At 39.9% G+C, this 72,089-nt stretch overlaps 3 protein-coding genes across 6 annotated transcripts; 1 reads left to right on the top strand and 2 right to left on the bottom strand.

The window, feature by feature from the left end:
- Window positions 1–34,330: 34,330 nt before the first annotated feature.
- LOC308686411 (CD48 antigen-like) lies at window positions 34,331–39,477 on the bottom strand. Of its 2 annotated transcripts, none has more exons than XM_081394836.1 (4): window positions 39,264–39,477; window positions 38,770–39,078; window positions 34,813–35,115; window positions 34,331–34,703 (listed from the first exon to the last, which is right to left on the bottom strand). In XM_081394836.1, exons 1-4 carry the CDS (start codon window positions 39,304–39,306, stop codon window positions 34,519–34,521), a joined length of 840 nt encoding a protein of 279 aa, XP_081250962.1. In that variant the 5' UTR covers window positions 39,307–39,477; the 3' UTR covers window positions 34,331–34,518. The 2 variants fall into 2 exon arrangements, with proteins under 2 accessions (XP_081250962.1, XP_081250963.1); XM_081394837.1 differs by having other exon boundaries at window positions 34,847–35,115.
- Window positions 39,478–42,884: 3,407 nt separating this feature from the next.
- On the top strand, window positions 42,885–55,026 carry LOC308686410 (uncharacterized protein). 2 transcript variants are annotated; one of them, XM_081394834.1, is made up of 19 exons: window positions 42,885–43,030; window positions 46,221–46,636; window positions 46,996–47,113; window positions 47,385–47,477; window positions 47,609–47,819; window positions 48,154–48,323; window positions 48,419–48,517; window positions 48,889–49,121; window positions 49,209–49,387; window positions 49,475–49,568; window positions 49,714–50,058; window positions 50,272–50,389; window positions 50,465–50,556; window positions 50,659–50,776; window positions 51,054–51,170; window positions 51,783–51,974; window positions 52,200–52,352; window positions 53,027–53,229; window positions 53,378–55,026. In XM_081394834.1, exons 2-18 carry the CDS (start codon window positions 46,535–46,537, stop codon window positions 53,227–53,229), a joined length of 2,637 nt encoding a protein of 878 aa, XP_081250960.1. In that variant the 5' UTR covers window positions 42,885–43,030; window positions 46,221–46,534; the 3' UTR covers window positions 53,378–55,026. The 2 variants fall into 2 exon arrangements, with proteins under 2 accessions (XP_081250960.1, XP_081250961.1); XM_081394835.1 differs by having other exon boundaries at window positions 42,896–43,030; window positions 53,033–53,229.
- A 4,245-nt stretch (window positions 55,027–59,271) lies between these two features.
- Window positions 59,272–67,869, bottom strand: LOC308686412 (uncharacterized protein). Of its 2 annotated transcripts, XM_081394838.1 has the most exons (9): window positions 67,185–67,869; window positions 66,178–66,657; window positions 65,100–65,265; window positions 63,861–64,343; window positions 62,938–62,982; window positions 61,011–61,052; window positions 60,038–60,105; window positions 59,716–59,759; window positions 59,272–59,460 (listed from the first exon to the last, which is right to left on the bottom strand). In XM_081394838.1, exons 2-9 carry the CDS (start codon window positions 66,388–66,390, stop codon window positions 59,397–59,399), a joined length of 1,125 nt encoding a protein of 374 aa, XP_081250964.1. In that variant the 5' UTR covers window positions 66,391–66,657; window positions 67,185–67,869; the 3' UTR covers window positions 59,272–59,396. The 2 variants fall into 2 exon arrangements, with proteins under 2 accessions (XP_081250964.1, XP_081250965.1); XM_081394839.1 differs by lacking the exon at window positions 60,038–60,105 and having other exon boundaries at window positions 59,378–59,460.
- Window positions 67,870–72,089: the final 4,220 nt, after the last annotated feature.

The following is a 72,089-nucleotide window of genomic DNA, read 5'->3' as shown; positions in this document are numbered from 1 at the left end:
TGTCCCTTTGAGTTCCAGACCACATCCTGTAGATGTTTGACAGTCTCTCAGCAGACACAAACTGACCCTTAATGTTTCATCATGTATTAAGTGAGATTTTAAACTTCAGACATTTTTGAAGGGACAAAATAATCTTATACCATGTTGCTTATAATTCCCATGGATTGTGGGCCCTGCTCACTTTTATTTTATTTTAAAATCTAAGGTCTTCAGCTTCTTCCTAAAATGTAATATTATATAAGTACTTGATTTTTGAATTCATTAAATTGAATTGTGTCATAAGGTAAGCAAGGCAAGTTTATTTCCTGTATATATCACATTTCTTACACAATGGTAATTCAAATTGCTTTACATAAACATTAATCATAAAATAATCACAACAAGTGCATAAGAAATAAGAATGACAATAAAAGCAACTAAAAAAGAATGATTGAAATGTATGTATATGTATCAAAATAGTTATAAAAAGAATTAAAAGATGAGGCATGAATAAGATACAGTGCAGTCAGTCAGATGTAGCACAGTGCTCATTCAGTAAATGCACAGCTAAGATGTGTTTTGAGTCTGGATTTGAATACTGTTGATTTCTTCTGGAAACTGGTTTCAGTTGTGACTGGCATAATATAGCTAAAAGTGGTCTCACCATGCTTAGAGTGAACCCTTGGTATGTCTAACTGACTTGATCCTGATGATCTGCATGTCTGTTAGGTTTATATTTAGTGAGCATATCTGCAATGTATTGAGATTCTAGGCCATTGAGTGATTTATATACAAGTAATGATAGTTCAAAATCAATCCTAAATTTAACTGAAAGTCAGTTTTTTTTCCATTACAATAATCCACCCTGCTGGTGATGAAAGCATGAACAAGTTTCTTTAAGTCTTGACTGGAAACAAAAAATCTATTATTGCTATATTTTTTTAGATGATAGTATGCTGATTTAGTTATTGCTTTTACAGGACTGCTGAAACTAAGGTCTGTCTCCAAAATTGCATCAAGATTCCTGACTTGATTTTTAGTTGTTAGACCCCTAGCGTCAAGGTATGCGTTCACCTTGAGAACTTCATCTTTGTTTCCAAATGCAATGACTTTTTGTGACAGTTTTATGACAGTTTTGTCTTTGTTTAATTGAAGAAAGTTTTTACACATCCAACTGTTGACTTCATCAATGCATTGGCACAGGGAGTCAATGGGGCTGTAATCGTTAGGCGAAAGGGCTAAGTAGATCTGTGTGTCGTCTGCATAGCTGTGGTAAGCAATTTGGCTCTTTCTCATTATTTGGCTCAGTGGGAGAGAACAGGTTTAATGGGAGCCGTGAAAGAATTGAGCCTTGTGGGACTCCACATGTCATGGATGTCCACTCAGACTTATGGTCACCAGTTCACATTGTATCCCATCTCTTTTAACTATGACCTGAACCATATGAGGACCATCCCAGAAAGCCCGACCCAGTTTTCCAGCACGTGGATATGCCTTTGCTCTACGCCTTTCTGAAATTATTTCTCTTCTCAAAAATAAGGAAGCAGACTCAATTCACTTGCTTTGGGGTTGTTAGTCAGTAGCAAAAAGAGTGCAGGTGTTTTTTAAGTTGCTGTTATAATATTTGAAAAGAATGTCTGTCTAGCTGTGCCTACTTCCACATTGAAAGCATGAAGGCTGTCTTTATAGATGTTTATAGATAGACTGCTAGTTTCGTCTTCCGCCACATACGCTCAGCATTTCTGCACTTTCTTTTCATACTTTGAACTGCTGTTGTGACTCTCCAAGGTGCCTTAGTACCAGTCTTCTGACTTTCACAGAAGCAAAGTCATCAGTAACTTTATTAAAGGGATAGTTCACCCAAAAAATTAGATTTTTGTTCATTATTTGAAACACAAATGAAGATATTAAGATATTTTAATGAAATCTGAGAGATTTCTGTCCCTCCATTGACAGTCTAACCAACTATCACTCTGACGCTTCAAAAAGTTCCCAAAGAGATCATTAAACTAAACCATATGAATCGAGCGGTTTAGTCAAAATTTTCAAAAGAGAAAAGAAAAGACAACTCGCCAACAACTCCGAGCAAAATTACAGCCAGGAAGAAGAGCAAAACTGCATCAAAGGAAGGTGAGGTCCCTGGCCATACTGGAAGCCATTCAAATTTTGGAAAATAACTTTAATCGTCAACTGGTGCAACTTCGAGAGCAGGCCAAACAGAATTGCAGTCGTTAGCCTAACTAACGCTGAACAGTTCAATGTTTTGGTTGATCGGATAACAATTGGACAAAGCTAAATAGAGGTGTAAACGGGGTCTAAAACGTCCACTTTCGAACAACTTCCAGAGGTTTTTGAAAACGCATTCGACTGGATTGCTTTCGTAGTATAAACACTCATGTGGTCGTATGCATTCGAACAGCCACAAAAGACTGGCTTCTCTCCGCCTATGGACCTAATGCGTGAACATTATGGGAAGCTGCTAAACTTTGTCGGCTGAAGAACCAAGTTTGGTTTGAAGATGAAAAACACAATATCCTCACATCATTCCTGATTTCTAACACTCACAACCTTTGGCATTCATTCTCGTGTTACGCAGCACGTTTGAACTTCAGCAAGAACCAATGAGGTTCATTCTCGTGTTACGCAGCACGTTTGAGCTTCAGTGAGAACCAATGAGGTTCACTCTCGTGTTACGCAGCACGTTTGAGCTTCAGCGAGAACCAATGAGGTTCATTCTTGTGTTACGCAGCACGTTTGAGCTTCTGCAAGAACCAATGAGGTTCATTCTTGTGTTACGCAGCACGTTTGAGCTTCCGCAAGAACCAATGAGGTTCATTCTTGTGTTACGCAGCACGTTTGAGCTTCCGCAAGAACCAATGAGGTTCATTCTCGTGTTACGCAGCACGTTTGAGCTTCCGCAAGAACCAATGAGGTTCATTCTTGTGTTACGCAGCACGTTTGAGCTTCAGCGAGAACCAATGAGGTTTGTTCTTGTGTTACGCAGCACGTTTGAGCTTCAGTGAGAACCAATGAGGTTCACTCTCGTGTTACGCAGCACGTTTGAGCTTCAGCGAGAACCAATGAGGTTCATTCTCGTGTTACGCAGCACGTTTGAGCTTCAGCAAGAACCAATGAGGTTCACTCTTGTGTTACGCAGCACGTTTGAGCTTCAACGAGAACCAATGAGGTTTGTTCTTGTGATCAAGCATGTTCGGTTGAGCTTCTTTTTATGTTCACTGATCAATATGTGAAAAAAGCCTAAATTCAATCTGTCCATCATATAAAGAAATCGTGACTTCAGAAAATTTGGACTAAACCACTCAATTCATGAGGATTAGTTTTATGTTCTCTTTGTTAACTTTTTGAAGCATCAAAGTAGTAGTTGCGCAGCTGTCAATGAAGGAACAAAAAGCTCTCAGATTGAATTAAAATATCTTCATATCGTCAACAAAAGTCTTACGGTTTGGAACGACATGAGAGTGAGTCAGGGCTGGATTCACCTCATATTGAGACATATTAAATGTCATTCATTTATAAAGTAAAAAAACAATATTATTTCTCCTCATTGTAATTGATAGTTTAACATTCTTGTTTACAATATCTGGTTCATCGATGTCTGATGTTGATGTTTGTTCTCTCCACTCCTGTTCTGGATTTGATGTCATAAACCAGGACAACAATGGCAGCCACCGCAGCCACGCCCATCAGAGCAGTGACGACCAATCGGATCACAGCTTCAGTGGTGTCAAAACAAAGGTTGCAGCCTGAGGAAAGACAATAAGTAGTAAACAACTAAATAAATAACACCAACGAAAAACCTCTAACATCACTCCAGACCTACCTGAACTCAACCAATTGAGATCACTGATGTGTTTGGTCTCGTTGCTGACGGGATTGTTCAGCACACAGCTGTAGGTGTTTTTATCCTGATATTCCACCTCCAGAGGTAGAGAGAGACTGATGCTGAGATCAGACACACTGATGCTGGACAATACACTGATTCCTTTGTACCAGGAGAGAGTCACATGACTCACATTTAACACTGAACACAGCAATGAACATTTTGATAAAGGATGTTGTGTACAGTAACTAGAGATGTCAGGAATGGGCAGAGGAGCTGGAAAACACAAGAAATAAATGACAGTTAGTAAGAGGGATGCTTTGTTAGGGATTCAACGTTCACTGAGTCCGAGTTTATTATAATGTACGTCAGTTAGTGCAAAGAGTGCAAAAAGAGCACTGATACCGTCATCATTTTAACTCGTATCCTAACATTTATAATAGATTCAAATTTAATTACACTGAGACAAAAATGGCATAAAAAGCTTCTTTCTTTTTTTAAAGATGAATATAAAGTTGTATTCTGAAATATTATTATGGGTAAATGGAACTAACATGAATACACAAAGACAGGAAAATGCACTCTACAAAATAAGAAGAAATCTACTCACAATAAACAGTAACATTGTAAATCGCGGCTGGATCCTTAGTATCAATGCTTTGTTTATAAACTCCACTGTGTTCATGGCTGATGTTTGTGATGGTGAGAGATCCAGTGTGATTATCCAACTGGAGTCTGTCTATGAATCTCCAGTCATTATAATCTGTAGAGAAGATACCATTCATTTTCCTGATTCTAGCAATGCGAATGGTTCCAAACCTCCACTCTATCTTGTCATATCCCTGTATGTCAGTAATAGATTCTAGAGTGACAGAATCCCCCACCGTCACTGGCACTGCCTTCACCACATCTGACTCAGCAACAAGCACACCTGAAGAACAATATTAAAGAATGTAAATATAAAAAATATGGCAACACTTTACAATAACATCCTATTTGTTAACATTACATTGTGTCATGTGTTAACAACAAACAACAATATTTACAGCATATTTTAATCTGGTTAATGTTGATTTATAAACTTATTCATTGTTAGCTCATGTTTATGATACTGTTAATTTATACAACTTTAATGTATTAGTAAGCAGGTAGAAATTAACAGTAGGCCTAACCTATATCTATCTATAGATTAATAAATGCTAATTATCTTTCTTTTTTAGTCAATGACACCATATTATATTCACTAACGTTAACGAATTTAACCTTACTGTACTAATACCAAAAATGGAAATCCTCTTACGTTAATGAGAACAAGAGATATTACATATTCACATTAAACCATTAACATTAGCCGCCAGGAAATGAAAAAAAAAAACACAATAAATAACAAAAATAGAAAAAAAAAATAGAAAAATTACATAAAATCCAGTGCTTTAAAAAAAAATCTAAAAGATTTACATTTAATTTAGTAATTTTTTAAATGTGATAATGTGCAAAATTTGGTTTGCAAACTTTGCATTGAGCCCAGTTCTTTTTATGTATATGGTAATTTCCTAATAAAACAAAATAACTGTATAATGTTGTTCGTTACATTCCAAATTGTCATTCTCAGTATAAAAATGCACATCAAATATACACATTTCTATCATACACTTCAGTTTTCTACTAATAAAGGTTTCTAAATCTTGCAAAGATAATCTTGACTAAATACAGTGAAAAAACAGATGCAAAATAGTTTATTTTTCTAACGCGCAAATTTCAAATCCACAGACTTAAACATCATGTGTGTTATTTCGAGTGACGTCATAGGATGTACTTACCAACCAGATGAAAAAAACACAAACAGAAGAAAATAAACGCGTGGATCATTTTCTCCAACCGTTTGAGATAAATCGCTATAGTTTGCAGCCGATTTCGACAGAAAGTGTTTTAAAATACTATCTGTAAATACCTCGAAATACTATCTGTAGAATAGATAATTTGAGGTTTAGAGTCAAACAGAGAAACTCCTCCCCTCTGCGCGCCTCCGTGAATCCGCGCGAGAACGAACGCGCTCAGTTTAGCAGAACAGCGCTATTGGTGTGGCAGCTCGGGTGTTTATAATAATCTTGTCTTTAATCAGACTGTGTTCCTCAATATATTCAATAGAATGATGCTCTTGAATGATTCTGTTCTCTTGGTCAATTCAATTCAATACAGACTATAACACTTTCCACAATACACATGCACTTTACAGAAAATACACGTGCCTACATTCAAATTTAGAGTGATCTGTTATCAGAGGTAACTGTCTAAGTTATGTATTTCAGTAATGTAAATACAAGTAGAGCGCCAAATCATGAAGGCTATTCCAGAGTTAAGGAGCCAAATGTGAAAACGCTCTTCCTCAGTGGACTTAGATATTCTAGGTAGCCTACTATCAGAAGACCTTTTGTGACCTTAAAGAGTGTGATGGATTGTAAGGCGATAGAAGATAGGTTAAAGGAATAGTTCACTTAAAATGATCAAAATCATTTACTCAACCTCAAGTTATTTCAAACCTGTATGAATTTCTTTCTTTTGCTGAACACAAAAGAAGATATTTTGAAGAATGTTGATGGAGCCCATTGACTTCCATAGTAGAGAAAAAAAATAATAATTCTGGAAGTCTGTTTGGTTACCGGTATTCTTCAAGACATTTTCTTTTTCAAGTTTGAAACAACTTGAGGGTGAGTAGATGATGACATAATTTTCATTTTTGGGTGAACTATCCCTTTAAATACCCAGGAGCTAAACTGTTTAGAGCCTTAGGTCAGTAGCAATCAGAACTTAATATGTAACCAGAAGATAAAATTAATGTTATATGATCATATTTTCTTGACCTAGTAAGAACTCTAGCAGCTGCATTTTGGACTTGTAGCTTGTTTATTGAGGATGCAGGACAACCAGCTAATAATGCACTACATAAATCTAGTCTAGAGGTCATGAATGCATGAACTAACTTTGTGTTTGAGACCCTTGAATTCTGACACACAGCTCTCATACTCGCAGAGGTGTTGCATGTCATTTTTCTCTTGCAGCACTCGTTTGGTTCAGTCTACATTCAATAGATGTGAGTAAAAAAGGAAGTCTTAAAGGAAAATAATGTCTTTGTCCATTTACCCATCAGTCAACCGCACACATGCAATAGTAAACAGGAGCGAGACGTTTGTCCACTCAACAGAAACCACATTCATTCGGGTCACTCTTCCACTAAACTAACCTGAAATAAACTCAGACCACAGCAGTTTCACTTTAACTCAGAAACTGAGCTGAGAGTGTCTAAAGCATTCTGTGGAAACGTGTTGTAACTTGCAAGAGAAAAATACACGTTCATTTGACTGTTTTTATTCCAAAGTAAAGCTCTTTTGAGGGGAAGTCATTAGCCATTCACACACACTAACACTCAGGCATCCAGGAAAATGATCACATTTTATTTGTGTCTGTTTCTGTGTTCTCGCCTTTTTTTTAGGTTCTCTTTATTTTGCTTCTTGTTTAAGACTTTTTGTTCACTTTTAATTCTAATAGGCTAGTCCAATCAGATCAGACTCATGTTTAGAGTTGTTTTCAGATAACAATTCTGCAGCCATTGAATGCAAATAATCTTAAATAGGATCTGATCAGTTCTGAGACGGTCTCAGTTCTTGTGGTTATTTCAACATCTTCTCTTCTGCGGTTACATATCGTGTCTATGAGGAACAACAGCATTAACTAAACCTTTCCCTCATTTACAATCCTCACGGAATACACTGAATAAAGTGCAATGAAGAGCTGACTTGATTCAAGATTACACATGAATTCTTCTTACACATGTTATTTTCACTTCTCATTTCATATATTTTTTAGTGACTTTGAGTTTCCAGTAGACCACATCCTGTGACAGTATCTGTCTCGCCAGACACGACTGACCCTTAATGTTCTATATTATGTTGTCTAGGGAACAACAGCATTAAAAAACCTCTCCATCATTTCCAAACCTCACAAAAGACATTGAATAGAATACAACGAAGAACTGACTTGATTCAAGTCACATTATTGTGTACACGTCAATTCTGTGGGTTTTTTTTCTCACTTCTCATTTTACAGCGACTATATATTTTTGTTAATTTCAGTTCCTAGACCAATGACATATAAGCTATTGGAATTGTTTTTCAGCTTGTTTAACACTGATGTTTCAATCATCATCATCATCATCATCATCATCATCATCATCATCATCATCATCATCATCATCATCATCATCATCTCTTATTATTAAGTCTTCTGCAGGCCAGAACACAGTTTCAGCAGACCACATCCTGAAGACAGTTTCTGTCTCAGCACACGTACACTTTCACTCAATGTTCTTGTGTATTTAACCCGCATTTTCTTTGCACAATTTAATGTAAATGTGCATTTAGAGAGATTTGAAAGTTCATAGTGTTTATTCATTCCCTGCTATCATCACATTTTGCATTTTGTTTGATGTAGATATGTGATTACAAGGAAACTGAGCATGACTTGAGATATCAAGCCATAATTTCAAATCATATGATACTACACTTAGTATTTAGGCTATATATTGCACAACTTCGCCTCCTAGTGTCCTGAAATGAAAATGTCTGATTCATGGGTAACAGACTGAAGTTGACCTCACGATGATGTAACAGAACTGTTTATTTCAACATTTTAACAGTTTTCTTTCAAAATGACTAAATAGTTGTATTGGAAAACGTACTCGGTTACTAACGTAACCTCGGTTCTCTCTAGAAGAGGGAACGAGTACTGCGTTTTATCAAAACGCTACGGGAAAAGTCTCTTTTCACGAAACACTGAAGCAAAAATTATCCTTTAATTTTTCATATATGTAAAACGCGTTGCGGCAGCAGCAGACAGCTGAAGCAAGACGGCTTGTCTGCTCATTGGCTGCTCTGCGGCAACTGCATAAGCCTATCGAGCGCAGGCTGATGCAACATCAGACCAATGAGGGCGCTTCGCGCCCTCCTCGCCACTTCCCGCCGAGACGGGCGTGGCTTACCTCTATAAAAGGAGCTCGAGAAGGCTGACTCACTTGATTTTGATCGCCGAAGCGAACCAGAGTGAACCAAACGCACGGCAAGGGAACGCAGTACTCGTTCCCTCTTCTAGAGAGAACCGAGGTTACGTTAGTAACCGAGTACGTTCTCTTACGAGAGTTCTCTCGTACTGCGTTTTATCAAAACGCTACGGGAACCCCTTGCAAAACGCCGTGCGTGCTGGGATAAAAACACTGATCACCGGAAGCCATTTCAGGCATACAGTGCATAATCACCAGATAGACTCACACAGAGTCGGGGAATAAGGGGGGGAAGCCTTAATTCCCTATACTGTAGCGTCTGCAGGCTTAACATGACCTCACAGGGAGAGTCTAAAGACAGGAGGGGATTCCTCCGTCCTTATATAGACATGTCCACAGACGCGAATATGACATCACATAGCCAGGGTAGGGAGCCTGCACTAATGTGGGAAAACGTGGGTCTTACACAGTTCAGCCCAGCATAGTCGGCATAGTATTACACCGACAAAAGCTTAGCCTGTAAGGCGGGAACCTCTAGGTTATAAAACCTGATAAATGTAGACGGAGAGGCCCAGCCTGCCGCCGTACATATATCCTGTAAGGAAATCCCGCTGGACCAAGCCCACGAGGAGGCAACGCCTCTCGTAGAGTGCGCTCTGACTCCCAACGGCATTGAATGCCCTTGGCAGTATAAGCCAGCGCTATTGCGTCAACTATCCATCTGGATAGGCTTTGTTTCGAAACAGCCGTTCCTTTGGAACGTCCGCTGAACGAGACAAAGAGCTGCTCTGTCTGTCTAAAGGCAGCAGAGCGGGACATATAAGTTCTTAAAGCCCTAACAGGGCAAAGAAAACTCGAGTCCCCTTCCTCACTCGACGCCGGCAGGGCAGCCAGGGAAATGACCTGAGCCCGAAAAGGCGTGTTGAGGGATTTCGGCACATAGCCGTGCTTAGGTTTGAGTATGACTTTAGAGTCATTAGGACCAAACTCCAAGCACGTCGGGCTCACGGAGAGCGCGTGCAGATCGCCTATGCGCTTCACTGAAGCGAGAGCCATCAAAAACATTGTTTTGAAAGACAAATGTTTGAGGCTGATTGACTGGATAGGCTCGAAAGGGGCACCTTTCATGGCCGCCAGGACCGTAGAAAGGTCCCACATAGGGACTGACGGAGGCCTGGGTGGATTCAGTCTCCTAGCTCCCCTGAGGAAGCGGATGACTAAATCATTCCTTCCTAGTGACTGACCCAGCGTTGAACCTGAGAACGCTGAAATAGCCGCCACATACACTTTGAGCGTGGAAGGGGATCTGCCCTTATCCAACAGCTCTTGTAGGAAGGAGAGAACCTCCGTTACCTCACATTCGAGGGGTGAAAGGCTCCGAGCTGTACACCAGCCGGAGAAAACCGACCACTTTGAAGCGTAGAGTCGCCTGGTCGACGGCGCTCTAGCCTCCGTGATGGTATTCATGACTCCCTCTGTGAGACCAACGGGTATCCGTTGAGCGCCCACACATGAAGGGACCATAGCTCCGGGTGTGGGTGCCAAATCGAGCCCCTGGCCTGCGAGAGAAGATCTCTCCTCAACGGCACTGGCCATGGAGCAATGTCTGCTATCTGCATCAGAACTGGGAACCATGCCTGGTTCTTCCAGAACGGTGCTACAAGCAGCACTGGGCATTTCGTTTTCCTGACCCGTTCCAACACCTGAGGCAGGAGGGAGACGGGGGGAAAAGCGTATAGCGGGCAGCGCGGCCACCTTTGGGACAGCGCGCTGTCGGTCTTTGAAAAGAATGCGGGGCAGTGAGCGTTTTCGTGGGACGCGAATAGGTCCACCTCCGCTTTGCCGAATCTCTCCCACAACAGCCGGACTGTTTGTGGGTGTAGAGACCATTCGCCCGTAGGAACGTTGTTCCTGGACAGTCTGTCCGGGCCCACATTTAGCAGCCCGGGCACATGTACTGCTCTCAGCGAGCGTAGGTTGTGCTGAGCCCATAGCAGGAGGCGTTTCGCCAGCCTGTACAGGGGTTTGGAATTCAGACCGCCCTGGCGATTTATGTAGGACACCACTGCCATGTTGTCCGAACGGACTAAGACGTGTTGGTCCTTGATGTGGGGACAAAAACGCGTCAGCGCGCTGTGCACTGCCAGCATTTCTAGGCAGTTTATGTGTTGGAGCTTTTCCCGTTCCGACCATAGGCCGAAGGACGGTCTGCCCTCGAGCAGCGCTCCCCATCCCGAGGTGGATGCGTCCGTAGACACCATCTTCACCCTCGAGGAAGTCCCCAGGCTTACACCTGATTGGTACCAGTCGTTCGCCATCCAAGGTACCAGGACTGTGACGCAGTCCTGATCGACCTTGAGGCGTAAATGACCGGACACCCACGCTCTGCGCGGAACCCGCGCTTTCAACCAGAACTGCAGCGGGCGCATGCGGAGCAAGCCCAGCCGGAGAACTGACGATGCTGAGGCCATGAGACCCAGCATCCTTTGAAATTTTCTGAGCGGGGTGAAAGCGCCGCGGCGGAAAGACATCGCCGCGCGCTGAATGTTCAGCACGCGCTGTGGCGACAGCCACGCTGTCATAGACTGTGAGTCCAGAACTATACCCAGAAACGGAATCGTTTGGCTGGGGTTCAGTGAACTCTTCGCCCAATTGACCGTGATACCAAGATTCTCGAGGTGATCGAGTAAAATGGCTCTGTGCTCTATGAGCTGAGATCGTGATTGGGCTAGGATCAACCAGTCGTCCAAATAGTTCAGCACTCGCATGCCTCTGAGTCTGAGAGGAGCGAGCGCTGCGTCCATGCATTTCGTAAAAGTACGAGGTGCCAGGGACAAGCCGAAAGGCAGGACTGTATACTGGTATGTCTGACCCTCGAAGGCGAATCTCAAGAATCGCCTGTGATGTGACGCTATCTGTATTTGAAAATACGCGTCCTTCAGATCTATCGACATGAACCAGTCTTCTCGGCGAACATGCGCGAGAATTTTGCTGGTTGTGAGCATTTTGAAACGGCGTTTCACTAATACTCTGTTCAGTCGTCTTAGATCCAGAATGGGTCTGATACCGCCGTCCTTTTTGGGGACTAGAAAGTATCTGCTGTATATCCCCTGTTCGCTTTGAACTCGGGGAACAAGCTCTATCGCCCCTTTGCTTATCAGTTTTGATATTTCGGCACGAAGTAGGTGTGCTACATTCAGCGGTACCGAAGTTTCGACGCGCGCTGTGAAGCGCGGAGGGCGTCGATAAAACTGTAGCGAGAAGCCTCTCTTTATAATGCCTAAGACCCAGTCCGAAACCCCTGGAAGCGCTGCCCATGCATCTGCATGGTTGGCTAAGGGCCGGATACAGAGCGCGCTCTGTTCGCCGTGCGACAGAGGTGCTACGGGGCTCACAAACATAGGCGTTATGCCTGCGGCATTTGAGGCGGGGGGCGCGCTTAATACAGCGGGCGGAGCGCTCGCCCTCGACCTTACAACAGTGTTTGACTGAGTGAGGGAGGGCTGCGCGAGCCCCGTGGGACTCATGTGTGCGAGTAGATGTGGGCTGTGAGCGGGCACATTTACTGCTTGGGGCGCGCTGCTTGTGTAAGCAGCGCGCGCGCTCACAGGTCTCGTTTTTACAGAGAGCCTGTGATCTGATAGACATAGTGTTCGTGGGCACTGAGTAGTGGGCACTTTTACTATGTGGGGGGCGCAATCGACCTGAGTCGATTTTATTTGCGCGAGCCCTGGGTGCAGGGCTGTGCTTATGTGTATGGATGGGCACAGAGGAGTGGGCATCGACACTACACTTATAGCACCATCGGCCGTGGCCGGGACACCAGAAAACACGCTCTTTTCGAGACATATCTGGGTAGCCGTAAAAACGGCTTTTGAGTGCAGGCAAGCGGGCACTTGTACAGGCTTGCGCTTTGCAGAGAACGCTGGGACAGCCGCGAAGCTTGGGGCTGAGACAGCGAGGCGCTTGGGTGGGAGGCCGGCCGCAACGGGACTCACCCACCTGCGCTTTCCTAGGCGGGCTAGGACGTCTTCGGGACCTCTGGCTTCACTACAATCCTCGGTCGCGGCGCGCGCGCGGGGCGCCGGGCGCTCGATCGAGAGCGGGGTCTCGAGCTGCGCTGTTGAGGCTGCTGCGAAGAGGGGGCCGAAGGCGGCGGCTGAGGCTGTGCGGTTCGCGGGGTCCATTTGTCTCGACCCGCCGCGGAACCAGAGCGCTTCGGAAGGAAGTGCTTGAAGGCTTAAAACGCTTTCTGGGCTTCGGTAAATCTCTCTACGAACTCGGAGAGAGAAGAACCAAAGAGGCCAGCGGAAGACAGCGGGGCGTCGAGAAACGCGATGCGCTCGGAATCGGCCATCTCTGTGAGCGTCAGCCATAAGTGCCTCTCAGCGACAGTGGCGGAAGCCATACAGCGTCCCATGGCTTGTGCGGCAGCTTTGGTGGCTCGGAGCGTGAGGTCCGAAGCACTCCTCAAATCCGCAATGCAGACAGCATCAGGTCCAGCCTCGTCCCATTTACGGAGGAGATCACCCTGGAAAATCTGCAATGTAGCCATGGTGTGTAGCGCTGACGCGGCTTGCCCAGCGGCGGAGAATATTCGCGCGAGCAGCGTCGACGTCATGCGGCAGGCTTTTGAAGGCAACACCGGTTTAGTTCGCCGTCCAGCAGAGGGCGGGCACAGATGGGTCGCTATAGCCTGTTCCACCGGCGGCAGAGAGAGGTAGCCTCGTTCATTCGCCTTGTCCAATGAGGAGAATGCAGGCGACACAGATGAGCGTGTACGCGCAGAGTAGGGCGCGTTCCAGGCCTTCGCAACTTCTTCATGTAGCTCAGGAAGAAAAGGAGCGGGCTTAGATTCTGGAGAATTGCGCTCACCTGGGAGGAAGCTACCATCGAGCCGGGTGCGAGAGGGGGGCTCCGGTGCAGACCACTCGAGGCCGAGGTTCGCCGCGGCCAACGCGAGCACTCGCATGAGCTCCGTCTCGATGCTGGCTCTCACTGAGGGCTTTCGGGCAGGAGGCGCGAGGTCCTCAGAGCTCGCCCAATCCTCGCTGCCTGAAGCGAGGAGAGAACAGGAATCCTTTTCCCCCGACGCGGCCTCCGAAACAACTTCCTCTGATGACGCGGCGGCGGGCTGCGGGCGCTGAGCATCAGGAAGTGATTCGGGGGAGGTCGGTGAAGCTGGCGGGCGAACCGGCGAGCTTGGTCGGGGTGGAGAGGGTTCCGGGACCCGCTGCGAGCGGCGCTTCTTACGGCGCGGCATCGCGGCGGAGAATGCAGGCTTCGAGAAGGATGCCAGGCGGGTCCTCAGAGCCACCATAGGCAAAAGCTCGCAGTGAGGGCAGCCGCCGTCAGCGAGCGCGAGCGCTGCATGGCCCTCACCGAGGCAGGAAACACAGATGACGTGGTCGTCTCCCCCGGCGAGTGGGGCTCTGCACGAGCCGCAGGATTTAGGCATCTTTAGAAAGACGCCGCTCTTTTAGGGGGTGAGTGCTACGAGAACACTCACACACACACACAAAACAGAGCACAATAAAGGATATGGGCGTCGGAAAGCGCAGCAGGTACGGCTGTAGAAGGCGGCGTAGGCCAGCGGCTTCGAGGGCTCGTCCCGCTGAAGTGCTTGCTTCGGACGACGCTGCTTCCGTGATCCAGCGATGCGTGCGCTTCGCTGAAGAGATTAAAATCAAGTGAGTCAGCCTTCTCGAGCTCCTTTTATAGAGGTAAGCCACGCCCGTCTCGGCGGGAAGTGGCGAGGAGGGCGCAAAGCGCCCTCATTGGTCTGATGTTGCATCAGCCTGCGCTCGATAGGCTTATGCAGTTGCCGCAGAGCAGCCAATGAGCGGACGAGCCGTCTTGCTTCAGCTGTCTGCTGCTGCCGCAACGCGTTTTACATATATGAAAAATTAAAGGATAATTTTTGCTTCAGTGTTTCGTGAAAAGAGACTTTTCCCGTAGCGTTTTGATAAAACGCAGTACGAGAGAACTCTCGTAAGAGAACTACAGGGTTCTGACGGCCTGAAATTTTCGTTCACTATTTTACGTGAAAACCGACAACACAAACAGTGTTGCTGCTTATAGTGGAATAGAACAGAAAAAAATCTGAATCATTCGCTGTTTTGGTCTATTTGTTTTGTGAGGTAATTGTTGTCAGTCGTGGCGCGAGAGAACTGAAGACACAAATAAAGCACATTAACGCCTCTTTAGTAAGATGTTGGTGAACTGGATATCCTATCAATATGAATAACATTTTAACGTTTCTTTCTTCTTAATTTGCGTGATAATGTTTATTGCATTACAACTTTCAGTGGAACTAGGTCTTATAAGCGGAAATAGAAAACACGTGGCCACCATCAAACGAGTAAAATTAGAGAGAATTTTTATTGCTGTTACAACTTGATCCTGTAACAGCAGGTGTGGGTTTGGTTTGTATCGTTGTGTTGACAAGTTTCTGTTTCTTCAGAATAATTATGCCACCCGACCACACCTTGTTTCACTTTAAAGATTGCAGTTAATTATTATTATTTTTTATTGTATGATTGCAAGAACATACAAAACCATTGCCAGGATAGGGTATATTGAGAATTACCATAGAAATGACAGTTTTAAGGGCTTTGGAGTTGCTGGATGTAAGGAGAGTGTCCAGGTATTTAAGTTGATTAGGAAGAATTTTTCAAGATTAGGAAGAATATTACAAAACTAAACAGGATTTGTTAAATACTGTTTTAACCAGTTGATCTTGAAATTAAAATTTAAGGAAATACAATCTAGAAAGTTTAGATTTAGAACACAAGATTAATATTTATTTATATATATTCATATTTATTCATTTATAATTCAAGGATCAGCCAATAGAGTGGGATGACGTCAGAACCCGGAAGTCTAATTCGCTGATGGTTCCTATAAGATTTTCCTATGGTTTTCTCTTTTTTTAATTTTATTTATGAGTAAAATAAAGCCTGTGGTAAACATAACGTGACGATATTTTTACGTTTTGTTATATAGCCTAACATAACAGTGTCCATGCATAACTACATGCAACTAACTCTCAACCAAATCTTAATCCTACCCTAACTCTATAGTAAGTGTGTGTTGTTAATTAATATTACTCAATATTTAATGTATAATTACACTGTAACAGGGACACCTTAAAATAAAGTGTAAACTAAATCCCCATGTAGCCTACAGTAAATCTCGAAGGAACTTTCGGGTTGCGTAACCATCTCTGGAATTTTGTGTTTGAACTTCCATTTTTCAACTCTGTGTATTTGATATGGCATTTTAAAAACGAGCGGTTCATTCATAAATCTGTAAGATCTTACTTCATGCTGTGGAAATACAAACCTGGAAGACTGAAAAGCAGCAGAGCTCATAAGGTCTCTAGGAAACATTTTAATCAAAAACAGTAAGGTGAAAACAATAATAGAAATAATTAAAAAGTTAAAATAACAAGATAGTGTAAAATAATAAAAAATAAAATAGTACGCTATTTTGTTTTTATCTTTGTGTCAGTATGTATGTTAAATCTGGTCACGTGTTCATTGATATAAAATGATAGTAAATGTTACATAATTGCAATTATTTGTATTAGACGTGTGAAATTACCATGTTTTCAGGCTGTAGCCTACTATTAAATACCGTGTATCGCGTTTAAACTCAGGTTTATTTATTTGTGCATGTTCTGTTTGCATGTGATCTTCCTGATACAGGAACTTACTTTTGACAGTTTACAAGTCATGACAGGTTTAATTAAAAAACACAAAAATTCACAGTAGCATTTGCTACACTTTAAAATAGTGTCAGGAATTATGTTAGGAAATCTAATTGCCTAAACCTTTATTTTCCAACCTTTATATAGTTTAGTATATGGAATTAGCATATGTCACAGTGTTACAGTTAAATGCATATGTCTTAGAAGTGCATGTAAATGGAAATCTTGACAGCTTTGCAAACGTAATCTGTTTAGAAACGTTCTGTTTGTTCCTCAGGTGTGTTTGGTGTTGAGGAAAAGAAGTCAGTGTCAGTGTCAGTGATGGTGGGAGATTCTCTCACTCTAAACACTGATATTACTGAAACAAAGGGGGAAGATCTGCAGTGGAAGATTGAAGGTGAAAGCAATATTATAGCACATATTGATAGAGAAGTCAACGAAATCACAGTACCTGGGAATAATGAAGAGAGATTCAGAGACAGACTGAAGCTGGATCATCAGACCGGATCTCTGACCATCACAAACATCAGGACCACAGACTCTGGAGTTTATGAACTAAAGATCAAGGACAGCACGAATGACGACAAATACAGATTCATTGTCACTGTCCGCGGTGAGTAACTCAGTGTGATCATAATGTGGATTACCTGTCTGTGAAGATGAGTTGAAATAATCACAATTATACACAATAATCCTTTATGAATAACTTAAGTTCCTTAAGTTCATAAACACTTATGATGATTGAAATCGTGAAATAGCCTTAAATAATTACAAAATAAACTGCAAAATGTTTTGTTTTCTAATATTTATTTAATGCATGGATTGCTTCTGACAGGGTTTCAAAGCGCCAAATGCGAGTAAAAATGACCGTTGAAACGATACTACTCGACAGTTGCCCGGTAACTTTTTTTTAATGAATTTTGACAATGCATGATTTTGAGAATGTGATATTTAGTGCAAACATCAAATCGCAACAGTCGTGATGTAATATAGTATTAATTCGCAGTAATGCTACTCTGTAGTGTTTGAGTCGCTTATAACTTGCATTTGGGAAATGCAATTTGCGCCAACCATTTCCCAAATTCATATTATTTTATTTTATGTTTTTTTTTTATTTATAAATATGTTGTCAACAAAAAGAAGCACTGCGGTTTTCCGCCAGAATAAAAGCTCAATGGTTTAACGTTTGAATGCAAAGAAATTAAGTAGTGCTGGGCAACAATTAATCGCGATTAATCGCATCCAAAATAATTGTCGTAAAAATTATTTTGTATATACAAATACACACACATTCATGTATATACTTAAGAAATATTTGCATATATATACTGTATATATATATTTATACATAATTTATATTATATATACATGTAAATATTTTATATATAAATAACATTTTTACTTTTAATACTTTTTTTTTTCAATTTATCACATGCCTGATTCATATTCAAATAAGATTAAAGAGATTTCTTGATGTTTAATATAAATGATCCAGCAAACATTATTTTCAGAAATTCAAAAAAGATAAGCACAAACTGTACTTTTACACAATGAAGGCAATAGAGAAGGAAGCCAAGGATCTAAAAGCAAGCGGGTATTTTATATAAACAAAATACAGAACTAGTGAGCACAAGGAAAACAGTGGAGAACAGCTACAACACACAAACCATCTACATTCTCCACAAAAGTTGTATTGTGATGAGAATGGACCCAGACTTACCTAAACACAGGCCTGCTTTCAGAACAAGCAAGAGCTGATAGACAGGTGAAAGTAGTAAATATGATAACCAACAATACAGGAACACATGATGGAAAATGTAAAAATGATACATCAGAACCAAACTGAACTTCAAAATGTACATATGTATACACACACACACACACACACACACACACACACACACACACACACACACACACACACACACACACACACACTCATGACTCAATGTACTCAGACTATATATTTTTTTAAACATTTTAAAATGCACACTATTATTTTAATGTTTTTAGTGATTACTATATGGAAGTTCAATCATTTAATTGAATTCCTATCCCCCTTTTATTTAAATATTTCATTAGCATCATTGTAATTGCAACAGAAAGGTTTGTCAAATATTTTGAATAAGTATTTGTTTTCCGCTTTGCATTTGTTCTTTTATATTTTGTATTCTTTAAACCATGAGAAAATAAATCCTGTTATCACAAATTAAGTCCTATGTTGCGTTACCATTGTTTTGGCTGAAATTACTGATTCTGAGCTCCTTTATTTCCAGAGTAAACAGATCTTGAAGACTCAATGTCAATCTTTAAAGTGACACAAAACCTGATGATCTTGTTCACCAGCATAATTTGAGATGTTCCAAGTTTCAACGGAAGAAAAAACATCTGACCGTCTGTATCAGGGTTTACCAAACTGAAGGGGTTAATTATTCACCCTCATGTCGTTCCTAACCCGTTAGACCTTTGTTCATTTTCGGAAAACAAATGAAGATATTTTTTATGAAAATTTTTGACCCCCCATAGACAGCAACGTCACTGCAACTTTCAAGGCCCAGAAAGGTAGTAAAGACATTGGTAAAATAAGTGAGTACAGTGGTTCAACCTTAATGCAATGAAGCGATGAGAATACTTTTTTGTGCGCAAAAACAAAACAAAAATAACGACTTCATTCAATAATATCTTCTCTTCCATGTCATTCTCCTACGCTGTTGATGTAGTGTAAACAGTGCAGCACTTTCCGGTTCTACGTAAGAATGCTGGCTCACTATTGGCCAGCCCCTGTGTCAGCATCACACGCATGTGTCATGGTGCTCACGTGACTAGTGTCGGCCAATAGTGAGCCAGCTTTCTGACGATGAACCCTGAAGCGCTGCACTTTGATTACTTGGGTCAACAGCATAGGAGAATAACGTGGAAGAGATTGTTGAATAATGAATAGTTGTTGAATAAACTAAGGGCTTACCAGTTTGAAGCAACATGAGGGTGAGTAATTAATGACAGAATTTACATTTTTGGGTGAACTAACTTGAACTCCACTTCAAGGGGAAGGTCACGAACACCTAGGGGTTTGTGAGGGATTTGAAGGGGGTTCTTGAGTCGATGACACATAAAATCATTATAATGTTAAATTAAAATAAATAATCTTAAAATAAGAACAAAAAAATGTGACCATTAACTGACAACAGAGAAACATTTAAATGCAAATGGGTTGTTAATTTATTGAAATATTAACTTCCCGGGGGGACTTCAAGAAAATACTTTTGGTCAAAGAGCTTCAGCTGAAATATTTTTTGTTAAATTGTTAAATCACATTCTTATCTTTGTTTAAAATCTTTCTGCTTATTTTCACATTTAACTTAAATTTTGAGTCACAAATATTCTGGGTCCCAGGCATTTTTGCCCCATAGTACATGTACATTTAAAAATGTATTGTATGAAAGTGACTTGCAGCATAAGATTAAACCATTTCTGTTTGTTCTCCAGATGTGTTTCTTGTTGATACAGATGGAGTGAAGTCAGTATCAGTGACTGAGGGAGATACTGTCACTCTACACACTGGTGTTACTGATATACAGAGAGATGATGAGATACAGTGGAAGTTTGGAGATCAAGACTTAAACAGCCCCGTTGACTCGAGATGGAAAAACATTGATCAGAATGATCAAACCGGAGACCTCAACATCAATAACATCCGAAGAGATCAGACTGGAGTTTATAAATTGGAGATCAACAGCAGCAGAATGATTTTACAAAGAAAATTCTATATGGCTGTTGGTGAGTAGCTGTTCTGTTTAGTTCTATTATTAGCTGTGATGACGTCAAATTGAATGTTTATTTAAGAGCTGAACACAAATTTAATACCACATGTCCATACGAGAACATTCAAATATTTACTTGCATACCTGTGTGTAAAATGTCATTTGGCATTCATGGACATGTTTTTATTTGAAATGGACAAAATATAAGAACTGCTGGAAGGAAATTAAACTTTTATAAGTCATCGTTTACAAGTTGGAGCAAGCACAGTCATGCACGTCTAATTCTTTGTTCACCTCCCTGACTGAAAAAAAATGGTGTCATGGTTACTTTTTCTAGAGAACTTGAGCTTTACTTTCCTCCCCATCACCGGCCTCTCACTTCTGCGGTCTGTCTGCCAATGAGAAAAACAACAGCTGCTCTAATCTATAGGTGCAGCAGCATACAAGTAATGTACTATCAAGTCATTGAAATCACAAAATAAAAATGTATTTTATAACAAAGCAGTAATATCTGGGTCAATAACTACTTTTAACATCAATCCAGATGTGAAACATTTATTTAAAGAATCATAGTATGTTCTTCATGTTTGTTGCTGTGACAGATGAAATGTCGACAGTATCAGTGAAGGAGGGAGAACCTAGCATTTTATACAGTGGTCTTATTGAAATACAAGGACATGATTTGATATTGTGGAAGAAGACCATCTCATTGCTGAAATCAATTAATTGACCTTAATTAGCCTACATGACACCAGTGATGAGAGATTCATAGGCAGACTGCAGCTCCATCACCAATCTGGAGATCTCAACATCCATGGCTCCAGAACCACAGACTCTTAACCCAGGGCTGCCCAATCCTGTTCCTGGAGATCTCCCTATGCAGAGCTGCGATCCAACCCTGCTCCAACACACCTGTCTGTAATGATCAAGTACTCCTGAAGATCTTCATTAACTGCTTCAGGTGTGTTTGATAAGGGTTGGAGCTGAACGTTGCAGGAAGATCTCCAGGAACAGGACTGGGCATCCCTGCTTTAACCAGTTCTGCACTTGACATGCTGTAAAATTTGCTAGAGGCGCTGTGGAGAACAGAGAACTTGTGAGAGGAGGAGAGAATGTTCTCCACTTGTGTCCGTTTATTTGGAATGACAGACGAAGATGTTATCCAAACATATTGTTTGCCGATCCATGTTATTTTTAATTTGCTGCTCCTGTGTTTTTAGTAGATCTCTCTTGTTTGTGACTCTATGCTAATTTGTGTTGCTCTTGGTAGATTGTGTTGTCATTATAGAAATGAGCCGTGTTCTTTAATTTGCACATTTTCAGTAGTAGATCAACTGCAGAACACTTAACTGCATGATTAAATAAGTATTATTCATATGTGTAATCATATGTTCTTCATATGTGTTTGTTGCTGTGACAGGTGAAATGAAGACAGTATCAGTGAAGGAGGGAGAATCTATTACTCTAGACACTCGTCTTATTGGAGTAAAGGGATATGATCTGATAATGTGGAAGTTTAAAGGCCATCTCATTGCTGAACTCAATAAAGGGACCGATGAGTTCTCAACACATGACACCAGTGCTGGTGGGAGATTCAAAGACAGACTGAAGCCAGGTCAAACAACAGTATCTCTCATCATCAGCGACTCCAGAATCACAGACTCTGAAGATTATTCTTTACACATGATCAGCAGCTCATACACCGTTCAGAGGACCATCAGTGTTACTGTCAGTGGTGAGTAGATCAGATCTTTCAGTATCAATATCTTATTTACATCTGTGTTCTGTGAACAATCTAGATATGAAATCAACATATATACGTCTGATGAAGGACATCTGACAAACATAAGAAATTGTTTGCAAGAAATTAGAAATTTGTAGAGGAAATTTACATTATTTCACATATTGTCTCATGGAAACTTAGATGAGTGTTTCAAATATTCTGTCATTAGAGAAACAGGTTTTACATATTTCAGTGAGAACAGAATCTGTCACAGAAAAGTTTCTGTGTTGTTTTTTTTATGTTGGCATGTATGATTCTCTCTGAATCAGATTACTTTTTTTGTCTTTTACCACCCTTTGCTTTTTTCATTAACAGAAATAATTACAGTTATAGATCAGACACACTCACACTAATGTCTGTCTTTATCATTACAGTATCAGATCTACACTCAGGTTATATAGTGCTGATGTTTATAGTGTGTGTTATAGATCAGACACACTCACACTAATGTCTGTCTTTATCATTACAGTATCAGATCTACACTCAGGTTATATAGTGCTGATGTTTATAGTGTGTGTTATAGATCAGACACACTCACACTAATGACTGTCTTTATCATTACAGTATCAGATCTACACTCAGGTTATATAGTGCTGATGTTTATAGTGTGTGTTATAGATCAGACACGTTCACACTAATGACTGTCTTTATCATTACAGTATCAGATCGGTCAGGTGCTGTATCAGGAATATCTGGTGCCAGTGTTGCTCTGATGGTTTGGGCTGTAACTGTTGTTTTACTGCAAGAAGTATAAGTAACCAAGGCAAAGGTGTAAGTATTACATGCAAACAACTTGACAAACACCATTAATATAGAAATATTAAATCCAGCACTGATCTTGTTGTTTTACTTTAGACAGAACAGCCAACCTTACCATTAACACAAATAGAGCTGATCTGGTGCTGTTTTGATCAAAGAACACAATGCTGCTGGATATTTTAGCCATTTCATATTTCGTAATTTACCCCATTAATTGGTCACCACTGATTGTTTAATTTAACAAATTATTATTGACTCCTGAGCCAGTGGTCAATAAGACCTTTTATATTCGTTAAACCTAACTGTCAGTGTTGATGTCACTCTCCATTAATTAGCATCATATCAGAAATAAAAGACTAAAGAACAAAGAATAATTTAAATTAACATTTACAAATCACAACATATTCTCCACCGTGTGTAATACATTAATAATATAACATTATGGTACAGGCTAATAAACAGAAACAAGTGTAATGCAGGAGAACATATAATTATCATCATTGTTATCAACACTACTATTTATTCATTACTATTTTCCTTTTTTAACTTGGTGTTTTTACTGTGAATATTTCTGTGTTTTTATAAAAGGTTTCAGTGAAGATAAAGTGAATGAAACTCAGGATCAGGATAAATAGTGAGGAGAATCAACCTGTAATAATCTGTAACAATGTAAACATGTGCTTTGCATGACATACTGATCAGTGTAGCTATATGTACATTTTTTATTTTAGCCTAATTGACAAATGCCTTATGGAAAAGCCTTGGGTCGGTTTTGCCGGGAAAATCCAAAGGATGTGACGTTTACGCATGCTCCCGAGAGCTTTTCTTCAGTTCTATGACACATGAAGTGCATCACATGATCAACTGCTAATTTCAAATGTGCTTTCGCGGTTTGGCTGGAGCTGAGCCAGAGACTGATGCTCAGCGCTGTCATATATCATAACTATTCAGTGTTTTCAATTACATAATGTTTATTTTAGGTATAGCAAAATAGTACATTTATAGTTTGTAAAATACACACTGATGTTTATGGAAGCGGCAATAGCAATCTTTTCAATTATAAATTAACTACTTGTTTTATTCATATCAGATACACATTGTGTAGGTAGCCTAACTATAAAAAAACAATTCTCCTACTGCAATGGATACACATACTTTAATGTATTTCAGAAGTAGATGAATTGACGTGTTGTAAATCTGACAGATCTGATTCACTGAATTGCGGTGCAAACATGGTGGCGTTATACATCATTATAAAGGTGAACTCTAAAATGATGTTCACCTTAAAAAAAAAAGCTCACGCTGGGGGTCAGCTAGAATATTTTAAAATGATGTGTGAAAGGGTTAAATATGGAATTTAATATATTTTTGCCACTGAAAAATAATGAAAAAGGTAACTGCCACTTTTTATCTCACAATTCTGACTTATTTTTCCGCAATTGTTTATATCTTCCAAATTCTGACTTCTTTACTCAGAATTGTGAGAACTAAAGTCGCAATTGCGAGTTATAAAGTCCAATTCCGAGGAAAAAAGCGGAATCTCTCAGAATTGCAAGTTTATACTTCACAATTCTGATTTTATAACTCGCAATTGCGACTGCTCAAAAAGAAAAGTCAAAATTATGAAAGCTAAACTATTGCAATTAAATTAAGTTGCAATTACTTTTTATTCCATGGCGGAAACAAGCTTCCATAGTTATGCATCTTTAACTCTCTAGTGTTTCTGGTAAAAATCTGTTTTTTGTTATTTTTTAATGTAGCTTATATATTTTTGACATATAAATCATGCTTAATGTAGCCTTTTTTTTTTTTTTTTGCTCTATGCTTGATTACTAGAACAAATGTGTGGTATGACAGTGTATTCTGTTTTATGAACTGATAATGTGAATCTGAAATCTTGAAATATGAGCTGAATTCTAAGTGATTATTTGAGACCCATGTGAACTCGAGTACAGATATACTGCTTTTTGTATGATTTTACTGAATTGATTAATATTTCAAACTCTTTTTTTTTTATATTTCAAAATCAAATACAAAAGAAAATGTGATTTTTATGAATCTATATATTTTTTTTATTGATTTTATTGTGGACTACTGTTTGTTGCCCGGACTTCCTATTCTTGTCTTAAATCTGAATCCTTTCCATTATAGTTTTTCTGTATCACAGGTATTTGTAAAGCTCATATATCATAAGTAATCTGAAACTGGTGTTTCTTATAGTGTAATCTTACGATTAGTTGCATGGGGATTTGTGAATGATTTTACAAGTGTAAAGTGTAATTTCTGTTCCAATAGTATGCTCATACATGGATCTATGTGCAATTACACAATAAAGCCAATTAATAAAACTAAGACTATTATATGGTGTCAGAGTGAACTGGGTGGATGGATTGCAAGTTGCTGAAATTGACCAAGGCAAAAAGTGCAAGATTTTAACATGTTTTATCAGTAGAAGATGCTCATTTGTTCTTTTACCTTTTTTTTTTTTTACTAAATGGGATCTGACTGGCATCAGACTAACACTGAACTATATAATGTAATAAATACCTAAAAAAATAAATGTAAGACCAGTTATGATGACTGAAGACCAGAAGTCAAGAGATGCATCAATTGAATACATTTTTACTGAAGAATAGTTTGCAGTTTCATCAGCAGAAGTCAGTTTCAACACTCAAGGAGTTCATAGGCCGCTCTGCCGTAATACAGCAGCAATACTCTAACATAGGTCACTAAACTACATCATCATGTCAGGTTGAATGATTCTGATTGGTTAAGACACAGATAAACAGAAAATGTCCACATATGGGCTGTGAGTCAGAAGAATATCTCCATCGATGATCTGGATGCAGATGGTCAGTTTACTTCCCCTGCGTGACAGTAGTTCACCTCAGAACATCCTGTAACAAAAGAGTGCTGACACACACACACACACACACACACACACACACACACACACACACACACACACACACACACACACACAGCTTCTTCAAGGTCAAACATACTGATAACATGTACTTTCTCTCAGTAAGAGGTTCAGACAATATTCATCATTATTCTCTTGTGATTGAAGATGAAAAGTAAAGCGAATGTTTTAACGAAGAATCGATGCGTAGGCAACAGGCCTGAGTGACCCCAGTGACCTCGGCTGTCAGGGTCAGCTAGAAGAGTAAATTAGGTTTTTAACACATGATTTTCTCACATGTAACTTTTTAACTAGTAAATCTCAGAAGCTTGATGAATTCATTCAAATCATTTGATATTTAGAAGCATAAATATTGATTAGTAACTCATCAAATCACTCAACAGATTTACATTTTCCTACAGAAAGTCGCTCCAGAACAGTGGTCAGCTTTACATATATACCCACATCCCTTCCAAAGATGGTAATACATCCTATAGATATGTTGAGAAATATGTTGTACCATGTGACATACTAAAATAGAATAATTTGTTGCATCAGCATTCTGACCTTTCTTTAAGACCCCAAAAAGTCAAACCAAAGACAGACACACAGAGGGAATAATAGTGTACAAATATATAGCTAAATTACTTATTTTCTAAATAATAAAATCTTCAACATTCTCTACAGAAAATTTGTGATTGGCTGATTGAAAATCTCCTCATATACCGATAGCAATTAAGCAGTCTAAATGTATTTTTATAAATATATATCGTCTGTGGAAGATGTAGGACCATAAAATGTCGGATTGTGTTCCCTGTGAGTCAATGTGTGTTTGCAAACCACTGCGCAGGGGAAGGTGTAGGACCATAAAATGTTTGTTCAATCATTTCATTTGGTCGGATTGTGTTCCCTGTCAGTCAACGTGTGTTTGCACTGTGCACAGCCTGTTCACACAGACATCATATGTCATCAGTGTGTTAACGTACGCTATAGTGCACAGACAGAGCAAATATGGCAGGCAAACAGTTGTTTATGTTCATTATTGTAGTCCTGTTACTCACTGTTCTACTGTAAAGTTTTCTCACCGGTGAATGACACATGATGTAATCCAATAACGTTGTCTGTGGTCACCTCCACCTCACTGGTCTGAGTGCGTTCATGTGTTTTGGAGGAGGTGTGGCTTTGGACATTTATAGTAAAGGTGGGATCATATGCTTTCAATGCTTGCAGACTAAAGTTAACATTTCCCAGATCACCTACTGCACCTTTAAGTATTTCATTTGGTTTATATGATTATATAATAATTTAATATAATAATTCTTTTTTTTTTTTTTTATGTAGGCGTATCTACAAAAAAAAAAAAGTGCTCAAAAGGAAAGCAGTTGCATCACCTTCCCCACGAGCCAAAATTATTAGCGTGTGCCTTCCCTCCAATCCCGGCTTCTCATTTGAGAAAAAAAAAATGGTCGTCCCTCACTCACACTTAAACACTATCAGCTGCGTGTCAAGGGATATAAACTCTTTATCAATATAAGATGTGTATATTTCATTTTATATGAACCAAGTTTTACTGTTGCTTTTATATTATTGGACAATTTTGAAAGATTTTTGAATTCAGTAACGTCAGACAAACTTAATGAAGGCAGCCGAACTACCGCAGATAAACCGCTAGCACCCATTTGGGAGCCAAATGAGCCCATAATGAAAACCTAAAAGGGCTTCAATTAGAGCCCACTGTGTCCCATCATGTCTCCCTATGAGCTAACATATGCATATCCATGTGGACACATTTCTCTGGGCCCCATTTGAGTTTTCCTGCAGGGCCCAAGTGACAGCCCATCAAAAACCCACATGGGAATGCTGGCTGTGGCGTTTATCTTTATCTATCTCAGCGTTGCTTAATGCACCTTTAATGGAAAATAATGCCTTTGCCCGTTTACCCATCAGTCAACCGCACACACACCATAGTAAACAGGAGCAAGACGTTCCCTTTCGTTGTCACTCCGAGTTACGTCGGATGACGACGAATGGGGTTTCGCTTAGAAATCCTATCATCTTCGAGTATATAAAACGAGCCAATGGCAATGAAATGCCATGGGTCTGCGGAATTTGCATAGCGTAACTCCGCCCCACCCTGGGGGTATATAAGGAAGTGCGCTGGCAACATGCAGATATGTTTTCGCTTCGGAGCCAAGTTGATGTACTTCACTCCACAGCCAATCCTGAGATTCATCTCTTCATTTCTCTTCGAGACGAGCCTCTCTCCAAGTGTTGGTGTGACAGCGAGTTCCAGCGAGTGCACATTCCCTGCTTATCTGTGCAGTGATTTGCCAGTGTTTGTGTGTTCTCTCCCTGGTCGCTTCAGCATTTGTGGAGAAACCTTCGGGTGTGCCAGCATTGCCCGAGTCTGATCCCGAGATGACTGCCATGCTTTCCCGGGCAGCCGCGGCCATTGGGCTTGAGTGGTCCCCGCCACCTGGTCCGGTGCGCTCGCGGCTGGACGATTGGTTTTTGGGTGCCGCCACTGATCCTCGTCAGCGCGCGTCCCCAATGCCTTTCTTCCCGGACGTGCATGAGGAGGTCACGAGGTCCTGGAAGGCACCATTGTCTTCTTGTGATCGCTCGGCTACCTCCTCCGCTCTGCCTCCTCTCGATCAGGCGGCCGCCAAAGGGTACACTGGGGTTCCCCAGGTTGAACGCTCTGTTGCGATGCAGCTGTGTCCTCAGAGTGCTTCTTCCCGTGGTGACCCAAAGCACCCCTCCAAAGCCTGTAGGTTCTCTTCCACGCTTGTGGCGAAGGCCTATAGAGCTGCGGGGCTGGCGGCCTCCTCACTGCATGCCATGGCGACACTCCAGGTCTACCAGGCCCAGATGTTGCGTGACATGCACGAGGGGAGGACTGACCTAGCGCTCTTTGATGAGCTGCGTGCTGCCACCGACCTTGCTCTCCGAGCGACGAAGGTGACCGCACGCTCCCTGGGTCAGGTGATGTCAACTTGCGTGGTCCAGGAGAGACGTCTGTGGCTCAACCTGGCCGATATGCGTGAGGCCGAGCGGACCCGGTTCCTCGACACTCCCATATCCCAGGCTGGCCTTTTCGGCGGAGCGGTTGAGGACTTTGCCCAGCAGTTCTCGACCGCCCAGAAGCAGACTGAGGCTCTCAGACATGTCCTGCCCCGACGGCCAGCTGCTGCCTCCACCCAGCCGTCGGCACAGGTGCCTCAGTCTGCTCGCCGCCGAGGGCGCCCTTCTACGACTCCCGCCCCTCCCGCACGGCCCCAGCAGCAGCCTCCATCCGGGTCGCGTCGTGGAGGACGCCGTAGGAAGGCGCCACAGCCCTCTCCCGCCCCGTGCCCCGCTAAACGCCAGGCCAAGCGGCGCTCCTGAGACGGGCTGCTCAGAGATGGCGTTGAGTTCTTCCCAGGAGCAGGTAGCAGGGCCGCTCCTTCCCCCGGTGGAATCCTTGGTTTTTCCCACCCCGCTGCTCGTCCCACGACGGGCAGCACCCTTTTGTGGTCAAAGAAAGAACTCACTCCCCCATCTCTGAGCACACAGAGTGTCCGGATGACAGTGCGCGCCGCTCACGAGCCTCGACACTCTCGTCCCCCTCTGTCGCCAGTTCCCTTCCAGAGCACGCCCCAGTGGGACGCTGGTTCTCCCCTGGCCTCCTCTGGCAGGACGCGGCTAATGACCGTGCCCCCGCACCGGGCCGCTATGCCACCCACGCCTGGGCCGGTCATTCCGCTTCGCTGCACCACCGAGGGTATGTCTGTGGTCCGTATGACCCCGCTGGTACAGTTCCTGGAAGCCTGGTTAGAGCTTCCCAGGCTGTCCCGCTGGGTCGCGAGGACCATCAGGCTCGGCTACGCGATTCAGTTCGCGCAGTCTCCTCCCCGCTTTAGGGGAGTCCGCTTCACTATGGTCGGTGGCAATGCCCCGGTTATGAGAGCGGAGGTCGCTACCTTACTGGCGAAGGGTGCGATCGAGACTGTCCCTCCAGCCGAAATGAGGTCCGGCTTTTACAGCCCTTACTTCATTGTACCGAAAATCCGGTGGGTTACGGCCAATCCTCGACTTGCGCGTCTTGAACCGCTCCCTTCACAGGATGCCGTTCAAGATGCTCACGGCCAAGCGCATTTTCGAGTGCATACGGCCGCAGGATTGGTTTGCAGCGATCGACCTGAAGGACGCCTACTTTCATGTCTCCATTCTTCCTCGACACAGACCGTTTCTACGGTTTGCTTTCAAGGGGCAGGCATACCAGTACGCGGTTCTCCCTTTCGGGCTAGCCCTGTCTCCTCGCGTCTTTACGAAGGTCGTCGAGGTAGCCCTTGTTCCCATTCGGGAACACGGGGTTCGCATCCTGAACTATCTCGACGACTGGCTGATCCTAGCTCACTCTCGAGACCAGGTTTGCGAACACAGGGACCTTGTGCTCCGGCACCTAGCTCGTCTGGGCCTTCGGGTCAACTGGGAGAAGAGCAAACTCTGCCCTGTGCAGAGGATCTCTTTTCTCGGTATGGAGATCGACTCGGTCGCCATGTGCGCGCAGCTTACGAGCGAGCGCACGCAATCACTGCTGACTTGCCTTCGTCAGTTCGAGGGCAAGAGTGTGGTCCCACTGAAACTAATTCAGAGGCTCCTGGGGCATATGGCATCCGCAGCGGCTGTCACGCCGCTCGGGTTGCTTCATATGAGACCACTTCAGCTTTGGCTTCGCGATCGAGTCCCGAGGTGGGCATGGCACTACGGCACGCTCCGAGTTCCAGTGACTCCGACCTGCCGTCAGACCTTCACCCAGTGGTTGAACCTCAGTTTTCTTCAGGCCGGAGTGCCCTTGGAACGAGTGTCCAGGCATGTTGTTGTGTCAACAGATGCCTCCAACACGGGCTGGGGCGGCATGTGCAATGGACATGCTGCCGCGGGCTCCTGGACAGGACCCCAGCGCCTTTGGCATGTCAATTGCCTCGAATTGTTGGCTGTACATCTTGCCCTGCACCGCTTCCATGCGTTGCTCAGGGGTCAACACGTACTGGTCCGATCGGACAATACCGCGACTGTAGCGTACATCAACCGTCAAGGTGGTCTGCGCTCCCGCCGTATGTCACAACTCGCCCGCCACTTCCTCATATGGAGTCAGAAGCATCTGAGGTCGCTTCGTGCCATTTATATCCCGGGAGACCTGAACCAGGCGGCCGACGAGCTGTCTCGGCTTCGGCCTCTCGCTGGAGATTGGCGACTCCATCCCCAGACGGTTCAGCTGATTTGGGATCAGTTCGGGGATGCACAGGTAGACCTGTTTGCCTCCCACGACTCGTCCCACTGCGAACTGTATTATTCCCTGACCGAGGGCACGCTCGGCACGGATGCACTGGCGCACAGCTGGCCGCGGGGCCTCCACAAGTATGCGTTTCCCCCAGTGAGCCTTCTTGCGCAGACCTTGCGCAAGATCAGGGAGGACGAGGAGCAGGTAATTTTGGTTGCCCCGTATTGGCCCAACCGCACCTGGTTCTCAGAACTAGTACTCCTCGCGACAGCACCTCCCTGGCCAATTCCTTTAAGGAAGGACCTGCTTTCTCAGGGACGGGGCACCTTATGGCACCCTTGTCCCGATCTTTGGAACCTCCACGTGTGGCTCCTGGACGGGATGAGGCAGGTTTGAGTACCCTACCACCAGCGGTGGTGGCTACCATCACTTCCGCTAGAGCATTGTCCATGAGACATGCCTATGCGTTGAAGTGGAACCTCTTCGTCAACTGGTGTTCTTCTAAAATTCTAGAACCCATGAAATGCCTTATCAGTGTTGTGCTTTCCTTCCTGCAAGAAGGGTTGGAGCGAAGGCTGTCTCCCTCCACCCTGAAAGTGTATGTTGCCGCCATTGCTGCACATCACGACGCAGTTGATGGTGAGTCCTTAGGAAAGCACGACCTGATCGTCAGGTTCCTGAGGGGAGCCAGGAGACTGAATCCTCCTCGTCCTCCCCTCGTACCCTCTTGGGACCTCTCAGTGGTTTTAACTGCCCTGCAGAGTGCTCCCTTTGAGCCTCTGCAATCAGTGGAGCTTAAGTTCCTGTCAATGAAGACAGCGCTCCTGGTTGCATTGGCCTCCAACAAGAGGGTAGGGGACCTGCAGGCATTTTCGGTTGACGAAGCGTGCCTGGAATTCGGGCCGGCTAACTCTCACGTGATCCTGAGACCCCGGCCCGGATATGTGCCCAAGGTTCCCACCACACCCTTTCGAGACCAGGTGGTGAACCTGCAAGCGCTGCCTTTGGAGGAGGCAGACCCTGCCTTGGCACTGCTCTGTCCAGTACGCGCACTCCGTGCTTACGTAGACAGAACGCAGTGTTTCAGGACCTCAGACCAGCTCTTTGTCTGTCATGGTGGGAAGCTGAAGGGAAAGGCTCTCTCCAAGCAAAGGTTGTCTCACTGGATAGTGGACGCCATTGCTTTGGCATACCAGCAGCAAGGTCGACCATGCCCCCTTGGTGTGACGGCCCACTCCACCCGGAGTGTGGCATCCTCTTGGGCTCTAGCGCATGGCGCCTCGCTAACAGACATCTGCAGAGCTGCAGGCTGGGCGATACCTAACACATTCGCGAGATTCTATAATCTCCGAGTGGAGCCAGTTTCTTCTCATATACTCGCTTCAACTAGCCGGTAAGAGATTCTACTCAGGTGTCTTCGCTTGCTCGCCATTCCTCTCCACGGATGGGATACGTGCGATATTTTCCTCAGGTGAGCCTGATAAGCCCTGAGTCTCCTCCAGCACTGACGACGTCAACGCCAGAGTTATGCCACCGGCAGCTTTGCGCTTGGCTAGGTGCCTCCATGTGCATGGTTCCCCATCCGGGCGACCCCCACATGTGTATTCCACTGTAAGCCTCTTTGAGCATGTGTCTTTCCCTTGCCAAGCCACCTTGCCACCCTTGGGGTTGAAATATTCCACCTGCGGCTGGACACCCCAGTGTTATTCCGTATGCAGCCCTTCGGGGTCATATGTGTATTCCAAGTCCCCCCCTTCGGGTTGGGCATGATTGCATATTTCCACTGGATATGCTTCCCAGTGTACCTTGGTATTCCTGTGTTAAGTAGGACTCCTTCGTCTGTGCTAGTCTCACGACAGGGAGCTCAGACTTACGCAGGGCACTGGAAGACAGTCGAGAGGTGGCGTGATTACACTGGGAACCCCATTCGTCGTCATCCGACGTAACTCGGAGTGACAACGAAAAGGAACGGTTACGTCTTCCTGCCACTTCCGCTGTAACGCCTGAGTTCAGTCTCGGCTCCTCAGCGAAGACATATCTGCATGTTGCCAGCGCACTTCCTTATATACCCCCAGGGTGGGGCGGAGTTACGCTATGCAAATTCCGCAGACCCATGGCATTTCATTGCCATTGGCTCGTTTTATATACTCGAAAATGATAGGATTTCTAAGCGAAACCCCATTCGTCGTCATCCGACGTAACGTCTCCGTTCCCTACTCAGGGAACGAGGGTTACATACGTAACCGAGACGTTTGTCCACTCAACAGAAACCACATTCATTTAGGTCAGTCTGACACTAAACTAACCTGAAATAAACTGGTTTCACTTTGACTCTGAACTTGAGCTGCTAAAGTTTCTAAAGCAGTCTGTGGAAACAATGTTTCTTGCATGAGGGTGAAATACACTTTTTTTTTTTTTTACTTTTTCTGTTTTGAGGGGATATTTAAAGATTATGTGTCATTAAATGCAATAATCTTAAATGGATATCTGTTCTCTGATCTAAATGTAATGAAGACTGCAGATGGTCTTAGTTCTTGTGGTTATTTCAACATCTTCTCTGCGGTTACAGACTGTCTATAAGGAACTACAGCATTAACAAAACCTCTCGTTCATTTCCAAACCTCACGACATACATACACTGAATAGAGTACAATGAAGAACTGACTTGATACAAGTTTACACATTAATTATTTGCTTGTGTTGTTATTTTCACGTCACATTTCATATATTTTTTGTCTCGAGTTCCAGACCACATCCTGTAGATGTTTGACAGTCTCTCAGCAGACACAAACTGACCTTAATGTTTCATCATGTATTAAGTGAGATTTTAAAGTTCACACTTTGTGTTTATTCCCTACTAGTATTTAATTCATCAATTCGTCATGACATTCTGCATTCTTCTTTGATATTGAATGAAAAAATATTGATATAAATATGGTCTTCAGCTTCTTCCAAAAATGTGATCTTATTTAAATACTTAAATTTTAAATTCACTACATTTTATTTAGTCATAATTAACTAAGGGACAATCAAAAGCAGTGGCATTACCATAATAGACAACAATGAGGGCGTTTTTTTTTTTCTTTTCAAATGGGTAATATGGGGACAAACTCGCCCATCACCAAGTTGGGACATGTGCTAATCAATGTCTGTTTTAAAATCAAGTTTTACTTCTCTGTACGGTTCCAGTAGAGCTATAGAGCTACAGGTGAACACAATTTCTAATTTGACCCAAAAAAAAAAAAAAAAAAAAAAACATCATACACAAAAATCTAAGATCAGTATTTTATTTTAAGCACAGCATGCTTACAGCTCTATTTCAATTTTGGTATTTTAAACATAGCATTTAAAAATGCTGCATCCATTTATTTTTTATTTTTGTCATCATGCAAAAAGTCATGAAAAATGCAAAATTGAAAAAAAGAAAAGAAAAAAAAAAGTTAAAAAAAATCATCAAGAATCAAAAAGAAGTATCAGATCCAGCACTGTGGGTCTGATGTCTCTCCAGTTCAACTCTTCTTAATCTGATGTCATAAACCAGCACAATAAACGCAGCCACAGCAGCCAGACCCATCAGAGCAGTGACGACCAATCGGATCACAGCTTCAGTCCCTACAAAATCATGGACTTCATCTGAAGAGAGAACTTAAACACAGAAAAAGATTTTTTGACTCAGTAAATATAAACTAATATAATATTAATGTACTGTGACAGAGATTGGTTGAGTAAATAAATAACATCACCGCTAATGTACCTGAACACAACTGACAGAGATCGGTAATGCAGACCTGTTTGGTCTGGTTGCTGAGAGGATTGTTCACCACACAGCTGTAAGTGTTGTTATCCTGATATTCCACCTCCAGAGGAAGAGAGAGACTGATGCTGAGATCAGACACACTGATGCTGGACAATAAACTGGTTCCTTTGTACCAGGAGAGATTAACCCTGAACACATCCATCACTGAACACAGCAGCACACATGTTGGGCTTGATGAACTCTCTGATGATGAAGAACACTGTGAAATGACACTGGTGATGACAGGAATGGGTACTGGAGCTGCAAAACATGAAATAACAAAAATAAATGCAGGGGTTCCTGGAGCCTCCCAAAACAGCACATCTTCATCCTTCATCAGCGCTGAATTAAGTTTCAGACTAGTAGTTTTAGGCCAGCAGCCACAGGCCGGAAGTGAGGTGTGCTTATACTGTCTTAATAGAGTATAGCGCTAATTACACGCATAATTTTTGTTTTATTAGATGAGCTATGTATACACATTTTAAATGGATTTATATCTACAATATTTAACGACAATACTTTTAAATAAGACAAGATGGCTTTGTATGATGAACAGATTGAATTTGGGCTTTTATTCATCAACGCACACATCAGTTAACACACAAAAGTGTGCATTGAGGGCGCATATCGACCACTACAGCTCGCGAGCACCCTTCTGAAGCCTAAAACGACAAATGGAACACCCTACGGTCTCATGGATTAACGGACACGGCAGCCATTTTTAAGTCCACAAGAACGTGGCTGCAACCTAAATGTCATACTCTCTTGAGTACTTTGAATAAGTAATTACTTCACAACCGCTAAAAAAGTATGTTCTATATATAGTATGAATTTGTGTAGAAGGTAATCCAGATGTAGATTGTTTTTGCGCGTCAAGCAGGTTCGGTTGAGCTTCTGTGTGTGTTCCCTGATCAATAAAATGAGAACTAAGTGTGTCGATTTAATAGGGGTCCGTGTACTTTTTGATCATTTCATTTCCTGTTTGGAATGAAATAACGAGAAATGAAAACCAGTTCGTTCATTCGTTTTTTAGTTTAGTTTAAAAAACGAAAAATGAGATTTTGGCTCGGTTTTTCATTTTTCGTTTGTGGTTTACAAATCGGTTTATGGGTTCAATATTTCATTTGCACACGTGGGCGGTGCTGAAACGCCCCTTTCATCTGATTGGTCAAAACGCTCCGCCTTCAGTAAACTACGAGCCTTTCTTCTGTCAGGCAGAATAAGAGTCAGTACGAGTGCGGCACTGACACAAATGTACTTTAATAAAATAATGTCTGAAACCACCACTCACTGTTAACTACGCACAATATTTGAAGCAGAAATATGTTGCTGGTCACCTAATTCGTGCTGCTGTGACTTGCAAGCGACCCCAATAATGTGAGCCACAGTATATGACAGATTATTTTAGCATGATATTTCCCATTGATAAAAAAACTGTTTTTTAACAGTTATTTAAACTTTTTTTAAACTGTTATTTAAAACGGTGGTCTGCTATATTTCACAAAGGAAGCCCATTTGTGCGGTCGTTGGCGTTATATGAGAAGGACATGTTGAATATGAGCCTACTGTAAAATTAGCTGGCTTAAAAATGCGGATTGATCAGTGCAGAGTTATTCCAGACGCCTCCCGGTGCTGTTCGTATTGGAATTGTGTAATCACAGATTATGAACAGATGTTTTCAGAGCTGGACAAACAACTTCCTTACTTGAGTGAAAGTACAGATACTACTGGTCAAATATTACTCCGTTACAAGAAAGTTGTAAAGACTGATTTTTACTGAAGTAAAAAATTTTTAAAGATTTTTACAGAAGTAAAGATTTTTACAGAAGTACTCGTTTTTAAAAGTACTTGAGTATCAAAAGTAAATGTCAATGCATTGTTTTATTATTGTTGCATTGTTGTGTGTAATACTTACAGTACCTTATGCCTCTGAATCTATGCCTGCCTTCCTACCCTCATATCAATATCACATTTATTTCTAGAACACAGTTCCAGTAGTGGGATTGAATGTGAGATTGAATAAGTCACTCAATAACGTCCACAATGGTTTCGGACACCCAAATGGCTGTTCCCTCAAATAGTGCCATATTTAAAGTTTTTTGGCTTTTAGTATGAATATGTTAGCCTTACTGTTATCTATAAGCTAGTGTGCTCCAAAACAATGACAAAATTCGCATTTAGAAGACCAAACCCAACGTTGAAAATGAAAATCAGTTTCAAGTACAGTAAAATCAAGTAAAGTACTCAAAAAGTGTACTTAAGTACAGTACTCAAGTAAATGTACTTTGTTACTGTCCACCTCTGGATGTTTTACACAACAAGGATATATTCCCATTGGGTTGTTGGGTTTTCATGTTTAATGGGAACTTTAGACATAATGATTTTTATACTGTACAAACTGTGTTATCCCCTAACTCTAATGAAACAGTTATGGGTAGATCATCTACGGCCATCTAATGTTACGGACATATTACCATGGTACAGTTCAGCTTATTATTGATTTTTATTTCCACTTCCCTTTTATCCAAAGAAATATTTGAACTATTTGCACTGTATTTATCAATGGGAAATACATCATGCTAAAATAATCTGTCATATACTGTGGCTCACATTATTGGGGTCGCTTGCAAGTAGCAGCAGCACGAATTACGTGACCAGCAACATATTTCTGCTTCAAATATTGTGCGTAGTTAACAGTGAGTGGTGGTTTCAGACATTATTTTATTAAAGTACATTTGTCAGTGCCGCAAGTAAATGTGGGATTCTTCTGCCTGACAGAAGAAAGGCTCGTAGTTTACTGAAGGCGGAGCGTTTTGACCAATCAGATGAAAGGGGCGTTTCAGCACCGCCCACGTGTACAAATGAAATATTGAACCCATAAACCGATTTGTAAACCACAAACGAAAAATGAAAAACCGAGCCAAAATCAAATTTTTCGTTTTTTAAACTAAACTAAAAAACGAATAAACGAGCTGGTTTTCATTTCTCGTTATTCCATTCCAAACAGGAAATGAAATGATCAAAAAGTACACGGACCAATAGGCTATTTTTATCATGACAGAAAAATTACAGAAATTAAAGAAATATTGTTTGGGTTAGTTACACCTAATTCTACTTTACTTTTCAATGATGTTTGATTGATTACTCATATTTATTGCCAAGTAGATCTACCTTTCTGTATTTGATAACTGTATCATAAACAATAAAAAATACAGAATACCGATTTGTTTTCAGAATTGGTTTTGTTTTCTTATATTTTATTTATTTATTTATTTATTTTCAACAATTTGTATTTGTTTCTTTGTGGGTTTTTGCACTGAAGGTCTGCTATAGCTATCTTTTTTATATGCATGTTGAATTATCTGAATAAAAAAATGTGCCTGTTGATTGAAGCTGCACTACCGCCTTGCGCCTGATTATTAATGTGACATTTCGTCATGCTTCCGGTCTGAGGCTGGAGCTGTGGGTCTGCAGAAGGATAGGCTACTGAAAAGATACTGAATACCCAGTTACTGCTGTGCGACTAACATGCCAAAACGCCGTAACTTCCGCCAATAGTTGTAGGAATTATAAAAACGTTCCTCCAGTGCGAGAAAGCCCCTTGTGTCTCCAAACGAGACAAGTGAATGACTGTGTCGTAAAAGTTTTCATTACGCGAAGCTTTTCAATAAGGTGTAGCCTACGTTGTGGCCATCTGGTGGTCAAATCATGAATATCACCTTCTTGTCTGGCCAATTGAAATTAAACAATTGTTTTAGCCGTACAGGAGTAGGCTACAGCCTAGAAAGTATATGTAGATGTAATGTCCAATATAAAAACCAACCATTTATAAAAAAAACAATATTCTAATTTTGAGAACAATTTAGTGTCATTTACAAAGAACATTAGGCTACATATTAATTAAACAACACCTACCGTAAACAGTAACACTGAACGTCTTTATTGACTCTCTGTTATTGATAAGGGTCCTAAATTTATAGATTCCAGTGTCTGTGGTTCTGGTGTCGTTGATGGTGAGAGATCCGTTTCTCTCCAGCTTCAGTCTGTCTTTGAATCTCTCATCATCATACTTTGGGTTGCCCTTAATTGTGTAAACTATGCGACTGTTGTCAAACCTCCAAACGATCTCCTCCGTCAACTGTACTTCAGAAACTTTCGAGTCCAGAGTGACAGAGTCTCCCAGCATTACTGACTGAACTTCATGTGATTCAACCGGAAAAACACCTGCAGAACGAGATTAAACGGCTTAAATATTTAAATCATGGAAATATCCTTACCGTTGTGTGTAGTAGCTTAGGCTATGTAGGCTACTAAAAAAATGAAATAAAATAAAAATGGTAGCCTACCCGGTAGTTACTGTGATAACACTATTATCATGAAAAATAGATTTAGGCTACAGCCTAACTTACCAACCAGACATAACAAAACGAGCAAAACAAATGTGCGGATCATTTTCGTAGGTTCTCAGATTGTCACATTACAAGTCCGACAATGTGATATTATTTTATAATTAATATGTTCTATGTTATATAGATTATGTTATAATTATCTGTTGTTGTTGTTAAGCTGATGTTTAACAGAATCGCTTCATACTCCAGCACTCTGCACGCCACCAATAAGTGTGCGCGCGCCTGTGGGCGTGAACTAGTGTGCAGCACGTGGTGACGTAGCATCTGTTCAACCAATGAGAATTTCAGAGAGGTTCTTCTTAAAGAAATGCACCTAGTTCATTCAACTTCTTTTGGTAAACAAGTAGGTTAATAAACCTGGCATTGTAAATAATAGTTTGATAATAAATAAAGTTTGCATCCAACTGTAATTGTGCAGCATAGAAGCTGGTAATACAGGACACTTTAGATATAAATAAATATAGGCCTATATTATTATTAATAATTATTAGCTATAATAAAAATATTACTCAAAAACCTGTGCGCAACAATTCTAGTTTTCCAAAAAAGTAAACTGTGGATGAAGACAACACCCTTCATACACACTAAATATACAAACCAGTTTTTCAAACCAGTCCCCATCAAGGCCCCACCAGGCCCCAATGAAGGGGATTTTGTGAACCGAAAGGGATTTCACAGTGTAGGCTAAATGTGCAGGTATTACTATTACAATTCTTAATATTCCAGATTAGTAATATATCAAATAATACAAAAAGTAATGTCATCAAAAAGTATGCAGTTGACTGATTAAAAATATCTTAGATGGTGTGTGACTCCATGTTCTACATCACAAATGTGGAAGCAAAATGACCTGGTTCTGTGCATGACTCCAGGATTTTCAGAGAGTCACATTTATGCACATTATTTGAACGTGGTAAGGCAAAATTTAATATCAAGCTCACTGTATTACATACATTGTTCTTCTGAGCCTAACAAAACTGCATTTTTCCAGGTGCTTACGACACGATCCTGCTTGGTGACTGGCTATGCCTGCAGGCAGTATTTCATGACGCCATTCCCTGACCCAAACCCCGGACCACAAACCCGTTTCAGTGCAGCTCTAGCCAGGACAAGGGCACGCATTGAAATGACCTTCGGGCAACTAAAGGAAAGATTTCAGTGTCTGAAGGGTCTGAGGGTTGCACCTGACAGGGCCTGTGACATTATTGTTGCATGTGCCATACTCCACAATATTACCACCACCGACAGAATTGTGGAACACCATTTTTGATTTTTTTTTTTTTTTTTTACAAACAAAAACCTTCATTAAATGAATAGAAGACAAGACAACATGCTTAGTTCCTTGAGTTTTATTTAAATTATTCTTTGTCAAGAAAATCCAGTGATGGTCATCTTTTGCCTGCAATAAGATATATAGTTATCCAAGGTCAGCAATAGTACTCTGTGTGAAATAGTGTATTAGCACTTACTTTGAAGTTCCTTTTGAAGCAACTCAATATCTAGTGCCAGTTTTCTCTTCTTTAAGGTGTCAAGTTCTATTTCTCCCCTTAATTAGTTTTTTCAGGTCAAATTACTAAATTTTCTGTTGTAGATTCCCGTTTATAAAGGGTACGGATATCACCCTGTCCCATGTTTGGATAAAAAGAATAAAAAAATAAAATAAAATAAAAAGAACTGTCAACACAAGCCTCATGCAACAAAAATAAAAAGTAAAAGTAGGCTATACTACACTGCCCACCTTTGTGCTGTAGGCCTTTCTGTAGGCCTTTCCTCCTGCAACTCATATTGCAGTCAGAAATAATATGTACACAACTATAAATTAAGTAAAGTTATTTATGCACTTACAAGTACTTCCTCCAAAGGACAGTCATCTGAGAGGGTTTCTTCACTGTCCAGTGCAATGGAAACAAATGGGCATTACAAAGTGTTGCACTTTCTTCCCATTTGATGTAAAGTTAGAAAAAGTCCACTTACTGCACATATTTCAGCCACCAGTTTTTTGGGGAACAGGTAAAGGTGTTGGTGTATTGTGTAAAACTGCACAAAAGAGGAAACACAATGACATTACAATGACCTACACTATATGAACAAATGTGATCAATAACTCATGGCAAAATATTCTTACAATAAGTTCAGCAGTTTTCACCTTCACAAGTAAAAGCAATTGATCACTAAATATTTAACAGTTGAAATTACTATACCAGCCGTTTGGATTATATAGGTCTACTTAATTTAATGCAGAAAAAAAATTAAGTGGCTTGGAAATGCCACAAAAAAACTAAAACTGTTTTTTACACCTAAAAGTGCCAGGTAAACTCCGAATGACACGACAGACAGCACTTTCCATCAAGTTCTCCGCATCTCCAATAGTGTAAAGGAAAGAGCCACTCGCAAATAATCTTAGGGCAATGGAAACAGTTTGTGCTGTAGTTAAAGCCCGACTCCGACAAGTCGAAAATAAATGCGTTTCCAACAAATTAATAATGTAAACGACAATCAGAAAGTGCACTATCGCGCTGCGCTGGACTTCCCGTATCATATCCGTTTATGAAGCCATGCACAGTCTAATCCTGTTAACATGAAATAAGCCTGCTCCCGAGCAGGTTTAAGATTGCGCACCTGTTGCTATGACAGCAAGTCCAGGATGAGCTTCGAAGAACCAAACAATCCAAGATCAAGCCAAATCGCCAACAATCAAATCCAGCTAACTGAGTTAGCGACGTACGAAGAACGGGCCCCTGAAGCTATAATGTTTGCATATGGTCTCAGTTTTTGTGGTTTATGTTCAGCATCTTCTCTTCTCAGAGGTTATAGGCTCTATCTCGAGAATAACAGAGATACTCTCCCTCATTTCCAAACCTCACAAAAGAAGCTCAATGGACAGAGGAACTGTCTTGACTCAAGTTAACACTTTAATTCTGTTTGTGTGGTTATTTTCTCTTCTTCTCTTCTTCTCTTCTCTTCTATATTGACTGAACTTTAGTTTTGTCACTTTGAGTTCTCCTAGAGACCACATTGATGTTTGACAGTAGATCTGTCTCAGCGGACACAAACTGACCCTTATGTTTATACACTGCTTTATTTTGGTAGGCTATTTAATTGTATAATATATTCATCACTTTGTTGTGACATTCTGGATTATTTTTCTTCAATTAATTCATCAAATCTCCATACTGCTTGTCCTATATATGGTCACATTAGGGTCTGCAGCATCTTGGGCCACAGGCAGAGGAAACACCCTGGACAAGTGGCCAGTCCATAGCAGGACTTTGTTCTTTATGGTAATTACAGTATTAAACTAAATATAGGCCTAAAAAATATTTCAGGAAAACTGAGCATGGCTTGCAAATTAATTTATTGTGGGACACCACTTCTGTGTATTTTTGGTGTATTGTTATGACATATTAGGTTAAAATTTCAAATAATTCAACATTTTTTATATTTTCAAAGGCCTTGCATTAAGACATAGCCTACCACCATCAGTGACGTAGGCTACAGATGTTGACCTCACGACGCTCACCAAAGCAGAGACGACCGATTTATTTATTTATTTATTTATTTTCCTTTGGACGATAGACCGTTTGGTCCGATTTGAAATAGTATGACGTAACTCACTCTTTCGCAGAAATCACGTGACCAGGTCGGTTTGCTACGAGCCCATCATCCGTATCCTGCTTCACTTTCATCATTCAGTTTGGATGCGGCCAGAAGCGACTTCAGTATGAGGAACCTTTACTTCTTTTTTTGGGCTTTATTGCTCGTGGACGGTGAGTCACATTTATTTTCATTAATTCAACACTTTCGGTTTCAATATAAACCGGAAACAGAAAATGCGTATTTGCTCTAGACTTCTAATTTGCTTGCTTGTAATTCGCTTGCTTGCTGGGTTTTGCCTATCACCACTGTTTCTTAAAAAAAACTGTTATAACTTTTCTACAAATAGATGTTGTGATAAATCATAGTGTGAAAGTGACAACGCCATTATAATAAGCAACCCAGTCTCACGGCAGTTCGTGACATAGTCACGAAATTTAATCTATTGATTCGTGTTCGTGGACACGATTTTCCCTATTTTTTCGTGTCACTCAGCACGACTTTCAATCTAATGTATTTCAATGGGACGTATTTTTCGTGCCTGCACCACGTTTTTCTTTCGAGAGCACAGTATTGTTTTTTCTCAATTGTAATTCATTTTGCTAAGAGCTACATTACTCAATATTTAATCAAGAGATTTTAATCGTCGTTTTTATTGCTTTATATTCGGTTGGCTACTCAACATTAATCTATTTATTCGTGTCCAAGGGCACAAATATCCTTCTTTTTTTCGTGTCACCCAGCACGACATTCAATGTATTTCAATGGGACGTATTTTTCGTGCTTGCACGTCTTTCTTTCGGGAACACACAATTGTTTTTTCTCAAATGTTGGGCTATTCCTTTTGCAAACTTAAAGGGCTACATTACTCAACATTTAATCAGGAGATTTTAATCCTCGTTGTATTGTATTCGGTAGGCTACTCAACACGAATTTATTCGTGTCCATAGGCACGAATTTCCTTCCTTTTTTCGTGTCACTCAGCACGACTTTCAATCTAATGTATTTCAATTGGACGTATTTTTCGTGCTTGCACCACGTTTTTCTTTCGAGAGCACAGTATTGTTTTTTCTCAATTGTTATTATTTTGCAGACTTTAAGGGCTACATTACACAACATTTAATCAGGTGGTTTTAATCATCTCTGTATTGTATTCGGTAGGTTACTCAAAAACAAATTGATTCGTGTCTATGGGCACGAATTTCCTTCTTTTTTTCGTGTCACTCAGCACGACTTTCAATCTAATGTATTTCAATGGGGCGTATGCACCACGTCTTTCTTTCGAGAGCACACTATTGTTTTTTTCTCAAATGTTTGGCTATTCCTTTTGCAAACTTTAAGGGCTACATTACTCAACATTTAATCAGGAGATTTTAATCCTCGTTGTATTGTATTCGGTACGCTACTCAGCACAAATTGATTCGTGTCCATAGGCACGAATTTCCTTCCTTTTTTCGTGTCACTCAGCACGACTTTCAATCTAATGTATTTCAATGGGACATATTTTTCGTGCTTGCACCACGTTTTTCTTTCGAGAGCACAGTAGGCTATAGTTTTTTCTCAATTGTTATTAATTTTGCAGACTTTAAGGGCTACATTACACAACATTTAATCAGGTGATTTTAATTCTCGTTTTTATTACTTTATATTCGGTATAGGCTACTCAACATGAATCTATTGATTCGTGTCCCTAGGCACGAATTTCCTTCTTTTTTTCGTGTCACTCAGCACGACTTTCAATCTAATGTATTTCAAAGGGACGTATTTTTCGTGCCTGCACCACGTCTTTCTTTGCAACATGGTCTCACCCCTATTCGTCACATAGGCTCAGCATAGGCTATGCCGTTTGGTCATTTCCCCCTCACGTCCAAAGCCGACGTTGAGGGTACCCCCTATTCGTCACTTGACAACGGAGAGGGTCGTCCGATAGATTTGAGTGCAAATCACTCATCTTTGAATTTTGAACTTTTATTATTTTCCTAAACCTAACTCTTTTTCCTCTCTTTTTATATAATTTTGGGCTACATTAAAATTACATAATTACAAGACGGTATATTTTCTATTTGCTTAAAACATTCCTTCATTTAGGTGGGATATTTTATAATTTTCGATCACATATTGTGGTAATTTCCCCCTCACGTCCATAAGCCGACGTTGAGGGTAGCTAGCTGAAACCCTTTTCTAAATCGGTAATATCACGATTTTTCCTCTTTTTTATATTATTGTGGACTACATTAAAACGACATAATTGCAGGACTGCATATTTGCTGTAGGCTTAAAACATGCCTTAATTTATTGTGGGATATTTTATAATTGTCGATGTTATTTCAAATTGCAATGGCTTATAGTGAGCCTACTTTTCTTTTTTTTCTGCGCCCCAAAAAAGAAAAAAGAAAAAAAGAATAGCCTACTTTTATAGAACTTTCATCTCAATACTGTTTATGCAGTTGTAATAAATTAATTATATAGCCTACTGCAGAAATGTTTATATTACTTTATATGGACATATCCTTTCGCAAAGAGATGGATGTATTCTGGGAAGTGATATGTGTTTAAATGTAATGGCTACATACTCGTTTTTCCTTCACTTGGACATTTATGCTGACCCCTTTAAAATTGAGCACGGATATAAAATATTAAGACTGTACTTTTAATTATGATTGATATTTTGGCGCAATTTTGTGCAACACGTCACTGTGTGCGACCATCGCAGAAACCATTGCCCAGCGCGATTCCACCACGGTAAGTCGCTTACAACAGTCTAATAAGCAAGATGAATTCATAAGCATTATTTACACGTCCAAAATGAAGAAAATTACGAGTTAAAAAAAAAAAAAACATGTTCTAAGCCTAGATATATAGCTGTAGATGTATATATACAAAATAAAATTATGAGTAACGTTAGCCTATTTCCACATAAAAAAAACATGTTGTGATATATATATCATGTCCACATGATGTAGTCCACATATATTTTGGACGTGTAACTGCTTATTGAGAATTTATTGGGGGAATAGTAATTGGGGACATTTAGATGATGTGATTTTCTCTCGATCATCGTGGTTCACACTCAACGTCACTGTAATGTGTTAGTAATAACAATATTATCACTTGGTCTAACGTTATACTGCACATAACGCTGCCTTTATGGCGAACCCCAGGCACATGTTACGCGCCTTTAAAAAAAAATGTTAACTTACGCGACTTTTAACAGTAGCACAGGAAATAGAAACAACGTGAATCTGTATTTATTTATCCTAAGCATTTACAAGAAAATGGGAATCACTCACTATTAGGGTACACTTTTTAAATCTTATATCAACAACACTACATAATTAACATTTTCTGTTGTTCTCCATGCAGATCCTGTCAAACATATCACCTGTCGAACCTATCCGAACCTGATTTTCAAAACCCAAAGGCACTTTTAAGAGCCAACCTCTATCTCTTCATTATTTTCTATATCTTACATCCTCTCTTTCATCCTCAATCTTTATCTATCTCACAGTCTTTATCTATTGCTCTTTCTTTCCTCCCTGTCTGTCTTTGTCTAGCACTACTTGTCTGTCTTACCCATCTTTGTCAGTCTGTCTGTTTGTATCTGACTGTCTGTCTGTCTGTCTGTATCTGACTGTCTGTCTGTATCTGACTGTCTGTCTGTATCTGACTGCATTGCAATGGCCACCAAGCATAAACTTGATTCAAAGGATCCCCACTACCAAGAGGGGAGACGCATGGCTCTGGAGCTGAAACATGAACACATTCTAGCTGAAGCCAAGGTTAGAGTTTTTGTACACCTCAATCATTTTATAAAAACAAACATAAATTAAAGTAAAACGTGATGAGGAATATGTAAGAATGATGAGTGCAGAAGATTTTATACAGGTATATTGCATGATGCATCCTGCCATGTTCTGTGACGTGTTAATAAGGGAATATAATAATAATAATAGTAGTATATGCAGTTCCATCCCTCTGAGTTACAGAGACTTGGAGAATCTATTCCAAGGCTCATTTAAGCTGTTCAACACCTTACTAACACACTATGTTGTGTTTTCCTTTCACAAGTTACCTGCCTTTTGGTTACCGTACTTTTATCAACATCAGTCTTACAAGAAATATTCACTCCAATACACAGAGAGCAGCTGATGAGAGGAAACGTGTACGAGACCCTCCACACACCTCTAAAAGGGACTCTGTAGGACGTGGTAAGCCGAGGGGGAGGCGAGGAGGGCGACGCCATGCCTCCGCTACAGGTTATATCTGAATTATTTGACATTTGTAGGAGGAATTTACAATGATAATGTTGGACCAACTCAAATTAGAACACTGTAATTGTTTATTGAGAGTTTAAGATATTCAAATAACTAAAAAAACATTAGTGACACTATTGTAGAAGACACTACCAAGTACTTAACAAAAATATGTCTGATTTCATAAATTGTTTAGTATATAGTTTGAAAAGAAGAACAAGAATAGAGTGTGATAGCCTAACTTGTTCTTATTCTTCTATGTGCTGTTTTACAGCCACATACCCCACGGTTGAGGGCTCCCTGTCATCCAGTGTGGAGGTTCCACTTACTGCAATCTCAACAAAACTAAATCCTCAAGGGGAATTTGGTAATTCACAGTGATTAATTTAAGCTTGCACAGTATAAAAAAAGTGTTCATTCTAATACTGATCAGTTGACTTTTAATTGTTCCTTATCTAAATTATCCCTTACCGCTTTATTTTTGGATTTTCTTTACAGAAAAAAATATGGAGAGGCTCTCTGATATTTTGGCGTCATGTCCTTCTGCTGCTCAGCCTCAAAGTAGCTCTGCATCATCATGGTCTTTTCGGCAGCAGAAAGCCTCTGAGCGCTGGAAAGAAGCAAGACCATACCACCTAAAATGCCTTATTTCAATAGAGGCTGTTGGTCATCCCCTGTGTTGCCTTTGCAACGAGCCTGCTGTTATTAGGTTGGTTTTCATTAATATCAAACTTCAATTACCCAGGGTAGGTTTGCAGAGTGCCCTGCTTTATAGGCTAAGATGCATGTCTTTTGGGATGGGAGAAGACTTAGATACCCAGATGAAAAACACATTAATGAGAAAAGTACATCTAGGACCTTCTTGCTGTGAGGTGACAGTGCTAAACACTGAGGCACTATGCAATCCTATACAATAAAATCAAACCTAGTAAAAGGTAAATAGCTTAAATAGAGTGTACAGTACTTTATATGAGTTATTCATATAACATATAATAATGTATTATATTATAATATTAATTTTATATATATAATTTTCTCCTTAGGTGCAGGGAGTGTCTTCCTGAGGAGTGGTTCTGTGGGGACTGTGATGTATTGCATCACAAAAAACATCCACTCCACAACAGGGAATGCATGATTCGTGGTTTTTTTGAAGCCATTCCTCCGACCACATGCATCATTAAAGGGGAGGATGGATATTGCACCCATGAGCAAGGTACGTTCTCACGAAAGCTTTAATTTTGCTGTTCAATGTGTGTCTGCAGACAGTTACAGATAATCTAAATGATTGGTTTTCCTTCTTTTTGCCAGCTTGCATTTTGCCAACTGTGAAGGTGCCAGACTGCTCCTGTGGAGGCACAAACTTCACTGTGTTACCAGGCAAACCAGTGATTTTAATTACCATCAATGGTAAAAAAAATAAAATAAAAATATATATATATATATATATTGTAGATGTGATGTTTTTCACACTATTGTGCTGTGGCATTGTGCTTACAATTGCAGAAGTGACAGAAATATGGAATAGCACATGGTAATGTTATTAACTGAAACAAAGACAGATGTTTTTTTTTTTTTTTTTGTCCTAGCATCTTTCCAGCATGATGTCCAATCAACACAGCAGTGTGGAATTTAGTGAATTTGAAAATATAAATGTGGGATTATAGGAACTTGCGCAATGTCTCTTAACCATTCACAATGTGCATAATGAACTAAGTGTTGTAAAATTAAGTATGTGGTAAATGTGTATTATATTTTTAATTATTTTTTTTTGTTCCAAGGGCGTTTTGACTTGCATCAGCCATTGTATGAATGTCAAACATGCCAGCAGCAGTGGACCCCTGACTTTAAAGACCTCCTAAGAAGTGGATATTGGCCAGCCTCCGTCACCAATTCCACACTTTATACACTGGACCTCTTGAGCTCCTTTCAGGAACTCAAGATCATCTCTCCGGGATTCTCCAGACAAGCCTTCGCAAAGCTGCTGGAACATCGCACTAAGTGTGGAGGAAGAGTAAGTGTAAATGTTATTACCATTTTATAAAAAAAATTCCATAAGCAGACAATATCAAAATACTATTTCATTCTATATATTTTCCAGTCTGGATCTATCAACGGCGATGCACTGCAGCGTAGCTTCTTAGAGCTTTCGTATGCATCATTTGAGGAAGACCAGCTCTGCTGTAGTGCTCCTTTCACCTGCCCAGCCTGCACACCAGAAATGTTGGCTGTTTCAGCAGATGGAAACAGAAAGCTATATCGCTTTCGCCGAAACGGAAGGTGATCTTTCTTCCAGTCTTTTTATTGATTTATTTTCTTACTTCATATATTTCATGAATGGATTTTCTATTTTTCTTTCTTCCTCAGCTCTGATGATCCTGGCTTTTTTGAGGGGCTCTTTGTGGCTGAAGACAGCGCGGTGTCTAGATTTGTCGACACCATACAGAAAGCAGTGAAAAATGCAAGTTGACAAAATAGTTGTTACAATAATAAACGTAACCCCCACTTCAATTACTCCTGCATATCAATTACAAAATCAAAATGCCATATATTGAATGACACCATTGCTTTTATTTGATTTGTCGTGTTTGTTTTGTGTTTCATAGACACAGGGAAGAGGCACATGTGGGGACTCCCAGTGGACAGCAGCGAGGGAAACTTCAAGGAGGGCTTCAAAATTGGATGAAGAGGGGATGGAGGTTGCTGTGTGTCGCCATGGGTTCCTTTTGAAAGCCCTTAATATGTACAGGGGGGAGATATTTGCCTACCCTCTGTACCTTCAGAAGGAGCTCATGCCAGCCAAGGCACAATTCTTCGCAATGGACGTGGCATGCAAATACTGGCCATACCTGGAGAAAGTTGCTAGTGTCCTTCCTGCTCTTCAGGAACTGACCACTATGAAACCCTTTCTCAGTGTAATGCATGCTCGAGCCCATGCTACTAAGTGTGAGGTGTGTATAATATTTTGGCATCTTATGTACATTTGTAATATTTACAAGCACATTAATAATATTAAATATAAGTTAAGCTACACTATGTTATCTTGTGTTTTTGCATAACCATTTCTTGCATGGAATGTAATGCCCTTTGATGCAAATTGTGGTTTGTGATATTGGGCTATATAAATAAAATTAAATTGAATTTCTTCCACCCTTTACTAACAGATTAATTGGAGTGGCAGGAACCAGGAAGGAGCAGGGACTACCGCTGGTGAGGAGGTGGAGCAAGTGAACAGCTACCTCTCACGTTGTGCCCTGACGACCAAATATATGTCCAAAGCAGGTGACCGGAGTTTGCAATATTCTTGTAAAAAATTTTTAGATTGATCATCATAACCTCATTATTTGCTTTCAACAGCACGGGTGGACATGCTTACGTTGCATGCAATGGGGTGGAACGAGAAAAAAAATATCTCTTTACATCAGGCACTTTCCACAAGATATGTGAAGGTAAGTCTCATATTAATTGTTTTGTGTGTCCTTTTGTTGTGTTTACTTGGCCTGTTGTTAATCAAGTTTTAATCCTTATTATTGTATAACACTGTTCATCAGACTTGTCAGAGACTCCATGATGAGACTGCAAGGCTAGCTGACCTAAAAACAGAGCTAGATTGCACAGATGAAGTGGTGTCACAGTGGCTATCTGATGTAAAGGAATGGGCAGCTGGTGGTAAGCATGACCAGATAAAAGAAACAACAAACATCCCTTTCTACAATCTAAATTTTATGTTTGATATTAAAGAGCAGCAAAAAATAGTAGGTTGATCATCATCTAATGTGATGCCACATTTATGATGTCAGGTTTATTAGTATATTCCAGTTTCCTGCAGGAAGTGCACATACAAAGTTTAAATAAGTTTGATTAAAAGGTTTTACATGAAATTCAAGCAGAGAAACGGTTCTGTGTTGTTTTAACAGTGAATTTGCTTTCGTTATATCTTCTACAGAGACACCTGATACATCTCGTGCCAGTCAAGGCACCACACACAGAGGACTTCAGCAGTCAATTGAGGGGCTCTACCTTAGTGTGAGGCACCGGAAGCGAACCCTCTACCGTCAGAATGGTATAACTATATAATATAATATAATAGGTTGATAAGTTCAGGCTACTGTATGCATCCTACTCCACCAACATGGAATTAGCAAATAAGTGTAGTAGCACAGTTCAGCTCAATCGTTGAATTCTGTTCTTTAAATGACCAGTCTGTAGGATTTAGTGGTAGGAATTAGTGGCATCTATCAGTGAGGTTTGACGATTGCAACCAGCTTCCCTCACCTCTATCTTTCCAAGCTACGGTAGCCGACGAGAAAATGTGAGAGGTACTATCTAGTGTTTGTTTGTCCGTTGTGGGCTACTGTAGGAACATGGAGGTGCAACATAGAGGCCTCCGTGGAAGGGGAACGTATTTAGATAAAAAACTGCCAATTCTAAATTAATTAATGCACAATTATTATTTTCAGGCAATCATGAAAATCATGCAAATAGATTCCCCCCTAAATGTTACACCTTGGACAATTTGTTTCCCATGTCAGTCTACATTATAATTTTCACATACTGTATTTCATTATGTTTTCAATAACTGCAGCTTTGCTTTTCAATTTTTTGGTGCTATAATTTTTTTATTGTTGAAGAGTTCTGTCAAAAACCTCTGCCTCTGTACTTCATGTCTTTCTAGACAGCAGCAAGTTTCGCCATCGCCTTCGAAGGAAGCTGGCAGAAGACAAAAAACTCCTTCTTCAGGAGATACAGAAATACAATGATCTTGTACTAGAATCGGCAACAAACATTGACGTAGCTGTGGTGGAGCATTCCCTAACTGGAGAGAGTACTGTGTCTCAAATATGGCCGTGGGAGGTTCATGGCAGTGGTATGTCTGTTTGTAGATGCTTCACAGGAATTTATTTACAGTTCTGCTTTATAGAGTATACTGAACTAAGGCATGCATGTTACATATTGAGTGTTGTAATATTAATTTAGTTTAATGGTGTATTTTCAGTTTTCTTATGTATCGATTTGATTAAAAAAAAGTCAATGTTTGCAGTGATTATGCAAGATTGTCTCATGGATACATGTAACTGTTATTGATTCTTAGCAAATATTTCGATCAAGAAACGAGTGCACGACCAAGTGATGTTAACAAGGCGACTGCATGAGGAAACAAGCGTTTTGGTGTTGGAGATGGCACAACACTGCACGTGGTTGCAGAGCCTGGCAATGGTTCTCAAGAACAAGTTGGCTGAGGAGGGTAAGTTTAATTAAAACCCTGTCCATCTAATGTGTTTAAAAAAAACATACAAAAAAACACATCAGTCACAGAACTTGGATGGAGTAGAACGGTTATGGCTCTCTTTGCCGTGGTCCTTTGGGATATACATAAAATGGGGATTACAATTGTTACTGTAGCTATGGTAACAAGTCAGTAAGGTTGTAAAGATTGATGCTTGAAAGATGTGCAGATATGTTGTATTATGGCTGTTACTTGAAAGCGTAAATGAACAAAAGAATTTTGACCATTGTAATTTGTGTCCTGATATGTTACATGGGGTTAGCATAACATCAAGATTAATCTTATTATTATTTCCTCCAGTCAACATAGAAAACCTTGATGGTCAGGAACTAACACAATGTGTTACTTCAGCATAACTGTAGTGAAGAAGAAAACTGTTAACTTAAAACAGCTATCAGACATGGGCACAAAACGCTTATATGCTGCTTTGGGCCTCCCTCCATAAAGTCATCTCAGTGAGCCGTCATGTTGCCTCAAGTCGTTTTATACAGAAGCTAGCCTGGTCCCATGTCAGCGATACACATAAAAATGGCAACCATCCTGCTATGTAGATTTTAATAGGTTAGTTCTTTGGCCTTATTGAATAATCTTAACATAGTTTGTCTTTAATGTAATCTCTTTTGTATTTTGAGACGTAGACAAGGGAAATGAGGGACTTTGCTGTCTCTTAAGAAGAAGACTGTCAGAGGTGTCAGAAAGGTTCCAAGTGGTCCTCCAACAGTATAAGACTGCCTTAGGTCCTGAGGCCTCTGTCCTTCTACATGTTGAAGAGGAAGATCAAAGTGGCCTCAGTAGTCCAGACACCAGTGAGGATGAAGAGGAAAACACAATTTAGGTCATTTATTTATTTATTAATATGTATGTTTGTTAGTTTTTGGAATAACCCCCTAATACTGTTATTCTTAGTAATTTATTTGTGTATTTTATTTATGCTAAAACAGCTGAAATTCAGCCTCTTATTATTGTTTTCTGTATTTCCCCAGATGGAAGCTGAACGAAGGACTGTGTTGAAGGAAATGGACTTGCCCTATATCTGTGTATTATTAGTATGCTGATTTACCTCATCAAAATCTGTGTGCATTATATCTTGTTGAAAATTCAAACTGTAGGTGCGTCCCAATTCGCATACTATCCATCCTAAATAGCATTCGAAAATAGAATTAGTACGTCCCAAATCGTTGAAATGAGTGTTCCAAATATACCCGGATGGTCTACTATTTCCGGTCAGAATCCGAAGTGCAGATCGATGCACACTATAACGGCTAATATTGCCCACAACCCATCGCGCGTTGGACGAGGATTCGGTTAGAACTACAAACACGAGTGAAAAGTGTTAAAAAACTACAGACATGGAGGACGCGTGAATCCAGCGGTTATGTAGAGAGGTTTAGATAAAGGGGTTAGAGTGATTAATTATCAGTATCTAACCTGACGAAAATGTATTTATTCAGTGTTGTCTACATTATATTGCATCTGCAGATGCATTGTGGACTTTTGTAAAGATACGTTTTAGCCATTAACTTTTACATCATTATATTCAAATTGCAAACACATGAGGAGAGTCTCCGCATGAAAGACCCACGACTGGCAGATCAACGTGCAACTACATTTCTCTCCGAAACGGTAGAAAATAAAATTAGATTGAATGGAGAATTTTAACAAGATGATTGACAGGGCAGTTAACGGTGACATGATGCACGCGACAGATCTGTCCATTAAGATGACAAAGTAGTATGTCCCAAAGCTAGTATGTCCTAAATTTAGTAAGCACATTGCACAGTTCAATGAAGATGCACAAACCTACCAGTATAGGTGCACCAATCTTAGCCAAAAATGTCAACTTAGCATGTATGATATTACCAGATGTAATTACTGGGCTCACATGATATTTGGGTAGTGTATTCATACTCTTTTAAGAGAGACTCCCCTTGATTGTGGTGACCCTGTGACCTTTCCTTTTGCACCAACATCAGGCCAAACTTTTGACTTGCATACAACAAATGTTATGAACCAATTTTTGTATTTTGCTGAGCAATGAATCATGTCATTTTTGTTGACCTCATGACATTCCCTGTAGCACAACCATTAGACCAGAATGTAAAATTTGACATTGTATTTGATATTGTCTAATTGTGCAGATTGCCATGAAATCTTGTAAGCACATGATGACTTTGGTGACCTCATGACCATTCCTTTATCATCACATTTAGGCCATGATGTAAAAACTCATTCTTGATTACTTGCATTTCTCCACATTTACTTATTCTGCGGTGCAGCAGCAGTGTCTGTGTCTGTCTATGTCATTTTTTTTTTCAGAGGCTGCCTATGGATCGCTATTTGATTGAGTGTATTATACTGTAGGATATAACTGTTGTGTAATTTTATATTACTGCACAGATGCATTATAGTATGTAACAGAAAAATACACTGTTTTTTTGTTATGATTATTCTTTATTGTATATTATTACAGATGACTTGATTCTCTTTTCTGCTGGAGCTTTTCAAGTGAACTTAACCTCACAGTCCAGTGTTTTTTAAATACAGCCTTATGGCTTGTTTGACAAATATGCATTTGGTGTATTTTCAGTAGTATTGTTGTAAAAGACAAGAAATAAAGTATTTCCAAAGATGAGCATTTTATGTTTTTTTCTTTTTCATCCATTATTATTGAAAAATAAGATTTTATATTTTTATGGTTGATAAAAGTCAATAGCTGGAGAAAAAAAACATCACGTATTTATATGTGGAATTTTTTTTAATTTAACATCACACTGCATTATTAATTCATTACTTTAATGCATGTCTTTTTACTTATTTTCAAACCAACCTGGCTTGTAATTAAACAAGATCGATCTAGTATAATAAGTAATGTGTATCTAAGGTGTGTTAAGGCATGTTACAGTTTTACTCGATTGCTGAAACACTAACCCTAACCCTAAAATTTCAAAACCATAACACCATTCATCAAAAAGCACACCCTTTTCCCCAAACTATAAACACTATTCCCCAGTTTTGACACATGAGTAAGATTTCTTGAACTTTCACTGCAAAACTTTACACACATATCCCTTCATTTATCATTGCCGTACACAATGTTGTAATTTAGAAAGCACTAGCATTCAGCACAGCTTCAGCTCAATTAGCACACAATCACCCAGGAGGAAACACAAAGAGTCAAAACTGGTCACACAGCAATCGAGAACCTTCAATATATCGATGAAAGGGATAAGATGAGAGGGGGAGGAGAAGGGGGAGGGCAAAAAGACAAGCAGTCTCAGATGAGATTTGTGCCTTTTTAGTTGACCATGTTCTTGTCCATGGTAGGCTATGACTAAGGAGGCTGGGCGACGAGTACAGCCAAACTTGAGAGTCACTTCACCGTCGCTTCCATTACAGTTTTTCTCAATTGTTTACACACAAATACTGGTACTTGAGACACAATGAGCACAACATGTAACGCATTCACGAACCCCCTGAACCAATTCTGCGAAACTACAAGGACAATTCCTGCTTTACACTCAAATTGCAGTTCTAAAACCATTTTCAAAACACTACACACAATTCTCTGCTTATGGCACAATTTTCATGCAGAAAATCTCTTGTTTTCACAAGGAACACACTGCCATTCAAATATGCACACTGACTCTTCATATGGGCAAACACCCGTCACACAGTTTTACAATTAACAATCAGAGCTTTAGCATAAAAGAGCAACAGGTCAGCTCTTCAATGGGGCAATGGATGCCAACATTTTTTACTGTAAATGTACACAGGCAATTCTTCTGTTGTTTTGTATGTAGACAACTCTATGTACAACTTTTTAATTGGTTGGGATGTACACTGTGTACATTGTTTTTGTGGGAACAATAAAATGTATTTGTTACCGTGTATTTGTGTGTTCTGAGTATAAAAACAATATTCTCAGATATTTTACAACATTTATGTATGTACTGTCTGTAGTAAGTGTAACACTGAACAAGAAAATACCTAAGTCATTATGATGGATGGAGAAGAAGTGTTTTCCATTCATCATAGTGTTTTACACTGAACACATCAGTGTTCAACTGGTTCTTATAAATGTCTATTCATATGATGGTTTGTGTGTGTCATTTGAAAACAAAATACCATTTTGAGAAGAAATAACATTGTTTTGAATGTAAAGTTTCATTTTGCAGGAGAATTGAGGGGTTTTGCCCATTGTGTGTGTGTTTTTTGATTTGTGTGTAGAGTTCTGAGAATATGAGGCATGCTTTCAGAAAATGTGTGTAAACAATCAAGAAAAACTGTATCAGAAACTTCAGGGAGGAAAAAAGGTACAGTAGGGGTCAGACTGCTCTCTACTGTAACTTTTGAGTGCTGTACTCTGTGCTGTGACTACACATACTGTACATGTATGGTGGCTGTTGCACTATACTACTTTAATGAAAAGAAATGCATCAAATTGCCTCACATACAGATATATGCTTCCATTTTATAAAAAGGATGCATTATCAGTGCTTCTAATTTTGTAGGACACGATGGATTGGAAGAAGTCTGCCTGCACATTTCATTTCATGCGTCCCAGGGGATTTTACCCCCAATGACTGGTTAGGACCAAAGATGGGATGCTGGAGCAGAATCATCTTTATTGGTGTTATTTGGTGTATTGTTTTGTATTAAGGAATGAAAAAAAAAAAATTTTTGTTGTGTTTGAATTTTTGAATTTTTGAATTTTTGTTGTGTTCATCATGTGAAAACGTTTTTGAAGGAGAGAACCACAACCAACATCGCTTGCGTATTACCGCATTAGTTTTTGTAGTATTGGTTTGCATGTAGCCTATCTCACCAGTGTGTATTGTAGAGTGTGTTTGTTTTTGAGATTCTACATGGCTCCTAAAAAAACTACAGTTTGTGTATATAGTGATAGTAATGATCAAAATAAAAAAAAATCGCTAGGATCTCAGGTCATTAAGTATATTTAACTGATATTGTAGTTGTAGGACAACCATCAGGGCCATCTCCAATGTACGCTATTTATAAACTACAATTCCCACAAGAGACGCGCCATAGAACTTCTTACAAAGTGTACAAATCAGCCACCATACTTGTAGTTCTTCTGGTTTCCCGACCAGGGTTATAAAAATGTGTCTTTACTATTATATATATCAAGAAACATACATTATACAGCCAAAACATACATTATGCTGCATTTAGATGATCAGGGTGAAACAAAATCGCCAGGATTTAACATCTGTGGTTTTAGCTGGTAGGCTATAGGCTGTAGCCTACAGTAGAAATGAATTCGAGTTTGTCGGCGGGAGTTTAGTCCTTCAAAGAGCGACCTTTAATTTTTTATTATTATTATTTAATTATGGCCTCCACGTGTTTGTTTTGCCCCCTGCCCTGATGAATGTAATAAACTGCTGTGTATAAATATGTCAGCATTAGGAGACAAAATGTGCGATATACTGTCCAGATCAAGACCTTCACAATAAATCAATATTTGTCTTTTAACTAGTGACAAAAACTGTTCTATTCTAGAAGCTAAAATCATGGTGATCCATGTATCTTTATAATTAAATCAGTGTGTGTGTGTGTGTGTGAGAGAGAGAGAGAGAGAGAGAGAGAGAGAGAGAGAGAGAGAGAGAGAGAGAGAGAGAGAGAGATCACGTGTGTGAGAGAGATCAAAGTGTGACAGATGGAACTGGTACTTCAGCCAACAAGCGGCTCCGCACAGTTCTATGCTTTATCTTTTGAAATATATAAAACCATTTATTTTATTTGGATTAAATATGCATGTTTTTTTCATCAGATTTACCAATTGTTATAATTTGTTTGTGCTGGTCAATTATGAACAATAGATAAAACTGAACTGCAAGCAAAAACTTGGGGCCGAGGGGTCACTGTTTCAAATATTTGAGGGGCTCCTCCCCAAACAAATGTAACCTCACTCCAATTTTTTTATAAAACTTGAAGGCCCTGATTAAATTATATATAGGCTACATTTTCATTTAAAAAGAATCCACTTGTAAAGTTAAACAAATTCCACATATAAATATACTCAATGAAGGTTGTTTCTTTTGTCTCAACCACATCATCATATTGTTTTGAATTTGATGTATGGAAAAGTAAAAACAAAAATTATCATCTTTTGCAAGTGTTATCATAGTGTATTTGTGGTCTTTCACAAAAATATAAGTGAAAATACACCAAATGCTTATGTATTGCTTTATTACTCACAAGAGGCTTAAAGGGTGATCAAACAAATTTATTGACAAGGTGCATGACAAGTAGAAACTATATAGTCTTTGGCAATTGGAACACATCGAAACATCGTTCTTTTAAAGGTGTACTGTAGAGAAATGCATGATATGAAGAGGGATATCCCCTACATGGAGCCGACACTGGTGGTGGTGAAGGGGTGAGTAGCAATGCTGAGATCTGGATGAATGTGGAGCTCTTCTCCTGATGAGCACAGCGGAGGGACCTATGACACGATTGGCTCAAGAGGGTTGAGAAGAAAATACATTTGGTTTAAGACGTAAAACGCCCAGTCAGCTGATGAGTTTGGAGTAGAAGAGAGTGAGAGAGAATGTAAAAGATATAAAGTAATGAGTGAGTATAAAGAAGGTCAGTCTTATTTGTTGAACTTCATATTTAAGCTTCATGTCAAACAAGCCATAAGGCTGTATTTCTTAACAGTGCACAGTGAGGTTAAGTGAACTTTGAAAAGCACAGACAACAGAACATGAAATCAAGTTACGCGTCAACTGTAATAAAATAAAAGTGCAATGTATAATCATGAAATATGAAAACATGCTCTTTTGAATAACATCTGAAGAAGAAAATTCAGTTGGATTAAGTACATTTCTAGTACAGCCCTCTCGAGATTAAACTCCAGGTCACATTCTTGGAGATTTTCACCTTTTCATTACTACAGAAAGATGAGATACGACTTCAAATGCAAAACAGAAACAATTGAATAAATACGCTGAAACCAAAATGGAGTTCAAAACATACATTTTATTTATTTTCATTATTTCGGAGAGAATCCTTTGGCTGCCAGGACTGGGCCCACTGCTCACCACTAAAAACAGAAGGGAATTTTTAGGGAATAACAGTTTAATTTTCCATCTATGAAGGACCACCACCTTCATGCATGCATTAATGGTGGTGGTCCTTCATAGATGGAAAATGAAACTGTTATAGTTCTGTAATGATGTGTGCTTTACACTTGTTATAATGCTTGTTTAATCTGAAACAGAACGGATTAATAGAAAAAGTATTGTAGCCAACCCCCCTATCTCTAATTCATAAAGCAGAAGAACAGAGAAATACTTACCATACTGGACAGGGCTCCCAGTCAACCAACATTTCTGCTTTGCCCTATCAAGAAAAATAAATAAATAATTCCATTCTTAGCATAAGGCTATTATGTCTGGTTATAGGCACTGAGTTTCATTGATACAATGGGTCATTATTTTCAGTAGACACTCCTTTCTAAACTGTAATTCAAAAAAGACCAAACACATAAAAAGCATCTACCTAACAATTATGGTATGTATACTGTAATATGTATTTGCCAACTCACAAGGAAGTTTCTAAATCCTATATTGCACTCTGCATACTGCCTACACTCTGCAGTTCCTTTATGACTGTCTAACCTTTCTCACTCTTTCTCTTACTACACTCCTGATGGGGAAAGCCTCTAGGCGAGTGTGGTAGGAGCAATCTGTGAACAAAAACACGTTTCAAATACTTATTAGTTAGTTTAGGAACAAAATAAACACAACTATGAAGACTTACAACTATGAATCACTTTGTGATTTTCTAGGCTGATATGGCTAGGAACTATACTCTCATTCCTGCGTAATAATCAAGAAACTTTGCTGCCGTACCATGAGTCCAGCAGACGTAATGATATGACGCAGCGCCTGAAAATAGTCCCCAGCTCGGTAGACTAGGGTCGACCATTTTCAGGCGCTGCTACATATTACTGTATTTTGACTGTACAACTATGGGGGAGTTGTAAAATGAGCCTATTTCCAAAAAAAGTGGAGTATCCCTTTAAGTAGGGAGCAGACTTGCAAGGATGACAACAAGTGATGTTTATCACTAATCAAAACATGTACCATGGAACCAAATCACTAATTTCCAATGTGGTATGCTTGCTTGAATAACCATACTACTGCTAAGCCACAGCTCACAACTGAGAATACTCCACTGCTGCTGCTTCTACTACTACAATGCATTTTGGTCAAATTAGACTAATTAAGCCTGTTGGATTTTATAGGTTGTCAATTGTACTAATCTCACTATTACTATTATGTACTACTATTATTATTATTATTATTATTATTACTATTCTATATCTATTATGAATAATCATGGTTATGTGTGCTACGCTGGACTAGCTGGACTGGTCAAGACATTTACATATTGTTGCCCTGTTGCGGGTCGCTAAGTCGCTTTGGATAAAAGCTTTTGCTAAATGATTAAATAAATAAATAAAATTTTGACTAATTGTCTGTTTTAAGTAGTTAAAAAAAAGCAATGGAACTATAGCAAATAAACCGGGGTAAAAGTTGCAATGTATAGCAAAGTATCAATCATTGCATTTACATGCAATGCACTTACTCTTTTGTGACCTTTTCCTTTCCGGCATATGCCTTGGTCCCCCTGTGAGAAAAAACAAAAAACAAAAAAACACATTTACATTAATTAGACAAAATGCACTTTGTAATGTCTTTTCAACATAAATATGTGTCCCTGACTCCCTGGTGTGTCTAGAGAGTAGAGACCCCTGAAATATGGAAAAAGACCATCCTCTATTTCAGTTAATGTGTCTGCAAACACGCTGTTTATATTTGGCTCCACATTTTACATGACATGCAGGCTGAGGCTCATTAGAATAGTAATCATAGTAGGCTTATAGAATACTCCATCTAAAACGACTCGTTTCAGACAGGGTCTGCATAAAGGACCAGTTCAAGATAAATAAGGATTTTTTTTTAAGGATAATGCAAAGCTACTCTAGTGGACTATCAGAACAAAAATATAGAACTGGAAATTAGCATAATAGGTCCCCTTTAAATTCTATTTGCGTAATTCATTTATTTACTTAAAGGGTTAGTTCACCCAAATATGAAAATTCTGTCAGTAATTACTCACCCTCATGTTGTTCTTCCAACCCCGTAAGACCTTCGTTCATCTTCGGATCACAAATTAAGATATTTTTGATTAAATCTGAGAGCTGGATCACATTTCCATAGGCTACTAAGGGATTGAAACTTGCTGGCCCAGAAAATGTATTAAAGAGATTGTTAATATAGTCCAAGTGACTCCAGTTGCTCAATCTTAAAGGAGTCATAACCTGTAATTTTCACTTTTCCACGAGAATCAATGTATGTTATGATTGCCTAACGATTATACACTGGCCGGGAAGCCGATATTTAAAAGTGAAGCGTTTGTTTACCCCAGGATTCATCAACCAGCAAGCGTGCACGCGCACTCAAATACGAGATTTTAATTTCAGCCCCGACTTGACGTCATGACGGGGCAGGATATACCATATATGGACACCGCAGACCTATGCCGCGGGAAGCCTGCCCTGCCCCTTACCCCCTCATATTCAATTCAGTCGCGAAAGATGCAGAAACGTAGTGCACACGTGAGTTGCTCTGTTGTTGACTGCCAGAATCAACATGTAAATGTGTTTTCTCTACCAAGAACGGACCTAGCTATCAGGGACCAGTGGATTAAATTCATTTTTAATGACGCGGTTCCTACAACCCTTCCCACTGGCTTAACGTTTGGTGTCTGTGCTAACTAAACATTTTACGCCGGAATCCTTCACAAATTTGGGGCAATATCAGGCGAAGTTGGCATCGAAGCTCGGGAAAAAGGGGCCATTTTCAACAATCAGAGACTTGCCTGCAATTGAAACGGTAAAGGCCCGTTCACACCAAGCACGATAACTATAAAGATAACGATAAAGATAACTATATATGTGTCCACACCAGCGACCGATAACGGACTTTTTATTCTAAGCACGCGCGCGCCCGGATGATCCAGATCCATTTTAAATGCGCGAGACCTTTAAATTAGAATGGATTCTGATTGGCTGTCAGTGTTTTATCGTTCGACAGCTGGAAAAAAATCGTTCTGAAAGTGATCCCTATGATATCGTTCCTCATATCTTTATCGTTATAGTTGTGGTGTGAACTCTGTTATTCTTTAATATGGAGAACGATTTTTAGAATTATATCTTTATCGTTATCTTTATAGTTATCATCCTTGGTGTGAACGGGCCTTAAGACTGTGTTTTTATTGCTCTACTGTGTGTAACAAACAGCAGCTAACTGCTAATGTGGCTATTGTATGCTAGCGGGAGTATTAGCTTCGAGGTAAACATGAATGTTGGAACAACATGAGGGAGAGTAATTACTGACAGAATTTTCATTTTTGGGTGAACTAACCCTTTAAGAGAATCTGCTTGACTAATGAGCTATGGTAACAGTTATCAGAACCACCAATAATTACCCAACAAACATTATTTACATACCTGACTTTTTCTTTTTGCGACTTGCAACTGTGCCCCTGGCTGACCCTGTGAAGACAGCAATGGGTTTGGAGAAAGAAAATTACTCATATACCAAATAAATCTTTAACTTATTATTTAAAATACTGAAAGACCACAACGTCGCACAAGTGTGGCAGTACATGTATTAATAGGTGTAAAGTACATGTAGTCTTATTGCGATTGAATTAAGGTTGCTCCATTTACTCCACGTGTTTCACTTTCTCGCTTATGTCCATCCTGTTTGTGATAATCCTAATTTGTTTCAACAAGAGCTGATCCTTCGCTGACTTGATCAAGGAACGCAAGGGGTGGGAAAATGGTGGTGTGGTTGTGAGCATGAAATGTGCTCATCAAATTTCATAGCAATCTGATAAATTGAGATATGTTGCCTTCAAGTTTAGTGTGCATGGGACACTGACATTCCCAATTATTTTGAATATTCAAATTATCCTAATATCTTTAATCTTTAATTTTGGCCAAGTAATTTCAGCATTCGATTAGTAGCATTTTTTTTTACTTTTAGATTTATAATAGACTCACAAAATTCCTTCCAAAAGCCCTAGTACAGAATCGGATAGACCATCTAATTATGTAATATCAGATCAACTTTTCTAGCAGATTATCCATGGAAAATGAGAACCTTGTGAGTTTTAATTTATCAACCAGCAAAAAAGTTATAGCATGGTGTGTTTGAGTTCATTTCCCCTACTTGACATCATGCATCCTGCATTGTGACTATTTCACATGCACACATTGCAATGTCGATGCTGAAAAGAGCCCTAACCTGCATCAAGCTCTATGGGGGAAATAAACTGGAAGTCAAGTAAATTCAAGGTAACCCATTGGTCAAACACTTTAGGCCTTTACAAATATAAACTGTAACTCTTTAAATTTGTTCTAATTACCTTGCCCCTCCATTGGGCTCGTCTGCTCCACCTGCCCCTCCACAGGGCTCGTCTGCTCCACCTGCCCCTCCACAGGGCTCGTCTGCTCCACCTGCCCCTCCACAGGGCTCGTCTGCTCCACCTGCCCCTCCACAGGGCTCGTCTGCTCCACCTGCCCCTCCACGGGGCTCGTCTGCTCCACCTGCCCCTCCACGGGGCTCGCCTGCTCCACCTGCCCCTCCACGGGGCTCGCCTGCTCCACCTGCCCCTCCACGGGGCTCGCCTGCTCCACCTGCCCCTCCACGGGGCTCGCCTGCTCCACCTGCCCCTCCACGGGGCTCGCCTGCTCCACCTGCCCCTCCACGGGGCTCGCCTGATCCACCTGCCCCTCCACGGGGCTCGCCTGCTCACCTTCTTCCGGTTGCTTGTTCTCCAATGGGTCACAGGGTGTGAGATGCAGCGTAATCAGCTGATCATCATTGCCACTGGAATCCTGGGTCCAACCTGTGCAAGTTAAACAAGTGTTGTGTTTTGCTTATTTAAAACATAGAGGTTAACCATAAGCTTGATCTGTACCTGTTTTAAGTTTTAATCTGTTTGAATCATATAGGCCTAGTCCAAATTTTGCCCAACCAGATTTGAAGGCACTTTTGATTGCAGGAGAACTATTGAGTGTCAACTGGATGTATTAGATATCTGCAATATATTTGATTGATTTCCAATGACTATAACCAATACAATATATCTTTAAGTCGGGAAAATAAAACCCAAACTGCTCATAATATCTATTCAAAAAATGACAAGTATAATGTTTGTTTACAGTCTGGGTTATGCCTCAAAGTTAGTAGCAGTGTAAGTTTTTGGTGTATCCAGCCAACATTTGATTGTTTTCTTTTTCTTTGTGTTATTTCTGGTAATGCTCTACATTTTAGCGCCGTCCTTGATATTGTTTTATTGAATATATATATATATATATATATATATATATATATATATATATATATATATATATATATATATATATATATATATATATATATATATATATATATATATATATATATATATATCATTTAATTCATTGACCCAGTAACCAAAACGTGTCTTTGCGAATTTCATGTGTTCAATTAGTATGTCCAGATTTTTGTGATTTACAAAAAATTAAGCTCAATGTTAAATCTCCTTTAAGATAATAAAATCTTTTGCGCTCTCAACACAAATTGTGAACTGTGACTTTAAGATACAGTGCATGCATCTCACCTTCACAAAGGTATTCATAAAATGAACCTATCTTCTGAAGGTAGTCCTGGGCATAGGCGGAGAGGGTGCAGCGAGGGGTTAATATTTCACACTTCATTTCTTTTTTTTTGGTCTCCTTTCCAAGAAGCAGAACTGGCTTGTATCCAATGGCATGGAGTTTCTCAAGCTGCAATGACAACATTGTGTATTTTTGCTGTTTAATGAAATAGAAAAACAACATAAAAAATAACTAGGAATATTAATTATTAAGAAAATATAACATTATTAATGACAGCATCCAGGTTACTGCCATTCAGGATTTTTAACCTAATAGTGAGTTTTGCTTTTGTAAAACCAAGTATGTGCAAACAGGAAGGCTCATACAGTAGAAGCAAAAAAAACAAATATATATAGAAAATAAGGTTAAAATATAACTTTTTGTAATATTAGGAGCTTGGGTTTTGCACCTACGTTGATAAGATTATGTAGCCATTGTGCAACTGGACAATGACAATCTAAAGATTTATTTTAAAAAGGCAGAACCTTAGTGATAACATGACCAAATGGGTGAATGCTGCACATATTTACAGTAGACACGTGCACATTGTTGTTTTGAGTAGTACAGTATGAATGCAGTTCATTTGTTATTTCTCATCCACTCGATAAGAAAGTTTGATTATTATATTGCAATTCTGTCACAATACATGCCTGTATTTGTTATGAACTCAAGAATTCCTGAGTATCAATTATATTTGCTGTGTGTTCAAATTTTGCTCTGGTAGATCATTAAGGTCTGTGATGTGTTATGGTGAAGATGTGTTTACTTTAGGGTATTAGCCTACCACTAAAATAAAAACTAAAAATCACAATTACATCTACCTTCAAATTTGATAGTTAAATTGTACTTTTAAATTAGTTCTGATGACACAGGGAGGACAAAGTATCATTAGAAAAAAATAATTTAACTTTATCTATATTGGCAAAAAATACTGTCTTTCTGACCTTGCGCTGGCATGCTCACTTAATAACAAATGGTACCACTGAATGTACTTCCTAGATGATCTGGAAAGTTTAATGTCATGTATGAAATTGTACGTACCAGGATATTGGCTTCATCCTTGATGGATGCAATGTTGTGGTTTTTCTTACGACCAACCACCCATTCATCTCGCTTCTCATCAAACCTCTGAAGCTTCTTCTTGAGGCGCTGCTTCTGAGGTTGCTCCTTTTTACAGTGTGAACAGACCTTTTGTGCACAAAATAAAATGCCCTGACAAAAAGGGCAGTTCTTTTTTGTAGACCCCCCCGGCATTATAACAGTCAGATACAGACAGACAGACAGACAGACAGACAGACAAAGATGGATAAGAGACAAGTAGACAAAGACAGACAGAGAGAAAAGAACGAGCAATAGATAAAGACTGTGAGATAGATGGAGAGAGAAATATAGATATTGAGAACAGAGAGAATGTGAGATATAGAAAATAAAGAAGAGATTGAGGTTGGCTCTTAAAAGTGCCTTTGGGTTTTGAAATCAGGTGTGGCTATAGGTTCGGACAGGTGATGTGTTTGACAGGATCTGCATGGAGAACAACAGAAAATGTTGATTATGTAGTGTTTATGTACCCTATTAATGACCCTAATAGTGAGTGATTCCCATTTTCTTATAAATACTTAAAATAAATAAATACAGATTCACGTTGCTCCTATTTCCTGTGCGCGTAATTTTTTTTTAAAGGCGCGCGCGCGTAACATGTGCCTGGGGTTCGACATCCCAGATTAAAAGGCAGCGTTATGTGCAGTATAAGTTTAGACCAAGTGATAATATTGTTATTACTGACACATTACAGTGACACTGTGGGTGAACCACGATGATCGAGAGAAAATTACATATTTTAGATAACTAACGTTAGAGTTAGCATGTTGAAGTTGGCTATCCATTTAGCAAGCCTAATTTCACAGGATTTTTTTCTGATAATGAGCAAACCTTGGACGGGCTTTAATTCGTTGCCCTAACGTGTAAATCATGTGAATCTAATATGGCAAATGCATCAATTATTTATAGCAAAACGTGATCGTTACGTACGAATGAGCCTAGCAACTTACCTGGAAAGTGGTTTGAGCGCAATGAGAAATCACTGAAGAAATCACCCAATTACAGGGCGGGCTGGCTCCGTCTCCATAGCAACGGAAGCTGATGATCATGGGTAATACTGGAAACAAATAAAACTGATGGCCATAACACATAGTATTGTTGAATTATCAAGCACACTTTCGCGTGTGTGTTGAAAAAAGATGAGGATATCATTAAAAGAGAATCGGTGGCGGGTCCTCAGTTTTATCTGTCGTCATCCATAGTAACGGTCGATAAGGCTCGTGGGAAATGTAGTTACTGTTAGATTTGACACGCCAAACCGATGGAAAACCGGTATTTTTCAGCAAAGAAACAGGAATATTTAGAAGCAATAGCCGTAACTCAACTTTGCACTCGCATTCAGGAATAATATACATATTTTTTTAATGTAAGGAAGCACTGACGATGGTTTACAATGTTGAGTAGCCTACCGATTATAATTTAAAAAGCAATAAAACAAGGATTAAAATCTCCTGATTAAATGATGGGCAAAGTAGCCCCTAAAGTTTTCTAAATGAATCACAAAAAAAAATAAAAATAACAATACTGTGTTTTGAAAGAAAAACGTGGTGCAGGCACGAAAAAGACGTCCCATTGAAATACATTAGATTGAAAGTCGTGCTGAGTGACACGAAAAAAGGAAGGAAATTCGTGCCCATGGACACGAATCAATTTGTGTTGAGTAGCCTATACCGAATATAAAGTAATAAAAACGAGGATTGAAATCACCTGATTAAATGTTGAGTAATGTAGCCCTTAAAGTCTGCAAAATTAATAACAATTGAGAAAAAACAATAGCCTACCGTGCTCTCGAAAAAAAACGTGGTGCAGGCACGAAAAATACGTCCCATTGAAATACATTAGATTGAAAGTCGTGCTGAGTGACACGAAAAAAAGAAGGAAATTCGTGCCTATGAACACGAATCAATAGATTCATGTTGAGTAGCCTATACCGAATATAAAGCAATAAAAACGAGGATTAAAATCACCTGATTAAATGTTGTGTAATGTAGCCCTTAAAGTCTGCAAAATTAATAACAATTGAGAAAAAACAATACGGTGCTCTCGAAAAAAAAACGTGGTGCAGGCACGAAAAATACGTCCCATTGAAATACATTGGATTGAAAGTCGTGCTGAATGACACGAAAAAAAGAAGAAAATTTGAGCCCATGGACACTAATAAATAGATTCATGTTGAGTAGCCTATACCGAATATAAAGCAATAAAAACAAGGATTAAAATCTCCTGATTAAATGTTGTGTAATGTAGCCCTTAAAGTTGGCAAAATGAATACCAATTGAGAAAAAACAACTCTCGAAAGAAAAACGTGGTGCAAGCACGAAAAATACGCCCCATTGAAATACATTAGATTGAAAGTCGTGCTGAGTGACACGAAAAAAATGAAATGCCTTTGGACACGAATAAATTCGTGTTGAGTAGCCTACCGAATAGGCTACAATACAACGAGGATTAAAATCTCCTGATTAAATGTTGAGCAATGTAGCCCTTAAATTTTGCAAAAGGAATAGCCAAACATTTGAGAAAAAAAATAGTGTGTTCTCGAAAGAAAGACGTGCAAGCACGAAAAATACGTCCCATTGAAATACATTGAATGTCGTGCTGAGTGACACGAAAAAAATAAGGATATTTGTGCCCTTGGACACGAATAAATAGATTAATGTTGAGTAGCCTACCGAATATAAAGCAATAAAAACGAGGATTAAAATCTATTGATTAAATATTGAGTAATGTAGCTCTTAAAGTTTGCAAAATGAATAACAATTGAGAAAAAAAACAATACTGTGCTCTCGAAAGAAAAACGTGGTGCAGGCACGAAAAATACGTCCCATTGAAATACATTAGATTGAAAGTCGTGCTGAGTGACACGAAAAAATGGGGAAAATCGTGTCCACGAACACGAATCAATAGATTAAATTTCGTGACTATGTCACGAACTGCCGTGAGACTGGGTTGTTTAAAAATATGTACAGAATAAGAAACAAGTAATAAAAACTCAATGAGTGTTTTAGCGCAATTTTCTAACGTCATGGGATCACAACACTAAGAGATAGTCAATCTTTTTATGTTTTTTTTTTTTGTTTGTTTTTTTTTTGTTTTTTTGTGTTCCCGAGATTAGACCTTCCTTAACATAATGCCGAAAACCCGAAGTCTCTAGGTGGTCTGGTTGAGGAGGAGATAGAAGTGCAAGATTGGTGCGCACAGACAGAACAGAAATCATGAGTTAACAATCGCAATTTGTCCGGTGGAAAATTGCGCTAAAAACATAGCAGACATGTGTAATCACAATAATTTATTTATTGCAAAAAATGTCAAAAACAGTACCAAAAGTACTTCAAATGACGATGTGATGCAGTTGCAGTCCTCTCTCTGGCTGTACATATTAGTTTGATAAGGTACAGTGAAAAATTTAAGTTGAATCTGAAAATCTTATCCAGATCCACTCTGTGAAGGCACACATCACCCAAAACAAGACATGTCGCAATCGGTGACAAAGCAGGCGAGAGCCAAATCAATGAGCATTTGATATCACTACCGTAAAACATGTCATAAAACTTATTGAGGCGGCAGTTTTTACATTTATAATGACTGCAGGATTTGATGTTTGCAGTAGCTGCTGAAAATGGATACTAAGATTGCTGAATCAAGGCTTGAATTTGGGTATGTTCCTCACAATCATATGGATTCTGAAAAGTGCACAAATAAAATTAATGAATTTATTTTGCGTTATTTATGGTTCTATTGTCAGTCACAGTGTAGGACTATACTGAGAAAATGCCTTTTGTGTCCCATTGCAAACAAAATAAATATTACATGATTAACAATGGTTAAACGATTACAGAAATGCGATTCATTTTAAGGTTTTAAAATGTAGCCTTGTAAACCTTCAAAACAAATTTGAGGTGAAAGTCACACAGAACAGAGTGAAATGTTAACGTTTCATATTAAAAAGAGTAAACTCTGTTTAATAAATGTGACTGAAAACAATGTCATTGATGTGATAATTGATTACAACAGAATCAAAACAATAATGCCATAATTTTAACATTCATAAATAAGTATTCAGACACATTTCTGTAAAGTTGTTCATATGTAAATTATTTCCGTCAATACATCAATATTGTAAGTTACAGTGTTGTTGAAAACATAAGTAAATGTATGTGTGGTAGAACCACACTTTACGTAAAAAATACATACGAATACTCATGAGATCACATTAGCCGCGTTTCCACTGTCGGGCCAGGGCCGGGCCAGGGCTTTAAACGGGCCGTGCCGGGCTAATGGCCTCGGGCCAATAGCACCGGGCATGCGTTTCCACTGTCGGGCCAGAAGCTCCACAGCGCTTCACTAAAACACGCCCGTAACACGCCTCTCTGGGACAACGTCACACTAACCCATCATTTCACCAACAAATGGAAGTTTTATCAGAAAACTAATCAGAAATCACTGGAAACAGCGTTGAAAACACGATAAAAGCGGCTGTTTGCTAGCTTTTTTTTGTTTGTTTGTTTAGCAGCTACTTGAATATTTAAAACCCAAGCATCGATGTTTTACCACAGTTTTACAATAAAAAGTGATTCATTGATCATAATGAATTAATTTATGTAAAAATTGCACATTAGTCACTCAGAAATAAATTACCGTTAGGTCTATTTCACAAAAGAAAGAGGACACACTTACTTTTTCAGTCGCGTCTGTTTCTTTAGCCTATCTGGTAACTTAGTTACAGGACATATTTACATCACATTTAGAAAAAATGATAATTTCTACAAATATACGCCATACGACCTGAGGATTAGCACTCTCTCGACTCCCATACAGATATTTTCAGTCAGAGAAACAGAGGAAGCTCCCGAAAAAAAAAGGTACTTTATTTTTTGATAGTCCGGTTTAAAGAGACGAGACGTAGGCTATGACAGATAAAATAAAAACATGACTGTGATAGCCTTTAATATTGGTCTGATTTCTTCAAGCGTTCGCTGTTGTTTTTTTTACTATGCGTATCTTCAAGCGTTTACTATGTTTAGTAACGGCTAGCGCGCATAGTCTTTTGCATCACAAACAGAAGGCATTCAAACATGAACGCGATTTAAATTATTTTATTTTTAAGTCTTTAATGCTGACAGAATCATCCGGCGCTGCCGTCTCCCAACGGTAAACTCCTCCTCTGTTGGTAACCACTCCTCTAGCCCGAGCTGGCCCGCTTTGGCCCAAGGTATTCGACGGGCCAGAAATCCTGGCCGTTGGCCCCGAGTAAGCCCCGATCAAGCCCCGGAAGTGACAGTGGAAACGCGACTGGCCCTGGCACGCACTAGCACGGCCCGGCCCTGGCCCGACAGTGGAAACGCGGCTATTGACCTGGACCACCTCTCAAGGTTATTTTGTGACTACAGGCTTATTATACAATATTCTTTACATATTCCTTACTTCTGGCAATACAAAGGGGGATAAAATAAGAAAAAAAAAAAAGAAAAAAACTTGTACATCTGTAACTCCTCAGGTCCTACTCGCCCTGCTCTGTGCGGGCCTCAAACCGTGGGTCTCCCCCGTGGGGAGCGCAAGACCACAGCCTTTAGCATCAGTCGCTAGAGAGCCTCTTGAGATCAGGGGAGTGAGGTTTACTTGCACAGCTCTTACTAGCCTACCTAGGTTACACATAATCAAGGCAAACGCCCAACAACTCCATTTTCAGCTGGTCCATTTTCAACACCCTCTTTTCCCAGTTACTGAAGCACACTTGAATCTTAATGACACTTGCTTGTATTCATTTGGGGCTTTTGACATTATTATGAATAGGCATCTCAAATTAAAACCTTCCACACATCTCAGAGGTCATCTGATGTAATATCATTCATTGC

This window comes from Scardinius erythrophthalmus (genome assembly GCF_964197995.2).
Source record: "Scardinius erythrophthalmus genome assembly, contig: HAP1_SCAFFOLD_254, whole genome shotgun sequence".
Taxonomy (NCBI): domain Eukaryota; kingdom Metazoa; phylum Chordata; class Actinopteri; order Cypriniformes; family Leuciscidae; genus Scardinius; species Scardinius erythrophthalmus.
The sequence above is the reverse complement of the archived record's forward strand: the minus strand, read 5'-3'. Positions and strand labels throughout refer to the sequence as shown.

Excerpts from the sequence above, each read along its gene's own strand:
- LOC308686412 (XM_081394838.1), bottom strand. The coding sequence starts at position 66,390 with ATGCCGGGGGGGTCTACAAAAAAGAACTGCCCTTTTTGTCAGGGCATT. Across the intron at positions 65,266-66,177 it reads AGGATGAAGCCAATATCCTG|CTTGAGAAACTCCATGCCAT; the intron begins GTACGTACAATT and ends TTGTCATTGCAG. Across the intron at positions 60,106-61,010 it reads AAGGAAAAGGTCACAAAAGA|ATTGCTCCTACCACACTCGC; the intron begins GTAAGTGCATTG and ends TTTTGTTCACAG.
- LOC308686410 (XM_081394834.1), top strand. The coding sequence starts at position 46,535 with ATGGCCACCAAGCATAAACTTGATTCAAAGGATCCCCACTACCAAGAG. Across the intron at positions 47,820-48,153 it reads AACGAGCCTGCTGTTATTAG|GTGCAGGGAGTGTCTTCCTG; the intron begins GTTGGTTTTCAT and ends TTTTCTCCTTAG. Across the intron at positions 48,518-48,888 it reads GATTTTAATTACCATCAATG|GGCGTTTTGACTTGCATCAG; the intron begins GTAAAAAAAATA and ends TTTTGTTCCAAG.
- LOC308686411 (XM_081394836.1), bottom strand. The coding sequence starts at position 39,306 with ATGATCCGCACATTTGTTTTGCTCGTTTTGTTATGTCTGGTTG. Across the intron at positions 39,079-39,263 it reads CGTTTTGTTATGTCTGGTTG|GTGTTTTTCCGGTTGAATCA; the intron begins GTAAGTTAGGCT and ends CTCGTTCTGCAG. Across the intron at positions 35,116-38,769 it reads GTTCAGTGTTACTGTTTACG|CTCCAGTACCCATTCCTGTC; the intron begins GTAGGTGTTGTT and ends CATGTTTTGCAG.